Source organism: Muscardinus avellanarius (genome assembly GCF_963383645.1).
Source record: "Muscardinus avellanarius genome assembly, chromosome: 3".
Classification (NCBI taxonomy): Eukaryota; Metazoa; Chordata; class Mammalia; order Rodentia; family Gliridae; genus Muscardinus; species Muscardinus avellanarius.
The window spans coordinates 21868888-21933854 of record NC_137788.1 but is presented as its reverse complement, the minus strand read 5'-3'; the positions used below and the strand labels follow the sequence as shown (position 1 = coordinate 21933854).

At 46.7% G+C, this 64967-nt stretch overlaps 1 protein-coding gene across 4 annotated transcripts; it reads right to left on the bottom strand.

Annotated features, from left to right (window-relative positions):
• Positions 1–4309: 4309 nt before the first annotated feature.
• WDTC1 (WD and tetratricopeptide repeats 1) lies at positions 4310–58181 on the bottom strand (the record flags this gene model as incomplete). Of its 4 annotated transcripts, none has more annotated exons than XM_080692939.1 (15): positions 4310–4507; positions 5382–5574; positions 7113–7287; positions 8654–8889; positions 12740–12913; positions 13674–13782; positions 14307–14382; positions 19065–19180; positions 19913–20007; positions 20910–21092; positions 23838–24028; positions 30819–30930; positions 31330–31376; positions 52260–52343; positions 58134–58181. In XM_080692939.1, the coding sequence occupies 15 exons, from the start codon at positions 58179–58181 to the stop codon at positions 4310–4312; spliced, it is 2037 nt and encodes a 678-aa protein (XP_080549065.1). The 4 variants fall into 4 exon arrangements, with proteins under 4 accessions (XP_080549065.1, XP_080549066.1, XP_080549068.1 ...); XM_080692940.1 differs by having other exon boundaries at positions 23838–24025; XM_080692942.1 differs by having other exon boundaries at positions 13674–13779; positions 23838–24025.
• Between the last annotated feature and the right edge of the window lie 6786 nt (positions 58182–64967).

The following is a 64967-nucleotide window of genomic DNA, read 5'->3' as shown; positions in this document are numbered from 1 at the left end:
ACACACACACACACACACACAGTCTGGCTGGGCATGGTGGTGCGTTCTTGTAATCCCAGTACTTGGGAAATTGAGACAGTATCTCAGTTTTGAGATTAGCCTCAGCAATTTAGCAATACCCTGTATAATTAATTTTAATTAATGTGATACTGGAGATTGAACCCAGGGCCATTTTATCTCTTAGCTAAACCCCAGCCCTTTTTTATATTTTATTTGGAAAAAGGTTCTCACTAAATTGATGAAAGCCCCACCCATCCGCTGAGGCTGTCCTTGAACCTGTGATCCTTCCATCTCAGCTGAGTATGAGGACTGCAGGTGTGTGTCTCACCTGGCTGAGACCCACTTCAAGACAAAAAATCAAATGGGCTGGGGGTGTAGCTCAAGGTAGAATACCCCTCGGTTCAACTGCCAGTACCATTACAAAAAATAAATACAGAGTAAAGGTCACTAATTAAAGAGAGAGAAAGAGAAGAAAAAAAAAAAAAACAAAAAGGAACATCAACTCCAAAATAAAGGCAGCCCTGGTGAATTTCTCTAAGGCTCTTCCTGCCTACAGGATCCAAACTTTCTTTTCCTTTTCTTTTCTTTTTTTTGGTGGTACTGGGGATGGAACGCAGGGGCATTCGACCTCCGAGCTACACCCGCAGGCCTATTTTTTATTCTTTATTTTGAAACAGGGTCTCACTGGGTTGCAGAGGGCCTAAGTAGCTGAGGCTGGCCGTGAACCGCGATCCTCCTGTCTCAGCCTCCTGAATGCTGGGGTTACAAGCGTGGCTACCGCGCTGGCTCAGTGTAGTAAGTTTTGAGAGGTGCTTAGTGTCTGTAGCTACAGAGACGATCACCAGCTCAGGGTGATTCAGCTCCATTATGAGACTGCACGTTTTTCACTGTCATCCTAAGACGCTGGGTTTTAGTGGTTGCTGTGGGAAAAAGAAAGCATGTGCAAGTCAAGGTAGGATAGAAAATATGGCTCGTGGTTTCTACTGACAAAAAGTTTGAAAGCCGGGCATGGTGGCGCACGCTTGTAATCCCGGTGCTTGGGAGGCGGAGACAAGAGGATCGCGCAGGTTCGAAACCAGCCTCGCTGGCTTAAGAGACCCTGTTTCCAAATAAAACATAAAATAGGACTGGGAGTGAAGCCCGGAGGTAGAAAGGTTCCCTCCCCAGTACCACGGAAAAAAAAAAAAGTTTGAAAATACGCTGGGCATGGTGGCACACGCTTGTAATCCCAGTACTTGGGAGGCTGAGACAGGAGGATTGTAGGTTCGAGGGCAGCCTCAGCTACTGAGTGAGGCCCTCCACAACGCAGCAAGACCCTGTTTCAAATAAGGAATAAAAAGTGAGGCTGAAGGAGGAGCTCAGAGGTAGAATGCCCCTGGGTTCAAACCCCGGCATCGCAAAAAAAAAAAAAAAAAAAAAAAAAAGTGATTTGGGCTTAACTACTTAATAAATTGAGCTTTTAGGCATTTCTTTTGGCTTAGGGGCTCCATGGGGGGGGATGACTGGGATGTTAGTGGTGCTGTGAAATGGAATCTTTTAAAAAACCATCTGGCTGGGCTTGGTGGTGAATGCCTGTAATGCCAGTACTTGGGAGACAGAGACCGGAGGATCACAGGTTTGCTGTGGCCTCTGCAACTTAGTGAGACCTTGTTTCAAAATAATAAAACAGGAAGCCGGGTGTGGTGGTGCCTGCTCGTAATTCTAGTACTTGAAAGGCTGAGACAGAAAGATCACAGGTTCGTGGCCAGCCTCAGCTACTTGTGAGGTCCTTTGCAACTAAGTGAGACCCTGTTTTAAAATAAACAATAAAATAGGGCTGGGGTATAATTCAGAGGTAGAATGCCCCTGGATTCAATCCCTAGTACTGCAAAAAAAATAATATATATATTAAAAAACAGGGCTGGGTCGTAGCTTAGAAATAGAATACCCTGGGCTCAATAGCCAGTGTAAAAAAGAAGAAAAAAAAAGGGCAGAAACAGAATGTCTCTGGGTTCAACCCCTAGTACCATGCCTAAATAAATAAATAAATACAACCCTCCCCCAAAAACACACCCAAGAAATAATCTGATAATTGATTAAAAACACATAAAAAACCTGTAGGCTGGGCATGGCAGTGCATGCCTATAATCCCAGCAGTGGGTGGCTGAGGCAGGAGGATGACAGGTTTGAGGCCAGCCTTAGTAACTTAGTGAGACCGTGTTTCAATACTGTAAAAACCAACCAAACAAACAAACCCCCGCAGGTCGTGGAGTTGAGAAATCACTTTAGCAGACACAACCAGTATCCCTAATGACATAGAAAGGTGAATGCAGCGCGGTGTGCAGCAGGGCTAAGTACTACTGTAAAACGTCTGCTCATTACTACATACAGGAGTGAGCATGTGTGTCTTGGGCAACAGTGTGAAACACCTATTTCTTATTTGGGTTCTGGTTTGAAAAGTATGAAAACTCGCTGAGACTCCAAACCCCTTATTTTACAGGAAAAAAAAAGCCAGAGAGTGGGAGAGGATTATTGCAAATCGCAGGCACCAGTGCTGGGCTTTGTGCTGGGCCCAGGGCCATGGCTGGTCATAGAGCTGCTGAGAGGAGAGACCAGGTTCCCTTGCTTTGGTCCCAAGACCCATCTGCACCCCAACAAACGCCACCAGCCACAACTAGAACAAAATGGTTTTAATCAATTGTGTCACCCTCACTCTCCTGGGAGCGGAGCAACTAAAAGGCTCGGCTCCTGCCCCCAGAGGACAGTAAGGCTTGTGTGTCTCCACACGGCAGGGCCCGGCTGGGCAAGCAGGGGCTGGGAGGCGGGAGGCGGGAGGGAGGAGGGTGGTGGCTGGAACACAGGAGCCTGGCAGGGCCCTGGCGGTTCTTGTGCCCTAGGGCCTGGCCCAGCGCTCCTGCTCCCCCTCCCTGGCTGGAGAAAGGTCATGGAGAAGAGATGGGGAGCAAGTCCCAGCAGCAGGAGAAGCAGCAGCAGCTGTTTCCTTCACCAATAAATATACTTCATTACCAAGCTAGAAGAGAGGGTGGGAAGCAGGACTGGGGTGGGCAGGAGGGGGAGAAGCTGCCACCTGTGTCGCTGGGATTAAAGCAATGAGATGGTGCCAGACCCCCCACCACTGGCCTCACCCCCCTCGTCTTCTTAAAACTGTGAAAAAGCTTTTAACATGGCCCTCCTGTCTCTAGGGCTGCTCTGAAGCCTGACTGAGAGGAGGCACCTGGCAGAGACAGGGCCGAGGGAGGGAGGGAGGAAGGGAGGGAGAGAGGGAAGGAGGCTGCTTCTCCCCGGAGGCTGCAGCTGGAGGGCTGGAGCCAAGGAAGCACAGAGCGGAAGGGGAGGGAGGGTGAACCAACTTCCCAGAGCAGCTCCTGAGAAAGGAGCCCGGGGGGCAGAGGAAGGGGGGCTTGGTGGGGCGACTGCGTCCAGTGTAGAGCTTGGGGCTGCCAGGAGGGAGGGGCGGAGCTAGGGACTCTCCCACCCTCCCCGAGCAGCAAGGGACAGAGAAGCCATCACTTCTTTGGTCTTCGTGGCGGCTCGCAGTGGGTGGGAAGGAGGGCAGAGCCAGGCCCTTGGCAGGAAGCGCCACCTCAGCAGAGCAGGCCAGCCGGAGCTCTGGCAGAAAGGTCACAGTGAGGCCAAGGAGCGCCCAGGAGAGTGGCCCCAGTGCAGAGGTGGCTGCATGGACGGGTGGGGCGTGGTGCAGTGCCGGGGAAAGGCAGAGCCCTCAGAGGTGGCCCGGGAGAGGGCAAGGAGACTCGCTGCCACCAGGGCAGGAGGCCTGGCCTTGCCCGCTCCAGGGCTCCCATCCTTCCCCTCTCCCACCCCACTCAGGGGCTGTGGAGGGAGGGTGGGACTCCAGACTCCAGCCCTTTCCCATGATCTTCCCTGCACACTACGGGGAGCAGGAGTGAGCCCTGCGGGTGGGAGCAAGAGTGGCAGCTCCCTTCCTGCTGCCAACTGAAGGGTGGTGGTCCTTGAAAACGACCTCAGCCCTTGCCCCCGCCAGAGGCAGGGGGTTTGGAGGCAGGCCTGAGCCCTCCAGGGACATGGAAGCAGGACATGGGGCCTATGGAGGGGCTTCTCCTCCTGCTCTGCTGCTCAGGGCTGGGACAGTCAAGGGACAATCAGCCCAAGAGTCTGGAAGCCAGCAAGCTGCAGCAACCCCACCCCCAAGGCCAAACAAACAAACAAACAGGGGAAATGAAAAATGGGTGGTGGTGGTGGGAAGACAAACCAAAACAGAACCCCTGACCTCCTGCCCAGAGAGGAGGGTCCAGCCAGTAGCAGGGGTGGGGACCGGGTCCAGGAGTGTCTAGCTGGGCCGGCACTGCACCTGGCCCTCGGAGCTGTCCTCGTCATCGGAGGCCCCAGCGCCTCCGCTGCTCAGGCCTGTGATCCGGTAGCCCATGTTGAGCAGCATCACCTCCAAGGGGTCCGCGTTCATGCGTCGCTGGTTGGCCTGAGAGGCACCCTCCATGTCCTCCACGACTCGGCCTGTGAGGTCTTCACTCTGGCGGGGAGAGCGCAACATGAGTTGGCCTGGGGAGGGAGGCACGTAAGCGTAAGCGGGGCACGGTGGGGGATGTACCTCGCTGGAGGGAAACACCTGCAGGAGACGCCCGTGGGCTAGCCCACGGGCGGGGCACAACAGGGTGTGCCTGAGAACACATCCTCAGATGGGGACGACAGCTCCCGCCCACACTGCTGTTCACGCTCCCAATATCCCTTCATCCTTCTTTTTCCTCTGCTCTCAGGGAGGCTCCTGTAAGGTCCTCTTTACAGATGAGCTCTGGAATCAGACCTGCCATGTGACTTGTTTTGCCAGCTGGCCAGAGGGGCAGAGAAGCCTCAGGCGGGCTGTCCTGGCTACCCCCGCTGGCAGTGGAGCGGCCACCCTGGTCAGAGCATCCCTGAGGACTGGGCTTCACAGCACTGCACTGAAATGCTTAAGTCTAGTGGGCAGAGAGTGAAGGGGCAGGATTTGAACTCAGGCCCACCAGATTCCAAAGCCTGCACACTTTCCCTGTGACTGAACAGCCTTGGGTGGGCGCACCGCAGGGGTATATGAGGGAAGCTCGGGAGCACCCGTCTCATGAGGGCCACAGCTGGCCTGTTCTCTCTGCCCTCCTGCACCCTGGTCTCCATGTGTGGGCACCTCCTCCCTCAGCTAGCTCAAGGACATGTTCCAGGGAAGCAGGAGCCAGCTCTCGCCCCGGGAATTGCCGACTGTATCCCGAGCTTCCAGGACTCGCGGCTCCTCCCTTGACCCAGCCTCGGGCCTCAGGGTAAGCGCTGATGTACACAGCAGCCTTTGTAGGCTCAGTCAGAGGTCCTACCCAGGGTCCTTTCCTTTCTGACTTGGGTCACCTGGCCGGTACCCTCACCTCTGGTCGAGGGTTCCAGAGTCGCACGACAGGGTCGATGCCGCTGGTGGCCAGAAAGCAGTAGCTGGGGTGCGGCTGCAGGCAGTTGACAATGGACTCGTCTCCCTGGAGAACGCGGACTAGGTTGGTGGTCTCCTTTTCCCAGATGAAGAAGGAGCCATCGTCAGAGCCACTGACGATGTACTGAGCGTTGCTGGCAGGGGGCAAAGGGCAGGGAGGTCAGGTGGGGACTGCCCTAAGCCTCAAGTAGGGGCTGCACGGCTTAGGGTAGGGGCAGGGCGTCTGGAGCCACTCGGTCCCCACACTCGGGGCCTGTACCTACAACTCCCATGTACAGGGAATCCCTCTACACAACAGACTGGTCGTCATTCTGCCTGGGTCTCTCGAAGAGTCTTCCCAGAGTACTGTGTCCTCACTGTCCAGTGTGGGACTGTGCATCTTTTAGGTCTCTAAGCTCTTCCTCAGTAACCATGGACCTCTTAGGTCCAGACCCCGGATCCTACAGCTAGAGCTCTTACACACTGTGACATTTGAGGGAATCTCTCTGAGAGACTTTTTCCCCTTTTTTTTGCAATACTGGGGATTGAACCCAGGGGCATTTTACCTCTGAGTTACACCCCAAGCCCTATTTTTTTTTTTTTTTTATTCTTTGTCTTGAAACAGAGCCTCACTAAGTAGCTGAAGCTGGCTGCGAACTGAGATCCTCCTTTCTCAGCCTTCCAAATGCTGGGATTACAAGTGTGAGCCACCACGCCCAGCTTGTGAGAAATTCTTGATTCCTGTTCATGTATCTCATCTACACAAAGAAAGTATAAACATGTATCAAGACGACTCAGGGTGATGCTGTCTGAGACATGCGCTTTGTCCCTCAGTACCCAGTTCTGAACACACAACAGATGTGCCATGACTCCCAGCCTCTGAAGGCTCCCCCCTCCCCAAATCAGGGACTGAACTCAGGGGCATTCTACCTTCAAGCTACACCCCCAGCCCTATTTTAAAAAATTTTTAAATCTTTTTTTCTTTTTCTTTTCGTTGCGGGTCTGGGGATGGGACCCAGGGGTAATCTACCTCCGAGCTACATTCCCTGCCCTATTTTTTATTTTTATTTTGAAACCGGGTCTCAGTGAGAGGTCTCTGCAGAGAGCCTCACTAAGTAGCTGGGGCTGTCCACGAACCGCAATCCTCTGGTCTCAGCTTCCTGAATGCTGGGATTAGAAGCGTGCGCCACCATGCCCAGCTTTAATTCTTTATCTTGAAACAGGGTCTCACTAAGTTGCAGAGGGCCTCACTAAGTAGCTGAGACTGGCTGTGAACTTGTGATCCTCCTGTCTCAGCCTCCCAAGTACTGGGATTACAAGAATGCGCCACCACGACTGGCTTTGAGGGCTCTTGCTTCATCTTGCCCCAGCAGAGAGAAGCTTCAAGCACCCAGAGAAGGAAATCTGAGCTCTGCCCCAGCCAGGAGGGAGGCAGGGTGCGGGTGTGGCCCAGGCTCTGCTCTGGCTGCTTCACTCATTATCTTGTCAGTTCCTGTTCCGGCCCCATGGTTGGGCATGGTTGGTTTCATTTCACTGTTGAAGAAACTGAGGCTGACAGAGGTGAAGCCATGAGCCCAAGGGTACGGGGCAGAGCTAAGAGTCCTTTATAAAGCATTATGCCCAATACCGCCCCTCCCCCAACTCCTGCTGCCAACTGGGCTGTGCCGCCCTCCTCCCATTCAAGGTCTCGGACCTGCCAAAGAAATTGGCCTCCTTGATATCCGTGGTGGTGTTGCAGTGGCCACAGTAGCGGAACTGATAGTCATAGCTTCGCTCCCGCAGTACCATCTCATCTTCCGAGATGGAGTCCTTGCGGCTGGTGCTCCGGAGCCGGACTGGGCCACCACCACCAGCCCCCTTCTTCTCCTCTGGGGACAGAGATCAAGAAAAGGTGAGCGCCCTGCCCCTCCCTCCTCTCCCCAACCTTCTCCCACTCATGACTGTTTCCAGTCTAAGTACTGGCATTGTAGTGCCTACCTGCCTACTCAGGAAAAATAGGAAAGGCTGTAATGTATCTCTGGATCCTGCCATCTTTCAAGGATGTTTAAAAGATCTTTATGCCAGCAGAACACTGGTTCAGTTTCCTGAATGCTCTGAAATGTCCAGTTCAGTTCCTTGGAAGGCCCAAGAATGCACAGGATCAAGGTATGTTTCTGTGCATGACCCGCAAGGGAAACTGCTTGGGTGACTTTCATATCTAGATTCATACATGGCTCTTAAACCAGTAAAGACAAGCTCCCACCCTCTGGAAGGCAAGTACTGATAGGTCGACAGGTAAAAATCATAATAGTTTTCTCAGTTCCTTCCTCCTCTGGGCCTTTGGACATGCTGGTCCCTGCGCCAGGGACTCCTCACCTCCCACAGCCACCCATCCCCGCTGCATGCCTCAGAGGGTGGCTCCAACACCTCTTCCTGGAGAAGCCCAGATCGCCATCGCCACGAAGCCCTCCCCCATACACCTTCACCACTCAGCGATCCCAGCTCTCCTCGTTCTCTGCCTTTCAGTGCTTGGCTCTTCACTAGGCTGCAAATATCACCAACACTGAAATCTCATTTGACAGAGAGTCACAGCTGTGTTCCTAGGACCCAACACAGTGCCTGGCACGTGACAGTTGTCTGATGATTACTGATTAAACAAGCTAATCCCATACTTAGTAACTTGTGAAGAGGGGTGACGATCCACATCCGCCTCTAGTGAGCTCAACCTTCCATGTTCGTGCCCACGTCACCGTGACCCGGCCCTCTTCAGCACCAGCAAGGTGAGCTGGCAGGGTTGTGTGCCCTCTGTGCAGGTGTTCAGAGGCATGCTGTGCCCAGGGCCAGTTTGCACCTGGCAGAGCTGAGGCATCTCCACTGCCCTGTGCGGCACAGCCTGGAACCCGGCAGCCCTCCCCCGCCCCTGCCTCCCTCAGCCCATGGAGCTGCCAAGGCCCTGAATGAGCAGGTGGAAGGCCCGGCTGGAGCTCACTTGGCCTGCCTGGGCTCAGAGCCCCTCTGCCAGGTGCTTCCAACATGCTATGCTGATCCTCAACAAAGACCCCAAGTGGGAGGTGCTGGCATTTTCCCTCTCCACTGAGGAAACTGAGTCTTAGACCAGATCGCCTTCTCATGGTCGCATGGTTTCTGAATCAGCATCTGAATCCAGGCATCTGCAATCCCAGAGCCACGCCCTCTCCAGGCCGAGCAGCATCTCAAACAGGTGCGCGACAGCCACCCTCCTCAGCACCCACTCACCGCCATCACTTTTGGAGAACAGGGCGGCTGTGATGTCACGGCCCAATGCGTCACAGGCGCTGCTATGGGCTTGCTCCGGGAACTTCCCCTTGAAGTCATCCAGGCACTCCAGAGCCTCAGCCACGTACTTGAGCTCAAAGAGGCAGCGGGCCAGGCGGAAGTGTGCCTTCAGGTGGCACGGGTTCAGGGAGATGGCCTTGAGGCAGTCCCTCAGGGCGTCGTAGTGGTCACCATCCCTGGGAAGGCAGGGAAGCGTGGCTGGGAGATGGGGCCGCGTGGCGAGCGAGGGGGCCCCACTCGTCTCTTTTGCTCCCTGTGGCCCCCTTGCCCACCTCTGACAGACCTCAGGTGAGGGGCTTGGGATGAAGAGAATACAGGCTCAGCCCAGGTACCCTCCCCAGGAGATGAAGTACCCAAGGAAGGAGGAAAGCGAGGAACCCTGGCTCCCGGGGCAGTGAACGCCGGTGTCAGGCTGCCCTCTGCTGGGCATGGACTGCAACTGTGTGCAGCTCACCCCAGGCGCCCGCAGCTCTGCAGCAGAAGGCCTGGCATCCTGCCCAGCTCAGGCTCCCCAAGCCTCCTTCTCTTTTCCTTCATCCACCTCCTCAAGTCCCCCTGCTGGCCTTCAAAGCCATGTCCGAGGCAGGGGGCCCTCAAGGACAGTTCTGTGGTCTGGGGAAGCCAGAAGTGCCAGGCTGGGGACTCAGGGTCTGACCAGCAGGCAGCTAGCCCCAGCCAGACCCCCCTCTGTCCTGGCTGACTGATCAGCAGCAGCTGTGGCCTCTACCTCCTGGGGCTGGAGGATGGGGCCTGCTGTCTGGCAGAGTCAGCTCTCTGGAAGCTGATAGCGAGGGGACTGCACAAGCCAGGATCTCCAAATTGTCCCCACTAATTTCTCCAACCTAAAGTACAGATGGAGGGAGATGGGATTTTTTTTTTTTTGAGGGGACAGTTAGTAGAAAGGAAGTAAAAGAAGCCCCCCCTCCCACCTATGCCAGAATACAGGAGGAGGCATGCTCCCCTGGACCCTGGAGACCTGTCCTTGTCTCTCATCTGGACAGTCAGACGGGTCACAAGGGTCACTTCCCCCTTGGAGGCACACCCCCACTGGGCTGAGCTGGCCTAGCCAAGCAGTAGATAGTGCTCCCTACCTACTAGCGATTGGTCCTCCACCAAGGGCACAGCTCATAACCCTCCTGCATGGCAAATTGGCCTGTATGGGAAGCTCCCTCCTGACTCTACAGCACTCAGAGAGGGCACACAGCCCTGGAGTGGCTGCTAGACCAGGAATCAGAGCGTGAGGTGAGCAGGACACAGAGCTGCTTTGATGGTGCGGCCTGCGTCAGAATGAGTGGCCGTGACGAAGGAGCAGGCGCCGTTTAAAAAGCCAATTACTAGCCGGGCATGGTGGCGCACGCTTGTAATCCCCGCGCTTGGGAGGCGGAGACAGGAGGATCGCGCAGGTTCGAAGCCAGCTGCGCTGGCGTAAGAGACCCTGTTTCAAAAATATAAAATAGGTCTGGGAGTGTAGCCCGGAAGTAGAAGGGCTTCCAGGAACCCCAGTACCACCAAAAAAAAAAAAAAAAAAAAAAAAAGCCAATTACTGTATGCAAGGTGCCCCTCTGAGCTCCTGGAAAGAGCCAGCCGGGGACCAGCCAGGGGCCAGAGGGTGGTCTGCATCCAAGAGCAGATGGTAGCCCTGGGGAGACTTGCCTGGGACAGAATGTGACATTACAGGGGTCACTGGCAGGCATGTGGATGGGGGAGAGAGCAGGCTGGCCGAGGGCTCGCCATCCTAGATGTACCGTCAGACCAATCTCCCCAAAAGGATAGCCCTGCGAACATCCCTCTCCTGCTCAAAATTCTTCTGCAGCTGCCCATCACCACTGCATCAAGGCCAACGTCACTGCTCTGCAACCCAAGCCCTTCCCAGGCCGGCCCTGGGCCACCTCAGACCCATCCCATGCCAGTCCCTTCCAAGCCACTGCTCCGGCCAACTGGATCTGCTGTTCTGAGGCGAGCTCTCTGCCGGTCCCCGCCCCATGCCTTTGTTCACCATTTCACCTCCCGATGTCCTTCCCACAGTCCTGTCCTCCCCTTCATCTCCTTGTCTGAGCCTGCCCACACTTCAAGCACATTCAGACATTACTTTTGTTTCAGTGCTGGGGATCCAACCCAGGGCTTCAGCATGCCAGGCAAGTGCGCCACCACTGAGCTCACCAGCAGCCCAAGACACCACCTCTTTGTGGTACTTGCCTGACCCCAGGTAAAGCAGCCTAACTCTTATTGATGCCCACTGTACTTTCCCTGGACAGACACAAGACTCACTGCTTTCTGCCTCTGTGTGTGTGTGTGTGTGTGTGTGTGTGTGTGTGTGTGTGTGTGTGTGTGTGTGTGAGATACTGAGGACTGAACCCAGGGGTTCTCTGCCACAAAGATACCTCCCCAGTCCAGAGGCTGGGCGCTCTGAAGTACAGGGCCACCGAATGAGAGAACTTTGTACCCCTCATATCTAACACACAGTAGGATGTCAGAACAAGCTACACATAGACTGGGACATCACCAACTTCTTTTAGCAAGAATGTAGGTATGAAGTTGAGCTCTCAGCCTAGAGCCTGGAGACCTAGCACTTTCTATCCAGCTGTTGGGATAGAGAGGTGCCACATCTCAGAATGTCTCCAGAACAGCCCACCTCCACCCTGGGAGAACTCCTAATACCTGAGATAAGGCCTGTGGGGTAGCATCCTCCCCACCCCACCCCCCACCCTGCTGACTTGAGTGGGTTTCTTAAGCTTCCCTAGGCCTGCCTAGTTCCAGCCAGACGATGGCACACCAGCTGGCCTGTCTGTCTGGGCAGAGTCGACGGATGCCAGACGGAGCAGAAATGGCTGTGGGCCCAGCTCTATCCATCTCCAGTCCTGGCCCTGGCTGGGGGATGGGGTCTGCTTGTCTGATTGCCTGCTGGTGCTGAAGGCAGAAGGGCTGGGGGCCCTGACGGTACCCTCCAGATATGGACCAACTCCTTTACTACCAACAACCAAACCTCTGCATGACCCACAGCTGGCCTCAGGTTTCTGGGCTCTAGTTTGTACCTGGGTCCAGGGGGTACAAGAGCATGGAAGGCATGCTTCAGGAGCTTCAGAATCACTTTCGGCAGCTATCAGTGGAATTCACCAAACCCTACCCAGCATGATTTCAAACTCCAATTCAGGGCCCAATTCTCTAACAGCTGGGGCGAACCACTCTCTCAACTACTCTGTGTGCCTGCTGTGTGCTACTGGATCCAGGGTGCTTGTGTGTGTTGAATCCAGGGGTGTTCTACCTCTAAGCTATAACCCAACTCTATTTCATTTCTTTTGTGTGTGTGTGTGGTACTAGGGATTGAACCCTGGGGTATTCTACCTCTGAGCTATATCCCAGCCCTATTTTTTTTAAATTTTAAAACGCTTGCTAGGTTGATGGTCTCACTACTTGCTGAGCCTCCCACACTCTTTTTTTTTTTTTTTTTTTTTTTGCAGTACTGGGAATTGAGTCCAAGGTCATTCTACCTTTGAGCTATACCCTCAGCCCTATTTTTTATTCTTCCTTTTTTTTTTTTTTTTGGCAGGTCTGGGGGAGGAACCCAGGGGCATTCGACCTCCAAGCTACACCCCCTGCCCTATTTCTTATCCTTTATTTTGAAACCGTGTCTCACTGAGTTGCAGAGGGCCTCACTAAGTAGTTGAGGCTGGTCGTGAACCAGTGATCCTCCCGTCTCAGTCTTCCAAGTACTGGGATTACAAGCTTGTGCCATCACACCCAGGGCACAACACTTTATGACAAAGGATCATGTTGAGCTACTTGTGAACATGTCCCACTCGCTCTAAGCTTCCTTGGAGCTTGAGACCTGAGACTCGGTACACTTGCCTACCCTCAGCCTGGAGTGGGGAGGAGAAGCCTAGGGCCAAGAAGTCCTAAGAGGTACAAGGAAATCACTGCCACCTTCCCTGGATAACGCAGCAGCGTGCCTCCACGCGACCCACTGCCTCCTGCTCCAGTGGCTTCATCCCTTGCTCGACCCAGACTCCCTCTGCAGTGCCCACTCACCACTTGCGCTTCATGTAGGCAGCAGCTCGGTTCCCATAGAGCATGGCATTGTGAGGGGCCCTCTGCACAGCCTTGCTGTAAAGCTGAATGGCCTGGGTCCACTGCTGGCAGGCGAAAGCCTCGTTAGCTTGTTGCTTCACACGCTCCAGGTATGGGGGCAGCTCTACCTGGGGGCTATGGGGGAGGCAGAGCCAAGTCAAAGAAGGTCAAAAAGGCCCGAGGACATCTGTAGCACTCCTTGAGGGCCGTGCAGGCTTTCTTGACCCCTGGGAGCTGCACTGCCCTCTGAAGAGAGGACCACTCCTATCCCTGGCCTGGGTTATTATCTATTACCATAAAAGGACATGGGCACAATTCCAAATGCTCTGAGCCAGTGAGAAAGAAGTGGGGTAGGAATGAAGCTGTCCCAGACAGGCGAAAGGCAATTCTTATCAAATTCTTGGCATGACAGACACTGACAATGCCTGTCTCCATGCTAAACTGGACCTGATGGCCGCCCTAGCCCTTCTATGGATTCTCTCCATGAAGAACTGTTTCTCTCAAGGACTAGAACATTGGAGTATATAAGTGTCCAAAGCCTAGCACAAGGCCTGGCAGAGGCAGGAACATGCTGTAAGATAGGGAATAATACAGTGAAGAAAGACCATCCATTTGGAACTTCTTTTTGGAGCGAGCTCAAGTGTGAAGATGCAGCTGGCCTGTGGGACCTGACCCTGGCTACTGCAGTGTACCAAGGGACTGGGACCTTATTCTGAGCATAACTGGTATTCTACTAGGTAGGAGTGGCCGTGGGACCACCAGCCACCCTCCAGGATGCCTCTGCGCCCGTCTCTAGCCTCTAAGCGGGCCTGCATAGGTGAGGAGGAAAGTTTCCAGGACATGTCCCTCCCTCCAGTCTATACGGTGTAGTTGAGGCTTGGAGGGCTGAACTCACCTGCCATGCCCCCGACTCTCTGGCAGCCGGAAGCCATTGCTGTGAAGGTGCAGGCCGTTCGATACGCCATTCGACACACCATTGGTGGACATCTTGCCATTCTGGACTTCTGGCAGGGATAGGGAGAACAATGACAATTCAGGAAAAGGCCCTCATTTATTCTCTACAGCTGTCTGGGTTTCTACCACAGAGCTGGATGGTTCCACTGTGGGACTATTCTTCCCAGGTAAGACTCAGTCCCAGAAATTAGGTTGGGACAGTCCCAGAAATTAGGCTATGGCATGAAGAAAAGCCTGCATGCCCTCTGCTGGCTGCAAGGGATATAACCTCGGCTCGTCCCTTGCCCTAGCTGGGGTGGGGGAGGGAAGGAGGGGTGAGGAGGGGCCTCCATCAACTGTGGGCCCCAGGAAGAAGTGAGTGAGTCAGGGTGGGAAGGGAAGGGTCCCCCTAGAGCCAAGCCATGGGAAGACCTATCTGCAGAGGGAGTAAAAGGGACATGGATAGACATCTCTGACCTATTGTTATCTTCCTTCTTACTGCAGAGGCAGGGCCATTTCAGGGATCTGCTCCATCATCTGGAGTAATAGGCAAGCCCCCACCCACTTCAGCAGAGACACCTCAGGGAGGACTTACCCCCCGAGGAGTGGCATTTTCTAGGCAAGAGGAAGGTATATGGCCGTTGCTTGTACGTCAAGTCAAACAAATAAACCTAGAGTCGAAGGGTAAGAAAAGAGGTGGAAGCCAGCTGTGATGGTGCACACTTGTAATCCCAGTACTTGGGAGGCTGAGACAGGAAAATCTAGGTTCGGGGACAGCCTCAGGTATTTAGTGAGACCCTCTGCAACTTAGTGAGACTGTTTCCAAATAAAGAATAAAACAGGGCTGGGGGTGTAGCTTGGAGGTAGAATGCCCCTGGGTTTAATCCCTAGTACTAGAAAAAAATAAAAATAAATAAAAGAGATGGAGGCTGTGAGACAAAGATGTGGTTGAATCTAGCAAGGCCGTGGCCACTCTTGAGAGCCAGGGTCCTAGGACACAGTAAGTGCAGAGCGTGGAGCCCCTGAGGTAGGCCAGAGGTGATTCCAGGATGAGAGCCTGAGGCTCGCTTCTGGCTCCCAGTCCTTGGGTAGGCTGTTTGATTTACCCAAAACCCTGCATGAAAATACTATCATTAATTAGAATCACGTGTTGACTTCTCTCAGCAAGTAAACATTAGTTAGTACTATTTAACACTTATTGAATGCTTACATTGTGCCAGATATGTGTTTTATATAAACTTATTTCATCCTAGAAATGACCACATGAAGAGGTACTGCTATCATCACCACCTTGGCAGATGAAGAAATGCAGAATTACAATTTAAGTAATTTATTCAGGATCGTACAAGCAGCACATGGCACCAGGACTCAACCCAGGTCCGTGGGGCTCGGAAGCCCCCTGCTAGACATTCTCCCACTCAGCGGTGCGCACCTTCAGCCAGGTGGTGTGCAGCTCTGAAGCCAGCGCCCACTGGGAGCTCAGCTGCTCTTCAGGCCTTTCTTCTATGGTAAAACCCTGCCTGTGGTCCCGCCACCACTTCCCCTGCCCTGTCTCCCCTCAGCCTGAGGACTGATGGGGCGCATTTCCATTTGTCTCCCCTATGTTTATTATTTTTTACAATTTATTTATTTTGGTAGTGCTGGGGATTGAACCCAGGGCCTCGTGAATGCTATGTCTACTATGTTGTCCAAAAGTGAGTACTTAGTGTTTGAGGAATAAATAAATTTATGCAAGGCTTAGTTGAGAAACAGCCAGGCGTGGTGGCGCACGCTTGTAATCACCACGCTTGGGAAGCTGAGACAGGAGGATCGCACAGGTTCGAAGCCAGCCTCAGCTACTTAGTGAGGCCCTCTGCAACTTAGTGAGACCCTGTTTCCAAATAAAGCATAAAATATATAAAGTATCTATAGGACTGGGAGTATAGCCCAGAGGTAGAAAAGCCACTGGGTTCCACCCCAAGTACCACCAAAAAAAAAAAAAAAAAAAAGTTGAGCGACCTGGTATTATCAAAGAACATTCTCAAAGCTGTCCCTAAACCACTTTTCTTTTCCTTTTCCCCTTCCTCCTTTCCATGGTGCTGGGGATTGACTCTAGGGACATTCTACTTCTGAACTACATCCCCAGATCAGTTTTATTTTTATTATAAAATTTTTTTTGTGATACTGGAGATTGAAACCAGGGGCATTCTACCTCTGAGCTACACTTCCAACCCTATTTTATTTTTATTTTGAAACAGGGTCTCACTAGGTTGATGAAAAGCTCACTATTTGCTGAGCTTGCTCTGGAACCTGCATTCCTGTCTCGGCCTCCCACGTAATGGGAGGACAAGGATGCACCAGCATGCCCATCTTGATTTTACTTTTTATTAGGAAACTAGGTTTTGCTAAATTGCTGAGCCTTGCTAAGTTGCTGAGGCTGGCCATGAACCTGCGCCCAGGCTCTATCATGTCCTGGGGAGGCATGTGGCACCAAGCCTGGCTGGCCCTAGGATATTTTTCTTCTCTGTCTCTGTCTCTCTCTCTTTTGGTGGTACTTGGAATGGAACGCAGGGGCATTCTACCTCCAGGCTACACTCTCAGACCTATTTTCATATTTTTATTTGGAAATAGAGTCTCACTAAGTTGCTGAGAGCCTCACTAAGTAGCTGAGGCTGGCTTCAAACCTGTATGATCCTCCTGTCTCAGCCTCCCAAGTACTGGGATTACAAGCATGCACCACTACAACTGGCAGGCCCTAGGGATTTCTTCCTGGGAAAATAGCAGATAAGAAAAGTGAGGCTCAGCCGGGCGTGGTGGCACATGTGGTGGCACATGCTTGTAATCCCCATGCTTGGGAGGCTGAGACAGGAGGAACACACAGGTTCAAAGCCAGCCTCAGCTACTTAGTGAGGCTCTCAGCAACTTAGTGAGACCCTGTTTCCAAATAAGAAAATAGAGCCGGACATGGTGGTGCACCTTGTAATCCCAGCATTCTGGAGGCTGAGACCAGAGGATCGCAGTTCGCGGACAGCCTCAGCTACTTAGTGAGGCCCTCCATAACTTAGTGAGACCCTATTTCAAAATAAAGAATAAAAAATAGGGCAGAGGATGTAGCTTGGAGGTCAAATGCCCCTGGGTTCCATCCCCAGACCCACAGAAAAGAAAAGAAAAGAAAAGAAAAAAGAAAAGAAAGGCTGGATATGGTAGTGTATTCCTATAGTCCCAGCTACTTGGGAGGCTGAGGCAGGATTGTAACTTCAAGGCTACCCTGGGTAACTTAGTGAGACTTAGCTCAAAATAAGCCAGGCATAATAGTGCATTCCTGTAATTGCAGTACCTGGGAGGCTAAGAGGAGAGGATCATAGATTCAAAGACAGCCTCATAAACTTAGTGAGGCTTTCAATTAGTGAGGGCCAAGCATAGTGGCATAAACTTGTAATCATAGTATTTGGGAAGCTTAGACAGGAGGATTGCAGGTTTGTGGCCAGGCTCAGCTACTTAGTGAGATGTTCTGAAACTTTGTGAGACCTTGTTTCAAAAAAAAAAAGAAAAAGAATAAAAATATGGCTGGTGGTGTAGCTCACAGGTAGAATGCCCCTGGGTTCAATCCCCAGTACTGCAAAACAACAACAAGGACAAGGGCAACAAAAACTTAGTGAGACCCTGTTTCCAAATAAAAAATAAACAGAACCGGGCATGGCAACGCACACTTGTAATCCCAGCATTCAAGAGGCTGAGATAGGAGGATGGTGGTTCATGGCCAGCCTCAGCTACTTAGCCCCTTTGAAACTCAGTGAGACCCTTTTTCAAAATAAAGAATAAAAATAGGGCTGGGGGTATATCTTGGAGGTAGAATTCCCTGGGTTTCCTCCTCAGTACCAAAAAAGAGGGCTGGGGAAGCCAGGTATGGTGATGCACACTTGTAATCCCAACATTTGGGAGGCTGAGACAGGAGGAGCACGGTTCACGGACAGCCTCAGGAACTTAGTCCTTTGCAACTTATTGAGACCCTGTTTCCATATAAAGAATAAAAATAGGGCTGGGGGTATAACTTGGAGGTAGAATGTCCTTGGGTTCCATCTCCAGTACCACACACACAAAAACAAAACAAACAAACAAACAAACAACAACAAAAAAAAACAAAAAAGCTAATAAAATAAAAAGGCCTGGTGGAAGAATGGTCTTAGAACTGTTTGTTTCAGCCGGGTGTGGTGGCACACGCTTGTAATCCCAGCATTCGGGAGGCTGAGACCAGAGGATCACGGATTGCGGACAGCCTCAGCTATTTAGTGAGCCCCCCGCAACTTAGTGAGACCCTGTTTCAAAATAAAGAATAAAAAATTGGAAGCTGGGCGTAGTGGCGCATATTTGTAATCCTAGCATTTGGGAGGCTGAGACCGGAGGATCGTTGTTCGCGAACAACCTCAGCTACTTAGCAAGGCCCTTTGTAACTCAGTGAGACCTGGTTTCAAAATAAAGAATAAAAAATAGGGTAGGGGGTGTAGCTCGGAGGTTGAATGCCTCTGGGTTCCACCCCCAGACCCCCCCACACACAAAAAAAACCTGTCTCTATTGGCCATTTAAGTTTAATAGTAAAAGACTGGTTAATGATAACAATGTATTGTAAAACCTTCAGAAGGAAAGGAAAATGTTTTGTGGACCATTTTTTTTTTTTTTGTGTGTGTGTGTGTGTGGCAGTTTTAAGTTATTAGTTTTAAAAATCAGTACTTTTTAATGGAAACACGTGGAACAAAAATCTGTTACAATTTTTAGACCCATTAAAACAAAAGTTCAGCTGGGTGTGGTGGCGCACGCTTGTAATCCCTGTGCTTGGGAGGCGGAGACAGGAGGATCGCGCATGTTCAAAGCCAGCCGCGCTGGCTTAAGAGACCCTGTTTCCAAATAAAAATATAAAAATAATAGGTCTGGGAGTGTAGCCAGGAGGTAGAAGGTACCACCAAAAAACAAAACAAAACAAAAACAAAAGTTCATGAGAAAAAATTAAAAAAATAGAAAAAAAAAAGGCTTGAGGATGAGCTCAGTATTAGAGTATTCCTGGGTTCAAAACCCCAACCCTAGTACCACCAAAGAAACCAACCAAGCAAACAAACACACACATACAAAGGCCAAAAAACACATACATACAAATATATATACATACAAATGTATATACAAGAAAGGAGACGAAAAGGCCAGGCTAGGATATCAATTTGGGAATCCTTAGGATGCCAGGTCACTCCCAAATTTCATCAAAATGCCATTTACAATGAGACCATCACTTCTGTGTATATCAGGGCAGTGGAGACAAGGTACAAGGCCCGGCTGCTGGATATGGGACCCTGGAGGGGCCTTGTATTAGGCAAGCTGAACCCACCTGCTCTCCGCCCATGTTGACTAGCAGCTCTGTGCCATTGGGGCTGAAGGTCACATAGGTGGCAACCAGCACTCTCAGACGGTTGTTGTAGTCAGGCAGCTTTACTGGCAAGTGACCTGCAGGAAACAACGCAGACACCTAGAGTGAGGCTCCCAGTCCCCCTTAAAGAGGCACGAGGTTGTGTGCTGACGACCATATTAAAGTGTTAGCATTCAACTTCATCATGGAAAAGCTGCAACCGGGCGTGGCGGTGCACACCTGTAACCCCAGTACTTGGAGGCTGAGACACGAGGATTGCGGATTAGAGGTCAGCCTCAGCAAGTAGTGAGACTCTCATCACCTAATAAGACCCTGTTTCAAAATAAAAATAAAATAGGGCTGGGGTGTAGCCCAGAGGTGGAATGCCCCTGGCTTCAGTGCCCAGTATCTCTATATCTGTCTGTCTCTGTCTCTGTCTCTCTGTCTGTCTCTCTCTGTCTGTCTCTGTCTGTCTCTCTGTGTGTCTCTCTCTCTCTCTCTCTCTCTCCACACACACACACACACACACACACACACACACACACACACACACACACACTCAGCTGCATGTATTGAATCCTTACTATCAGGACAGAGCCACCTGCTTTTATCTCAGTTATTATAAACCATTTTACTGAAAAGAAAGTCATTAAGGATAAGAAAGTCGCTGAGAGTTAACATGCTAGTCAATGGCAGAGTTAGGATAAAATCCTGGTTTCTCTGATTCTGAAGCTCTTCCTCTTGACCAGTGCTCTGCTGATCCTTCTGCACTGCCTAGAAAAGGTCCACCTCCAGCTAAGAGCTGGAGGATGGGACAGGCTGAGCCCTACCTGCTACGTAATACTGGGCTGCACCATCCGGAAGGGGCTTCTGCCGGTCACAGAAGGTGTGCACACCTGCTGAGGGGCTCTGCTTCATGCTCTTTCTGGGGGAAAGAAAAATGAGAGGTTAGAACTCAAGCACCACCCCCGGCTAGAGAGAAAACAACCCCTACAGGAAGCCTGATATTGTGTCCCTGAGAGATGCAGGAGTCATCCTTCTTCCATAGCTAAGTGAGTACAAGGTTTAACCACTAGACAGGTATGGACACAGGCATTACAGTGCTTTAATAAGAAGGTCCTGAAAACAGACTGGGTCCTCATGGCCACCTAATCCCCATTCTATACAAGAGGAAGCTGAGGCTCAAGGCCCACTCCAAGCCACATAGTATGGGAGAGGCGTCAGTGGCCGCCCTCATCTATAAAGGAAAACAAAGCAGGCCAGACGCTGCTGCACCAAAACACAGGCTGGAGAAGCTGCTCAGACCTAGGGCTGCTGTGGGGCAGGGTGCAGAGTATATTCTGCTTTATCTTTTTAAAAGAATAAGATAACACCACATGTATACGACTTTCACTCTGAATAAACAGTCATGGTAAAATAACTAGCAGGAAAAATATACAGTGATTCCAAGTGATGGGACTGTAGGCAGTTTCTTTCTATATTTTCCCAAACAAGCATAGATTAGAAAGTTTTTTTCAGTGGTACTGAGGATTGAACTCAAGGGCATACACCCCTGTCCCTTTATCTTTTTGTTCTGAAACTCAGTCTCACTAGGTTGTTGAGCGCCTCACTCTGTTGCTGAGACCGTTCTTGAACCTGTGATCCTGCTGTCTCAAACTCCCAAGTACTGCGATTTACAGGCGTGTGCCACACCTGGCCTAAATCACAAATCTTTTAAAAGCCCAGAGTTAAAGAGGAGGAGGAGGAGGAGCAGCAGTGGCGGTGGCCCAGCAGTGAGGGGAGGGAGGCTGGTCCTGGGTCTTGCCGCAGGAGCGGAGCTGGCCATACCTGTGGTTGTGGATCATGCGGATGTCGTACAGCCTCACGAAGGGCCCGCTGGCTCCCACCGCCAGGCAGTTGTTGTCCTGGGGATTGACCGTGAGGCACTTGGCCTCTACCAGCTGGCCGCAGTACTCTGTCAGGTCAATCAGCACTTCCGAGTGTTTGCTGTTCTCCCGAAGGTCATACTGGCTGTGAGTGGACAGAGTCAGTGGTCAGGGTCCTTGTGTGAAAGGCAGGGGAGAAGCCAAGTCCTTGTTATTCAGGGTTGGGAGGGGCCTTGCATCCATTTGTAAATGATAGGGTCAACACCACTCTCTCATTTCTTGCCCAATACGTACGTGCCACGTGCCTACAGTAGGCCCCTCACATTGCTTTATCCTAACATAACTCCTGAGGGGAGATACGACTGCAGTTACTGTAAAGACGTTGGTTCTATTGCTCTTATACTACCACTGAGTACTAACACTTAGTGAAAACATGCTTTGTGTCTGCTATTGTTCCTAAGTGTTCTACGTGCGTTATCCAATTAAATCCAATACTATCACTATACCACTAGAACACTGGCATCTAAAGAAATTTAAGCTGCCTGGGACCTAGCTAGTAAGTGCAGAGTTTGATGATACTGCTTTTTTTTTTTTTTTGGTGGTCCTGGGGTTCCTGGAAGCCCTTCTACCTCCGGGCTACACTCCCAGACCTATTTTTACATTTTTATTTGGAAACAGGGTCTCCTAAGCCAGCGCGCTGCACGATCCTCCTGTCTCTGCCTCCCAAGCGTGGGGATTACAAGCGTGTGCCACCACACCTGGCTTTTTTCTTCAATACTAGGGATGGGACCCAGGGGCATTCTATTTCTGAGATATATCCCCAGCTGTATTTTTTATTCACTTTGAAACAAAGTCTCACTAAGTTGCAGAGGGCCTAAGTAGCCAAGGCTGTCTGCAAACAGGGATCCTCCCATCTCAGCCTCCCAAGTACTGGGATTACAACTACAATCCCAGCCCTTTTTATTCTGTTAGTACTGGGGATTGAACCCAGAGGAATTCTACATCTGAGATATACCACCAATCTATTTTATTTTTTGTCTGGAAATAGGGTCTTATTAGGTTACTGAGACTCTCTACATTGCTGAGGCTGTCCTCAAACCTGCGATTCTCCTGTTTCAGCCTCCCAAGTACTGGGATTGCAGGTGTGTCCCACCACACCTGGCCTTATTTGCTTTTTATTTTGAACACTAAGTTGTTGAGGGTCTTGCTAAATTGCTGAGATTGGCCTTGAACCTGCGATCCTTCTGTTTCAGTCTCCCAAGTATGGGATTATAGGCACATGCCATTATACTCGGCTTCTCACACTGCAAGAAACAAAGGAAGTTCCCACCAGATGGCCCTGGCACAATCTGGCTAGTCAAAACCAGTGAATATATACACTGATCAAAGGCTTGCTTTTCTTTTTTTCTTTTTTTGTGGTATGGAGATTGAACCCAGAGGCCTTCTACCTCTGAGCTCTACTCACAGCCCTATTTTATTTATTATTATTATTATTATTAATTTATTTATTTATTTTGCGGTACTGGGGGTGAAACCAGGGACATTCTACCTTTGAGCTACACTCCCAGCCCTATTTTTTTTATTCTTTATTTTGAAACAGGGTCTCACTGAATTGCAAAGGGCCTAAGTAGCTGAGGCTATCTTTGAACAGCCACCCTCCTATCTCAGCCTCCCAAATACTGGGACTACAATCGTGTGTCACCAGGCCCAGCTTTATTTTTTATTTTGAAAAAGGGTCTAAGTTGTGGCAGGCCTCACTAAGTTCCTGATGCTGGCCTTGAACCTGCAATCCTCCTGTCTCAGCCTCCCAAGTACTAGGATTACAGGTGTGTGCCACCACGCCAGGCTGATGTTGTACTCTAGACCTGACTTACATACTTCTCTTCTGAAATAGGAAAGAGAGCAGGGTCCTATGGGAACTCAAGGGAACCAAATGAAAGCAGGTCAGAGAGAGGAGAACATTCAAAGGTGGCATCTGAGGAGAGAAGCTAGAGGTGGCCGTGGGGGTGTCGGTGGTGTGCACCTGCAGTCCCAGCTACTCAGAAGGCTGAGATGGAGGGTCCCTTGAGCCCAGGGGTATGAGGACAACCTGGGATAAGAAACCTGTCTTGGTGGGCAGGGGAGGGCCGGGGTGTAGCTTGGTGTAGAATGCTGGCCTGGTATGCATAGGCTCTGGGTTCAATTCTCAGCACCAGGGGTCTGAAGGCAATGATGTCATTTTGGGATGAAGGGAAGCAGAAGCAAATGTGTAACAAAACAGGGTAGTGAAAAAAGGGGACAGTCCTCTTTTTCACATCTGCCGCCTCCCCCCTCCCAGGAATATGCTCACTGCCCAACTGTGTCAATGTGTCAGGTGTCTCTATGTGCCAGGCACTATGCTGGGGACACAACCAAGAATAAGACAGACACAGACTTGCTCTAAGAGAGTTCACTATTTAGTGCAGAAACAGACAAAGGAGGAAACCAACAAGTAAAAATAAAGTCATAATAGATGGTACTTAGAGATATAGAGGATGCAATTAAGGTTATGAAACAGAATAATGTCTGTACACTTGAGACAGGATGGTCAGACAAGGTGCTTCTGAAGGTGTGACTCAGGCTGATCTCCTTAGATGACAGAGTCAAACATGGACAGGCTGGGGACAGATCCCTAGTAAAGAAGATAGCAAGGGTGAACACCTAGAGACAACAGGAGCCTGGGCATCGGGAGGGGAGAAAGAGCCAGGGGCCTGGAGATGCTGCACAGACAACTGCCCTGGGCAGACACACAAGGCTGGCCCTCTGTGGGGCGGAGGGCCAGGCTTGTGGAAGGGAGCACTGGGCAGATGGGACGGGAGCCGCCATGCACTGGAGCAGAGGAGGCACAGGCCACTCCAGGCCAGACCCTCACCGGATAAGCCCATCCTCAGCAGCACTCCAGAACGTGTTGGGCCACATGGGCGCTGTGGCGATGCGCTTCACCCTGTTTGTGTGGTCTCCAAACATGTGGATGGTCTCCTTTACTGTCAGGTCGTGGACATGCACCTTGGAGTCAGCTGCCCCCGTGATCAGGATTCGGTCCCCAGCATGCGGCAGGAACTGCTCAGGAGAGATTGAAGAAGAGATTGGCAGAGCTGGGCGTGGTGGTGCACGCTTGTAATCCCAGCATTCGGGAGGCTGAGACCAGAGGATTGTGGTTTGCGGACAACCTCAGCTACTTAGTGAGGCCCTGTTTCAAAATAGAGAATAAAAAATAGGGCAGGGGGTGTAGTTCGGAGGTAAAATGCCCCTGGGTTCCATCCTCAAACCCGCAAAAAAAAAAAAAAAAGAGAGATTGGCAGGTGGAAGGGGCAGAGCTGGCAGCTGAGACTAGCCTGAAGAGGGACCCCCTTTCCCTCTTCTCCACATGAGAGAAGATCCTCCAAGACAATTCACCAAAAAGCTCTGGATATCCAAAAGCAGCCTATAGGACTAAAGGTCAAAATAAAGATGCATACTTTTTTGTTTGTGTGGTGCTGAGGATTGAACCCCAGGCCTCATGCATGCTAGTCAAGCGTCCTACCACTGAGCTACAGCCTAAACCAACATGCATCCTTTTATCTTGCCGGCGTGATCACGACCTATGCCACAGCAGACTCCCTGAAGAACCTTTTTCCTTGATCTTTCCCCAAGTAAAACCTCCTGTCTCAGCCTCCCAAGTACAAAGATTACAGGCATGTGCCACCATACCCAGCAATGTTATTATTTTCTAAAAATTTACCATGTACAAGATACCAGGGCAGTGACTTTATTGTACTGATACTTAAAACAATCTCATTAAAAACTGACATTCAAGCCGGGCATGGCAGCCCTAGAGGCCTGCTGCCAGTCTCTGTGCCCAGGACAATGCCAAATGGGATTGCAAAACTTAAAACACAGACATGGGCATGGTGGTGCATGCTTGTAATCCTAGTACTTAGGAGGCTGAGACAGGAGGATCACAGGTTCGCGGCCAGCCTTAGCAACTTGGTGAGGATCTCCGTAGATCCTGTTTCAAAATAAAAAATAAAAAATAGGGCTGGGGGTGTAGCTTTCCAGTATCACACACACACACACACACACACACACACACACACACACACACACACACAAACCAACAAAAACAAAACAAAACAAAAAAACCCAAACCACACAAAAACAAAAAAAACACCAGAAACAAAACCAAAAACTAACATTTAGCCAGGTGTATGGTGGCTTAAGCTTGTAATCCAATACTTGGGAGACTGACACTGGAGGATCACAGGTTTGAGGACAGCCTCAGCAATGTTGTGAGACTGTTGCAACTTAGTGAAACTCTTATTTCAAACCAAAACATAAAAAGGGCTGAGGGCGTAGCTCTAAGGTAGAATGCCCCTGGGTTCAATCCCCAATACCCCCCCCCACACACACACACCTTGACATTCAGTAAGGCACAGTATCCAACACCTATAATCTCAGATGTTGAGACAGGAGGAGCACAGGTTTGAGGCCGGCCTCAGCAATATAGTGAGGCTCTCAGCAATTTAGTAAGCTTAAAAAAAGGGGGGGGGGCTGGGGGTGTAGAATATCTCTGGGTTTAATCCCTTGTATGAGGGAAAAAATGAGGTTCAGGTATTTGGGGTATATCTCAGTGGAAAAGCATATGCTTAGCATAAAAGAGGTCTTGGCTTCAACCCCTAGCACCTAAATAAACAAATTTTAAAATAAACAAATTTTAAAAACCAATTTTCAGCCAGGTGTGGTAGCACATGTTTGGGAGGCTGAGACTGGAGGATCTTGGTTTGCGGACAGCCTCAGCTACTTAGTGAGGCCCTCTGTAACTTAGTGAAATCCTTTTTCAAAATAAAGAATAAAAAACAGGGCTGGAGGCGTAGCTCAGAAGTAGAATGCCTCTGGGTTCAATCCACAGCTACACAAAGAAAATATAAATATTTTTTTTCGGCACTCAGCAGGATTGTGTTTAAAGCTATCTGTCTAAGCCAGGTGTGGCGGCACATACCTGCAACCCCAGGACTTGGGAGGATGAGAAAGGAGGATTGCAGGTTCAAGGACAGTTTCAGCAAGTACCGAAACTCTCATCAACCTAGTGATACCGCTACCCCCAAAAAAATTTGTCTGACTTCCACAAGCCATAGGGCTTCAAATGGCTACTTATTTGTTTATATTTATTAGTGCTAGGGATTGAGCCCAGGGCCTTATACATGCTAGGCACACACTCTACCACTGAGCTATACCCCAGCTCACAATGAATGATAACTTTTGTGGCACTGGAGATTGAATCCAGGGACATATACCTCTGAACCACATACCTCCTCCTTCCCCAGTCCTATTTTATTACTATTTTGAAACAGGGTCTCACTAAGTTCATGAGAATCTCACTACTTGCTGAGGCTGTCCTCAAACCTACAATCCTCCTGTTTCAGTCTCCCAAATGCTAGTATAACACGTGTGTGCCACCACACCCAGCTCTAGTACCTTCCCCCCCCCCCCCAGCATCAGCAGTGGAGATTGAACCCAGGGGCATTCTACCTCTGAGTTATACCCCCAGCCCTAATTTGATTCTGTGTGTGTGTGTGTGTGTGTGTGTGTGTGTGTGTGTGTGTGTTACTGAGGATGAAACCCATGGGCATTCTTCCTCTGAGATACATCCCCAGCCCTTTTATTTTGAAACAGGGTCTCACTAAATTGCAGAGGACCTAAGTAGCTGAGGCTGTCCACAAACTGAGATCCTCTGTCTCAGCTCCCAAGTAGCGGGATTACATGTGACCACCACCACATCCGGCTTATTCTTTTTTTTTTTTTTTTTTTTTTGGTACTGGGGGTGGAACCCAGGGGATTTCTACCTCTGGGCTATACTCCCAGCCCTATTTTATTTGGAAACAGGGTCTCACTAAGTTGCTGAGAGCCTCACTAAGTACCTGAGGCTGGATTCAAACCTGTGTGATCCTCCTGTCTCAGCCTCCCAATTGTGGGGATTACAAGCATGCGCCACCATGCCTGGCTTATTCTTTCTTTTAAAACGGGGTCTAAGTTGTGGAGGGCCTCAGTAGCTGAGGCTGTCTGAGAACCTGGGATCCTCCCCTCTCAGCCTCCCAAGTACTGGAATTACAAGTGTGTGACACCACGCCTGGTTGGCTATAATAACTTTTTAATAACTTAATAATTTTTAGTCCTAAAGTGGAAAGAACTTTCAAAGAGTTTAAGGTTGTAGGTATTTTAAATAAAAAGGTTTCCAAAACTCTGCCTTTTTTTTTTTTTGGTGGTACTGGGGGTGGAACCCAGGGGTTTTTCTACCTCTGGGATATACTCCCTATTTTATACTTTATTTGGAAACAGGATCTCATGTTTCCAAGAGCCTCACTAAGTAGCTGAGGCTGGCTCTGAACCTGTGAGATCCTCTTGTCTCAGCCGATTACAAGTGTGCGCCACCATGCCCAGCCAAAACTCTGACTTCTAAGAAGTAATCCCAAAAGAAAAAAGGGGCACATGCAGCAATGCTCAGAGCAGCACTCCTTATAATAGTAAATAATGGATAGGGCTAAAGTGTTGGGCCTGGGGGAAGGGCTGGCTGGCAAGAGACTTCATCTCAGGCTGGGTGTGGTGGCGCAGGCTTGTAATCCCAGCACTTGGGAGGCTGAGACAGGAGAATTGCACAGGTTTGAAGCCAGCCTCAGCTACTGAGTGAGGCTCTCAGCAACTTAATGATACCCTGTTTCCATATAAAGTATAAGTCTGGGAGTATATCCTGGAGGTAGAAAAGCCCCTGGGTCTCATCACCAGTACCACACACACACACACACACACACACACACACACACACACAGCGAGAGAGAGAGAGACAGACAGACAGACAGACAGACAGAGACAGAGACCCATCTCCATGTAGCTTGTAGAATGAGAGCCCCACAATCTTGATGAAGCATTCTAGCTGACATCTGGCAAGAACAAAATAGTCACAGACATTGCTTCGAGTGGTGGGGGAGGGAGTATGCTGTTCTAGCACCTGATGTTGAGGAAGAAAGCATTTTAGGGTGGTGTTAGTTAGGCTCTCTGTTTCCTTGAGTTCAAAAGACTGGAATGTCTTATTTCTTTCCCCTGCAGTACTGGGGACTAAATGGTGGACCTTGAATATATTAGGCAAGCAATTTACCACTGAGCTACATTCCCAGCCCTTTTTATTTTATTTTGAAGACAATGTCTCTCTATGCTGGCCTTGAACTCAGCCTCCCAAACAGCTGGGGGGAAAAAAAAGTGTGTGCCACTGTACCTAACTCTTTTATTCCCCCAACTCTGGGGATGGAACCCAGGAGCATTCTACCTCCAAGCTACACTCCCAGCCCTATTTTTTAGTCTTTATTTTGAAACAGGGTCTTATTAAGTACTGGGATTACAAGCATGTGCCACCATGCCCGGCTAACTTTTTTTTCCCTCTTAGCTGAAAAGTTCTCCCCAACACATGTGAAGGCTGAGTGATGGTGTAGCAGGTAGGGCATCATTTTGCTGTGTGTGTGTGTGTGTGTGTGTGTGTGTGTGTGTGTGTGTGTGGTACTGGGGGTAGAACCCAGGGGCCTTCTACTTCTGGGCTACACACCCAGACCTATTTTATACTTTTTATTTGAAAACAGGGTCTCACTAAGTTGCTGAGAGCCTCACTAAGTAGCAGAGGCTGGCTTTGAACCTGTGCTGAGAGCGAAGAGCCTCACTAACTTGCACGATCCTCCAGTCTCAGCCTCCCAAGTATTGGAATTACAAGTGTGCACCACGATGCCCAGCTGCTCATCATTTACATTTAAACCCTGCAGTCCCACTGGACTTCAGATGTTCATCAAGAACAACAACTCACTTCTTCTCATATGTTTCTCAACTGGTTTATTAGGTCAAGGGACACAGACTCAGTCATTTTAGGGATAGTGCTCTTTAATTCTGCCTGGAGACAGCATGTACTCCATGACAGCTGGAGCAAACAGGAGAGCCTTGCTATGGGCCCATAGCTAGTGCCATACTCCTCACACATTGTAGTTGTCACCAGGGGGAGCACATGAGTAAAATGCAGAAACAGAACTACAACCTTGACAACCGACTACGGAAGCATCCTCTTTCATACCTTTTTTTTTTTTTTTTTTTTGGTGGTACTGGGAATAGAACCCAGGGGCATTTGACCTCTGAGCCACACCCTAGTCCTATTGTAATTAATTAATTAATTTAGTGGTGCTGGGGATGGAACCCAGAGGCATTCTATCCCTGAGCTACACTCCCAGCTCTATTTTTTATTCTTTATTTTGAAGCAGAGTCCCAGTGAGTTGCAGAGGGCCTCACTAAGTAGCTGAGGCTGTCTGTTAATTGCGACCCTCCTGTCTCAGCCTCTCAAATACTGGGATTACAAGCGTGCACCACCACACCTGGCTTACTTTTTTGTTTAACAGACCTCAGCCTCCTTTTCTGCCCAGGGTCTTCCCATTAGGGACCATTAAGACTATTGTGAAATTTCAGTCTCTAAACTCCAAGTTTTGTGCTCTACGATGCTAAACTCGATAGCTCAGGTGCCTTCCCCTAGATCTGAGGAGAGGGAGCAAACTGAACCCAACACGCTCTGGGGGCAGTCTCTGTTGGTCACGTACGAGATGAACTGTCAGTTTTCTGTCTCTGAAATCCCAGAAATTAATCTAGAATGGGCCCCTGGAACAGGAGGTGAAAACCAGAGCTTGGGAAAGAGGCAGGGTTTAGGGAAAGAAGTCGGTTTTGAGCTAGAATCTACCTTCATGTTCAGGAATCTTGTCATTCCTTTTACTATTAATAAGAAGAAAATTTTTTTAGCATAGTGAAGTTTTCCGACGGCTCGTCTCACTCTCATCTATTATAGAATTTCAAGGCTGGAAAGGTCCCTCCGTATAAATCATTCCCTGCAACCTTAAAACTGACACACAAGCTTGGCATGGTGGTGCAAGCCTGTAATCCCAATACTTGGGAGGATGAAACAGGAAGATCGCAGGTTCACAGCCAGCCACAGCATTAGAGATACCCTCAGCAACTAAGCACACCCTATTTCAAAAATAAAGGAGGGAAGCCGGCGTGGTGGCGCACACTTGTCATCCCAGCACTTGGGAGGGGAGACAGGAGGATCGCACAGGTTCGAAGCCAGCCTCAGCAACTTAGTGAGACCTTGTTTCCAAATAAAATATAAAATAGGTTGGGGGTATAGCCCAGAGATAAAAGGCCTCTGGGTTCCATCTCCAGTACTACAAAAAAGGGGGGTGCTGAGCGTGTGGTCGAGAGGTAGAGAAGTGCCCAAGGAGTGGGCACTGCCAGAACCAACACACTCCAGATCTGCAGGGGCTGCCCTGCCTTTTCTTTCTTCATGGTCCTGGGGACTGAACCCAGGGATATTCCACCTCTGCGCTACACCCCCAGCCCTATGGTATTTTTTTTATTTTGAAACAAGGTCTTGCTAAGTAGCTGAGGCTGGCTGCAAACCAGTGAACCTCCTGTCTCAGTCTCCCAACTCCTGGGATTTCAAGCATGCGCCACCACTCCTGGCTCTATTAGCTACTTCTTTTTTACAGAGAAGAAACAGAGGCCAGGTGATTTGCCTAGTTTACACAACTTCCATGAGGCACGTGAGGAAGCCAAGTGCAGGTGCCTGCTCCCTAAACTTATGCTCAGAGCCTCCCCCACCCTTGATACTCAGGTGACTACAAATCTATCTCAGGCTGGCCTCTTGGCTCTATGAGAGGAAGAAGAGAATGAAAAAGAGACTGGGTTTCGGACATCAAAATTAGACGCTTAGACCACAGGGGGACCTGGGACACCACGGGTTGATGCGACCATGCCCACAGCCCAGCCTCCCTTCACCTGCTCTGTGGCGTCTGCGACTCACCTTGACAGAGAAGATGTTTGCCGTGTGTCCCGTGTGCATGGAGAGCAGCTTCTTGTGGTTCAGTGGGTCCCACACAATCGTGTGCTGGTCATCGGAACCAGAGGCCAGCAAGCTGCAAACAGAGAAGGGGCTCTGAGCGCTCCTCGAGTTCCCGGCCCCTCCCCTGCCACATGCCCAGCACACACCGGGCGAGCACAGGAACGGGAAGGTCGGTAGAGGCCACAAAATTTAAGGTTATCTTATAAATATTAGATTCTATTGTGTCCTAAGAATTTCCTATTGTTCCTCAAACACACTGGCTTACTGAAAGCAGGGTTTGGATGGTCATGCAACCTTCTAGCTACCTGGGATTAATGGCTTAACTATGTGCCGACAGTTATGGGCTGCTCGTAACAAGAGCAGAGGCAACAATCTGTTTCACTTGGATCCGTTACTTCCCGTGATGCACTGAGAGGAAGAAGCCCTCCCCCAGCCTCCGACCCCTTCTTCACAGCCTCCAGCTTATACTCACTCTCCTTTCTCGTTCCACTCCAGACAGTTGACACAGCCCGAATGACCCTGGGGAGCAAACACAAAGGGGCACGAGGAGCGCTGGTTAGAGACCCTTCTGGGGAGAAGCAGAACTGAATAGATAAATGGTCTCTTTCTGTCTGCTTGTTTGCTGCACATGCTAGGCAAGTGCTTTATTACCGATCTATATCTTCAGCATAAACCAACCTTTCCATCTTCAGTATTTTCCAGAAAACGCAGGTCAGAATTGACAAACTGCTTGGCATCTTGCAGTATATAAAGTGCTTTCTTTTTATTATTATTATTAATTTTTTTGGTGGTACTGGGAGTGGAACCCAGAGTCTTTCTACCTCTGGGCTATATTCCCAGACCTATTTTATATTTTATTTGGACACAGGGTCTCACTAAGTTGCTGAAAGCCTCTAAGTAGCTGAGGCTGGCTTCGAACCTGCGTGATCCTCCTGTCTCAGCCTCCCAAGCGCGGGGATTACAAGCGTGCGCCACCACACCCGGCTATAAAGTACTTTCATATCCACAATTTCATTTGACACTGGGCACCCTTGAGCTATGAAGGGCAATCCTACCCTGCAGAAGAGTCAACTGAAGCCAGGCATGGTGGCCCACGCCTATAATCCCAGTACTTGGAAGGCTGAGAAAAGAGATAGCAGGTTTGAATCCAGCCTTAGCAATTTCGTGAGACCCCATTCAAAATTTAAGAAAATAAATAAAAGCCGGATGCGGTGGCACACGTTTGTAATCCCAGCATTTGGGAGGCTGAGACAGGAGGATTGCGGTTCACGGACAGCCTCAGCTACTTAGTGAGGCCCTTTGCAACTCAGTGAGCCCTATTTCAAAATAAAGAATATAAAATAGGGCTGGGGGGGGTGTAGCTTGGAGGTAGAATGCCCCTGGGTTGAATTCTCAATACCAGAAAAAGAAGAAAACAAGTTCAGGTAGCAGTACAGAGAAAAACTGAGATCTAAAAATGTTTTGTTCCCAGACCAGCACAGTTGTATATCCCTGTAATTCTAGTACTTGGGAGGCTGAGACAGGAGATCAGTTTTCCCAGCCAGCCTCAGCAACTTAGTGAGACCCTGTTTCAAAATAAAGAATAAAAAAATAGGCTGGGGTGTAGCTCAGAGATAGAAGGCCCCTGGGTTCAATTCACACACACACACACACACACACACACACACACACACACACACTAAATAAATAAATAAAATGCTCCTGGGTTTAACTCCCAGTACCACTAAAATAAAATAAAATAAAATAAAATAAAATAAAATAAAATAAAATGGGCTGGGAGGCCAGGTATGGGTGGCTCATGCTTATAATTCTAGTACTTGGAAGGCTGAGACAGGAGGATCAAGCAAGTTTGAAGCCAGCCTCAGCTACTTAGTGAGACTCTCAGTAACTTAGTGAGACCCTATTTCCAAATAAAAAAAATATATAATATAGGTCTGGAAGCGTAGCCCAGAGGTATAGGCTCCTGGGTAGAAGGAGGTAGAAGGTAGAGGTAGAAGCTCCTGGGTTCCATTCCCAGTACCACAAAAATAAAATAAAATAAAATAAAATAAAATAAAATGGGTTGGGGTGTAGCTTAGAGCTACAATGCCCCTGGGTATTCTATAATATAAAAATAAAAAAAAATTCTGCTCCTAAGACTAGGAGGGATATATGAATAGTCCTTTCAAGGGACAACCCCTCAGCCACAGAAAATTTTCTGAGAGAAGCATCTGACCCAAGGGCAGCCAAATAACTAAAGGAATAATCTTTCATTCACTCAGCTATGTTTATCAATCACTTGCCGCTGCCAGGACTGCTCGAATACTAGGGGATGCCAGCATACAAAGCAAAGCCCTGGTCTTCCCAAGTTAAATCAAGGTGAGGTCGGGGTTACGAGGGCACCGAAGCCATGAGGAAGCAGGTGTGAGCAGCACACATGAGCCTCACCTGGCAGAAGGAGAGCATAAGTCCTGGGCGTTCCTACTTGCAGTTCCTTCACCTTCCCTGGGTCCTAAGAGCACTTTGATTTACATTTAAATATTATCTCTCTGCCATAAATCAGACCATATGTTTCAGAAGGCACAAATCCATTGTCCTCGCTACAGTAATGGGTTCAGGAATTTTGGCCTGAGCAGCGTGTGGTGGCGTACACTTGTAAATCCCAGTATTAGAGACTAAGACAGAGGATCACAGGTTCACACCCTGCCTCAGCTACTTAGTAAGGCCCTGTTTCAAAATAAAGAATAAAAAATAAGGCTGGGGGTAGAGCTTGAAAGTAGGCTGCCCCTGGGTTCAATCCCTAGTACCTAAAAAAAAAAAAAAAAGCAATTTAGGCCTAAACCTAATTCACTTGGCTACAGGGATCAGCTCTGAAATGAAACTGTGACCCCCACTCCCATCAGATGCGAGTGGGCTTGGAGCTTCTGGAAATGACATTTTCTCATTCTTAGGAGACAGTCCATGGAAGAGATGATTTCTCCCTCTGAATGCTGGGGATATTTATGTGACATGTAGAACTGCTGCACACATTTTGCTCTCATGAGGGAAGTTAGCCCGAGGGTGAAATCAACACACAGAGGAGAGCTGAGCCAGGGGATCATAGAAAAATGGTGCCACAATGACCAGAGTAACCACCCCTGACACCTACCTACTCTGCCCCTCCATTTAAGTGAGCCGATCAGTTCACTAGCGTTAGGAAATCTGAGTCAGGCCGTTACTTGTGGCCTAAAGCATCCTAACCAGTAATCCCGACTCATCGTCTGGGTCTGAGTTTACAGGTGCTCCTTCAAGATGCCTCTCCTGTCCTGCATCTGGGAGCAAGGCTGTATCCCTCCTGTGGCTCCTACTGTCCTAGTGCATTATAGTTTTGTATTGATGTGTTGTTTTCCTCCTCTAGACAGAGCCCTGAGCTAGAAGGCTTCGTAGATTATGTTTACTGCACCCCACGGTTAGGCAGCGTCCAGCATGTACCTGATCACATGAGCCCAGTGGGACTAGAGGGAAGAACTGAGAGATACAGACACCTAAGCCCCAACTACCTGGTCATAAGGCTAGTCCTCTGCCTCCTTCCCTCTTCCCCCTGGTCTATTAAGATCCTCATCTCAGTTGGAACCCATTTCTTTCTGGGTTCCCTACTTGAACACATGACTGACACATTCTCTCCTCAAACCTGCCAGGTCACTCGCTGACCGGAGGCCTCTTGCCTTCCCATAGAACTTGACTGAAATCCTGCTTCTTTCTCTCCTCCTCCTCCTCCTCCTCCTCCTCCTCCTCCTCCTCCTCCTCCTCCTCCTCCTTTTTTTTCTTTTTTTGTGGTACTGGGGTTCCTGGAAACCTTTCTACTTCCGGGCTACACTCCCAGACCTACTTTTTATATTTTCATTTGGAAACAGGGTCTCCTAAACCAGCACGGCTGGCTTTGAACCTGCGCGATTCTCCTGTCTCCGCCTCCCAAGTGCAGGGATTACAAGCGTGCGCCACCACGCCCGGCTTCTTTTTTTTAATGTGTGTCACTGGGGATCGAACACCCAGGGACATTCTACCTTGGAGTTACACTCTCAGCTCTATTGTATTTTTATTTTGAAACAGGGTCTTGCTAGGTTGATGAGAGACTCACTATTTGCTTAGGTTGTCCTCAAACCTAAGATCCTTCTGTCTCAGCCTCCAAAATACTGTGATTACAGCCAGGCGTGATGGCGCACGCTCATAATCCCTGTGCTCGGGAGGCTGAGATAGGAGGATCGCATGGGTTCGAAGCCAGCCTCAGCTACTTAGTGAGGCTTTCAGTAACTTAGTGAGACCCTGTTTCCAAATAAAATATAAAAAAAGGTCTGGGAGTATAGCCCGGAGGTAGAAAGCCTCTGGGTTCTACTCCTAGTACCACCAAAAAAAAAAACAAAAAACAAAAAAAACTGGGATTATAAGCATGGCAAACCACACCTGGCTTTTCCAAACATATTTCTGGTCACTCTTTCTGGGTCAGAGTTATTTCCCATCTTAGTCCCCTCATTTCCCCCCCATGCTTTAAGTTACTTGTGTCTGGGGGTTGCTGCTTCACCTGGTGATTTCCCATAGCACTTGGGTCTTAAATGACTGCCACTTACTTAGTAGAGTAGTAGCCTGCCACAGAGGTCCTAATTCTCTGAAACCTATGAATATATTATTTAAGGTGGCAAAAGGGATTAAGATTAAGGGTCTTGAGATAGGAATACTATCCTGGATTATACAGGTTAAGATCAGACAGCCTTTCCTGCCTGCAGAGAATTCAGGAGATGGTGGTATGATGGTCCACTGTTCTGGCTCTGAAGAAGAGGAAGGGGAGTGGGAGCCACAAAATGCAGTATCCTCTAGAAAGTGGGAACAGCAAGAAAATGGGTTCTACTCGACAGCCTCCAGAAGGAACACTGCCCTGCAAACACCTTGATTTTAGCTTGGTGAGACCCACAACACTCTCATCTACAGAATTATGAGATGATAAACTTGGTTTGTGTTAAGCCACTAAGTCTGTGCTATTTGTCACGGCAGCAAAGTAAATTAATCTACCACTCTACATCCATTACTTTACTTAAGAGACAGGTATCATTACTCATTTCAGGAGTAAGAAAAACAATGTCCAAAGAGGTTACGTGGCCTGCCTAGGTGGCACAACTTAAAGAGTCATGATGCAGAATTTTTTTTCTTTTTCTTTTGTGTGGTACTGGGGATGGAACTCAAGGGCATTCTACCTCTGAACTCTGCTCCCAGCCCTATTTTTCTTTCTTTCTCTCCTTCTTTCTTTCTTTCCTTCCTTCCTTCTTTCTTTCTTTCTTTTGTGGTGCTGGGCATTGAACCCAGGGGCATCCTACCTCTAAGCTATACCCCCAACCCAATTTTTTATCCTTTATTTTGAAACAGAGTCTCACTAAGTTGTGGAGGGCTTCACTAAGTAGCTGAGGCTGTGAATCTGTGATCCTCCTGTCTCAGCCACCCAAGCACTGGGAATACAAGCCTGCACCACCATGCCCAGCTTGGCAATTTCTTTTAATATACTCTCTGATCCGGCAATTCCATCCTAGGTATTTACTTCAAAAAAGTATTTTTCCATACAGAGTATTATGAGAATATTCATAGCTGCTTTGTTAATTTTTTGTGGTCCTAGAGATTGAACCCAGGGGCATTCTATCTCTGAGCTACACCCCGAGTCCTATTTTCTTTCTTTCTTTTTTTTTTTTTTTTAATTCTGGTACTAGGGATGGAACCCAGGGACATTCTACCTCCGAGCTGAACCCCCAGCCCTATTTTTTTAGTCTTTATTTGAAACCGGGTCTCAATGAGTTGCAGAGGGCCTCACTAAGTAGCTGAGGCTGTTTGCAAACTATGATCCTTCAGTCTCAGCCTCTCAAATGCTGGGATTACAAGCGTGCACCACCATGCCCAGCTCTTATTTCTTATTTTGAAATAAGGTCTCACTATTAAGTTTCTGAAGTTGGCCATGAACCTGAGATCCTCCTGTCTCAACCTCCTAAATACTGGGATTATAAGGGTGCACCACCATGCCTGGCTTATAGCTGCTTTCTTTCTTATTTTTGTGGTACTAAAGATTGAACCAAGAGACATTATATCTCTGAGCTATACTCCCAGCCCTATTTAAAGTTTATTTTCAAACAGTGTCTCCCTAGGTTGCTCAAAGTCTCACTACTTGCTGATGCTGACTGTGAACCTGTGATTCTCCTGTCTCAGCCTCCCAAATTCTAGGATTATTGGCGCATGCCACCACACCAGGTCTGCTTTATTTTTAAGTCTCAAACTGGAAATAACCCAACAGGCCATCAACAGGACAATGGGTAAGCAAGCTGGCATGTCCATACAGCGGAATGCTACTCAGCAATAAACAGGAATGAGCTACAGATATGTGAAACAACACAGATGGAACTCAAAAATCATTACATAATGCAAAAGAAGCTATAGAGAAAAGAACAGATACTAAGTAACTGCATTTACAAATAATAAAAGAATAGGAAAAAACCAATCCATGGAGAAAGAGGCAGAAAGCAGTATTTTATTTTATTTTATTTGCAGTACTGGAGATGGAACCCAGGGGCATTCTACTTCCAAGCTATACCTCCAGCCCAATTTTTCTTTCTTTTGAAACAGGGTCTCACTGAGTTGCAGAGGGCCTCACTAAGTAGCTGAGGTTGTCCTCAAACTTTGATCCTCCTGTCTCAGCCTCCCAAATGCTGGGATTACAAGTATGTACCACCATGCCTGGTTCAAAAGTAGTTGTTCTGATGTAGGAAGGTTGGCTGAAAAGGGATACCATGGAAATGTTTTAGGGTAACAACTTTTTTTTTTTTTTGTGGTACTAAGGATTGAATTCAGGGCATTCTACCTCTGAGCTACACTACCAGCACTAGTTATTCATTTGTTTGTTTATTTACTGGTTTATTTATTGATTGATTTATCTGTAGTAATGGGGATGAAATCCAGGAGCATTCTATCTCCAAGCTACACCCCCAGTCCTATTTTTTTTTGTTTTTTTTGCGTGTCTGAGGATAGAACCCAGGGGCATGTGACCTCCAAGCTACACCCCCTGCCCTATTATTTATTCTTTGAGACAGGGTCTTACTAAGTTGGGCCTCACTAAGTAGCTGAGGCTGTCTGCGAACTGTGATCCTTCAGTCTCAGTCTCCCAAATGCTGGGATTACAAGCGTGTGCCACCACGCCCAGCTTCCAGCCCTAGTTTTTAATTTTTATTTTGAAATAGGGTCTCACTGAGTTGCAGAGAGCCTCACCAAGTAGCTGAGGCTGTCCATGAACCTGGATCCTCCTGTCTCAGCCTCCCAAATGCTGGGATTACAAGCATGCGCCACCATTCCATTTAGTTTTTATTTTGAAATAGGGTCTAAGTTGCTGAAAGCCTTGCTAAACTGCTGAGGTTGGCCATGAAGCTGTGATCCTCCTATCTCAGTCTCCCAAATACTGGGATTATAGGCATGTACAAAAATGCCCAGCATATACTAGGCATTCTCATACATGTGAAGGCTGCGGTTAATAGGACAGAGAACTCTAGTAGGGTAGAGAGAAAAAAATAAATACAAGTCAGTCAGATGAGTTCAGATAGCAATATAAAACATGAAGGTGGAACATAAACTGTGTGTGTGTGTGTGTGTGTGTGTTGGGGATTGAACCCAGGGGTTACCTTTGAGCTACACCCTAAACCCTTTGTATTTTTTGTTTAAAAACCAGGTCTCACTAGGTCGCTGAGAGTCTCACTAAATTGCTGAGGCTGGCCTTGAACCTGCAATCTTCCTGTCTCAGCCTCCCAAGTACTGGGATTACAGGCATGAGTCACCATGTACAGCTGGGACATACTTTAGATATACTCTACTGGTCAGGAAACACCCCTCTAAGGAAGTGATACTTGAGAAATCTGACTGTTGAGAAGGCGCAAGTCACAAAAGATCTGAAGGAGAAGCCTTCTAGGCACAGGGAACAAGCAGCACCAAGGCAGAGTGGGCTTGGTGTGCTTCAGGAACAGACGGCCAGTGGCCAGGGCACACAGCAGCAGAAGAGAGCCACGTGCTGCGACGGGCCAGGCGGGCGAGCAGAGGCCAGGAGCTGCGCAACGTTCTGCTGGACCTGTCTCCCAGAGTCTGAAACATTCCTGGCATCTGGTAAGCACTGCACATTTGCCTGGATATATGAGTGAATTAGTGACTGTCTCCTACTTTGGTCCTCTAGTGCCTCAAAGCATGAATTTACTCCATCATCTGAAGGAAGGGTTGACAACTTTTTTGGTAAAGGGCTGGATAGTAGATATTTCAGGCTTTGCATACCATATGGTCCCTGTCTGGACTACTCAACTCTGCTGTTAAATCACTAAAACAGACAGACAATACATAAATGAATGAGTGTGGCTATGTTCCAATAAAACTTTATTTATAAAAACAGGTGGCAGTAGACTGGAAATTCATATGGAAATTCAAAGGACCCAGAATAACCAAAACAATCTTGAAAAAGAACAAAGTTGGAAGACTCAGACTTCCCAATTTTATAACATGTGGTACTGGCATAAGAACAGACATCTAGATCAATGGAATTAGAGTTGACCATAAACAAGTCCATACATTATGGCATCCAGATTTCTGATAAGAGTGCCACAACAGCTCAGACCCTCCCACCCTGCCTGCCTACAATGTGGTTAAGCCCAGGGAGCTCTACTACTGAGCCACAGCCAGCCCTTTTTATTTTTTATTTTGAGACAGGGTCTTGCTAAGTTGCCCCGGGGGCCTTGAAACCATGATCCTCTAGTCTCAGCATCCCAAGTAGCTGGGATTTCAGGCATGCATCATCACGCCTAGCATAGCAATGGTTTTTTTTGAAACAACACCAAAAGCATGAGTGACAAAAGATAAAAATAAACTGAACTTCATCGAAGTTAAAATGTTTGTGCATAAAAGACGTTATTAAGAAAATGAAGCTGAGCCAAGCATGGTGGCACATGTTTGTAATCCAGTCTTTGGGTAGCTGAGACAGGAAGATCAAAGGTTTGTGCCCAGCCTCAGGTACTTAGGCCTTCTGCCACTTAGTGAGACCCTGTTTCTAAATAAAGAATAAAATAAGGCTTGGGGTGTAGTTCAGAGGTAGAATGCCCCTGGGTTCAATCGCCAGTACTGCAAAGACAAACAAACAAATAAATGAATAAAATAAAAAAGGGTTGAGAGTATAGCTTAGTAGTGGAACATCCAGTACCACACAAATCCACATAGAAAGAGAGCAGGGTTTGGTGGTGTACACTTATCACCCCAGTACTTGGGAGGCTCCTGATCACAGGTCTGAGGCCAGCTTCAACAACTTAGTGAAGACTTCAGCAACTTAGTGAGACTCTGTTCCAAAATAAAATATAAAATAAGGCTGAGGGTGTAGCTTTGAGGCAGAATGGCCCTGAGTTCAATCCCCATTAAAACACACACACACACACACACACACACACACACACACACACACACACACACACGTTACCTTATAAACCAACAGTCCTACTCTCAGGTACAGAACAAAGAGAACTAAAAACATACCCACACAAAAGCCTATGCATGAATATTCATAACACTATTATTCACAATAACTGAAAAGTAGACACAAACCAAATGTCTGTCAACTAAAGAATGGTACACAAAATGTGGTATATATGTACAATGGAATGTTATTTAGCCATAACCTCTAAAACTTTATGTTAAGTGAAGAAAAAAGACACAAAGTGGGGTGTGTGTGTGTGTGTGTCTGGGAATTGAACCCAGGGGAATTTTTTATTTTATTATTTGGAAACAGGTTCTCACTAAGTTGCAGACAACCTCATTAAATTGCAGAGGCTGGCTTCGAACCTGCGATCCTCCTGTCTCAGCCTCCTAAATACTGGGATCACAAACCTGTGCCACCACACCCAGCTCTAAGATTTTATATGAAATGTCAAGGAAAATTTATTGTGAAAGAAAATAGATTAGTGGCTGCTGGAATGCCACTGGGGATAGGAGATGGAGAGTGGCTGCCATGGGTAAGAGGCTTCTTTTTGGGGTGATGAAAATGTTCCAGAGTTAGCAAGCACTGCTGGTTTCACGGCTTGTAAATATGCCTAAAAACCACTGAACTGTACACTAAAAATGTAAAGTAAGCAGGTGGCAGTGTGACTTTGCTGTCACCTGATTTAAAAGACAGTCATTGAAATCTCACACAAAGTCAGATCTCCTCTCCATCTTTTTTTTTTTTGTTTGTTTTGGATATGACTATTTGGTAAGCTTGGTATCTAGTTTACTTCTCTAAGATGAGCTTGCAAAACACTATGACAAATCTATGTTAGAATGAGGTTACACTGCCCGGTGTGGGGTGAGCTCCTGTAATCCCAGTACTTGGGTGGCTGAGATAGGAGATCCCAAGTTCAAAACCAGCTTCAGCAACTTAGTGAAGCTGTCAGCAACTTAGTAAGACCCTATTTAAAAAAAAATAATAATAATAGGGCTGGGAGTATAGCTCAGCCCTGGGTCCAATCTCTACTACCACCACCACAAAAAAAAGAATAAATAAATAAATAAATAAATAAATAAATAAATAAATAAATAAATTACACTATGCCTATGGAACGGCTCTACAAATTCTATTCAAAAAGGAAACTGTTGGCTGTGGTGGGGCACACTTATAATCCCAGTACTTGAGAGGCTGAGACAGGAGGATCATAGGTTCATGGCTAGTCCCAGCTACTTAGGCCCTCTGCAATTTAGTAAGACCTGTTTCAAAATAAATAAAATGGGGCTAGGGATATATTTCAGAGGGTTCAATGCCCCTGGGTTCAATCCTCAGCACCACAAAAAAATAAATTAAATAAATAAATAAAGGGAGCCAGGAGAGGTGGCCAATGTTTGTAATCCCAGTACTTGGAAGGCTGAGACAGGAGGATCTGGGTTTACGGCCAGTCTCAGCTTAATAAGTGAGCCAGCCTCAGTTACTTAGTGAGGCCCTCCACAACTCAGACCGTTTCAAAATAAAGAATAAAAAACAGGGCTGGGGGTGTAGCTTGGAGGTCGAATGCCCCTAAGTACCATCCCTAATACTGCAAAAAAAAAAAAAAAAAAAAAAAAAGACAACTTGTGTGCCACCACACCTGGCTTTCTGGCTTTCTTATTTTTGAAACAAGGTCTTGGTAGATTGCTGAGAGTCTCATTACTTGCTGAGGTTGTCCTAGAACCTGCGATTCTGCAATTTTTCTGTCTCAGCCTCCCAAGTACTGGGATTATAAGCATGTGCCACCACTCCCGGTTTAAGTTGCTTATATTATACAGGCATCCTTTGGTATCTTTGAATGATTGTTCCAGGACTTCCCACAGATCCCAAAATCATTGCTGCTCAAGTCTTTTGCATAAAATGTTGTATTATTTGCATATAACTTATGCACATCCTTCTAAATACTTTTAATCATCTGTTACTTATGCCTAATAGATGTGAACACTATGTAAATAGTTATTATACTATACTGTTTCAGGAATAACCAAAGAAAACAGTCTATACATAGTACAAACCAGTTTAGTCCTAACTGCAGCTTTGGTCTGCGGCTGGCTGACATGGACACAGAGCCCATGGTGTGGGGCTGACTCTGTCTCATCTGTGTAATACCTTCACAATTTGCCCGATTGCTTTGTACTTCCATTTTGTTTCTTTTATAATTTATTTGTGCTGGGGATTGAACCCAGGGGCATTCTACTTCTGAGCTACACTCCCATCTGGTTTTTATTTTTTATTTTGAAACAGGGTCTAAGTTGCAGAGGGCCTTACTAAGTAGCTGAGGCTGGCTGTGAACCTGTGATCCTCCTGTCTCAGCCTCCCAAAGTCCTGAGATTACAAGCGTGTACCACCACACCCAGCTTCTTGTATAATTTCAGCCTAAATTCAAGTTATAAATTTATGGAATAATCCATATCAAACTAGATTCATTTCTTTTTTTTTCTTTTTTGCGGTACTGTGAATTGGACCCAGGTATATTCTACCTCTGAGCCACATCTCCAGCCCTATTTTATTTTATTTTAAAATTTTTGTGGTACTGGGGATGGAACCCAGATGCATTCTATCTCCGAGCTACACTCTCAGCCCTATTTTATTTTGAAATAGGGTCTTGCTAGGTTGATGAGAGTCTCACTACTTGCTGAGGCTGCCTTTAAACTTGTGATCCTCCTGTCTTGACCTCCCAAGTACTAGGATGACAGGTATACACCACCACGCCCAACTTATTTTATTTTTTTAAAATAAATAGAGACCTGCTAAGATGCCGAGAGCGTCAACAAGTTTCTCTGGCTGCTCTTGACCTGGAATCCTCCTGTCTCAGCCTCCAAAATACTGGGATTATAGGTGTACATCACCATGTCTGACAGGTGCAGCCCTTTAAAAAAAAAAAAAAAGGAGACCCATAGGTGGGTGAAATGGCGCACGCCTATAACCTCAGTACTTGGGAGGCTGAGACAGGAGGATGGCAGATTTGAGATCAGCCTCAAAAATTTAGCAAGGCTCTTAGCAACTGAGCGAGATTCTGTTTTCAAATAAAAAATAAAATTGGGCTAGAGGGTATAGCTCAAAGGTAGAGTGCTCCGGGTTCAATTCCCCAGTATCACAAGAAAGAAAGAAAAAAAGAAAGAAAGAAAGAAAGAAAGAAAGAAAGAAAGAAAGAGAGAGAGAGAGAGAGAGAGAGAGAGAGAGAGAAAGAAAGAAAGAAAGAAAGAAAGAAAGAAAGAAAGAAAGAAAGAAAGAAAGAGAAATCTCAAAGTTGAATGGAATAGGAGGGGTCAAAGTGTGATCACAACCTCTGAAGTAAACATAAAAAATCCTGGTAAAACAATCAAAATAAAACAAAAGACAATTTAAAAAAGGTGCCGCCAGAACAAGGACTGCAAAAATGGTGCTTGTCTCCTGTGCAGTTAGGACAAGAAAACTCACTGAGCCAAGATGAGCTGGCACATCCTTAATGCAGATGTGGGGTTCTCAGCACACTCAGGAAAAGAGGAAAAGTGCTTTGGTCTTACAAACAGGAATGTCTTAGAATTAACCCTAACTAAAATAACAGATCTAACTCTCTAGTCACGACTGCCCTCCCGGCTCTCTTCCCTGGCTGCTGCAGCTACAACAGTTCTTTGTATTTTCTCAATGAGTAATTTTTTAACTTTCAATTTCAAAACCAATTCAAATGTGTAAAAAGTTGCAAAACCAGTAGAAGACCCATATATCCTTTTCGCCTACTTTATTAATGTAGGCATTGTCACTTTTTTTCCTCCCTCTCTTTCGCTCACACTCACCCACCCACACCCACCATGCAAGCACTTTTCTTTTCCCTAATCATTTGGGAGTAAACTGCAGGCTGTAGGACATATTAAGATTTTGCCAGTTTACCAGTAATGTCCTCCTTTTGTTTGTTTGTTTGTTTGTTTGTTTGTTGGTACTGAGGATTGAACCTAGGGGCATTTTACCTTCAAGCCACATCCCTAGTCTTTTTCATATTTTATTTTGAAATAGGGTCTTGCTAGGTTGATGAGAGTCTCACTACTTGCTGAGGCTGCCTCTAAACTTGTGATCCTCCTGTCACAACTTCCCAAGTACTAAACCCTGCTCCAGAAAAGTCCTCTTTATCTTCTTGATCCAGGATCCAACCAAGGATCACACACTACAGTTAACTGTTATTTTTCTCTATGGTCTTTTTTTGTGTGTGGTATTGAGGATGAAACCCAGGGGCAGTCTACCTCCAAGCTACACCCTGGGCCCTATTTTTTATTCTTTTATTTTAAAACAGGGCCTAAGTAGCTGAGGCTGGCCGCAAATCTGTGACCCTCCTGTCTCGGCCTCCCAAGTACTAGGATTACAAGCACACGCCACGACGCCCCCAGGTCCTCTATGGTCTCTTTTAATTTGAATAGTTCCTTGGTCCTTTGTTTATAACACTGACATTTCTGAAGAGTTCAGAGGAAATGTCTTAGTCTGGATTTTTCGATTTCCTGATAACTAGACTTAACTAACACATATGGAGAGCAATACCTACCTCAGTGACTTTGTGTCCTTCCTGCTTTGCGTCCTGTGTGCTTACTGCTCAGAGGTGGCACGTGCTGTCTGTATACCCGTTACAGCATCCGCCAGGTCTCTGCACTGTGATATTATTATTCTCTTTCTTATCTGTGAGGAAATACTTTACATCGTGCCTATGTCATGCCATCAAGCAACACTCTCCGTCTTTGGATGCTCTTTCTTAATACCTTTTACAGACTAGCTCCTACCTTTATCTTTATAAAAGATAAAATAGGGCTGGAAGTGTAGCTCAGAGATAGAATGCAGCTGGGTTTGACCTCCAGTTTTTTGTTCTCTTGGCCAGACTAGTTAAGCTCTGAGTTTTAAGGTGACAAAACAAAATAGTAACACAAAATGTAAACTACGAGAGTCAAAAAAATATAACTCTAACACAGGAAATAAAAAAGCCCATCAAACCAACAAATTCTTTTATTGAACATCTACTAACTGCCTCTTACTATGTTATAAGAGTCCTCTTTTACTTTTCTTTTGCATTTTTTAAAAGTATACAAAATAAGGCCGGGCGTGGTGGCGCACGCTTGTAATCCCCGAGCTTGGGAGGCGGAGACAGGAGGATCGCGCAGGTTCTAAGTCAGCAGCGCTGGCTTGAGAGACCCTGTTTCCAAATAAAGATATAAAAATGGGTCTGGGAGTGTAGCCCGGAGGTAGAAGGGTTTCCAGGAACCCCAGTACCACCAAAAAAAAAAAAAAAAGTATACAAAACAGAGCCAGGCCTGGCGGTACACACTTGTAATCCTAATACTTCAGAGGCTGAGAAAGGTTTGAGGACAGCCTCAGAAAGTAGTGAAACTCTCATCAACCTAGTGAGGCCTTGTTTCCAAATAAAAATAAAATAGGGCTGGGGGTACAGCTTGGAGATAGAATGCCCCTGAGTTCAATCTCCAGTTCCGAAAAAAAAAAAAAAGAAAAAAAAAAGAAGGAAGATTGAATCAAGGAAGATGAAAAGGGGTATGTCAAGTAACTCAATTTTTTTTTTTTTCTGGTACTGGGGATGGAACCCAGGGGCATTTTACCTTCGAGCTACACCCCCAGCCCTATTTTTTATTCTTTATTTTGAGATAGGATCTCACTGAGTTGCAAAGGGCCTCACTATATAGCTGAGGCTGGCCGTGAACATGGTCCTCCAGTCTCAGCCTCTCGAATGCTGGGATTACAAGCGTGCACCACCATGCTCGGCTTAACTCAAGTAGTGTGCGTGTGTGTGTGTGTGTGTGTGTGTGTGTGTGTGTGTGTGGTGCCGGGGATGGAACCCAGAGGCTTTCTACCTTTGGGCTACACTCCCAGACCTATTTTGTATTTTATTTGGAAACAGGGTCTCACTAAGTTGCTGAGAGCCTCACTAAGTAGCTGAGGCTGGCTTCGAACCTGCACAATCCTCCTGTCTCAGCCTCCCAAGCGCAGGGATTACAAGCATGAGCCACCACGCCCGGCTTCAGGTAATTTTTTAATACAATGCTTTGAATGACTCTGGGTTTAATACCTAGTGCCACAAAATAACAACAACAACAAAAGTATACAAAATAGAAAATTAGGAAATTTGTGAAAAAACTGATTTGCCCAGATCATAAAGAAATATTCATAATAAAAAGCACAAAAAATTCAGGAGCTTTTACTATTGATTCTGTTCTCTTACCCCATCTTTGACTCCTAATCATTCATGCTTCTCTCTTCCTCCTTTTCCCCTTCCCTTCCTTCCTAAAAGATAGGGTCTCAAATTGTACTTTGCTCCATTGTTAATTGAGAAATTAAGAAACTTTTTATTTATTATATTAACATTATATATATATATATATTTGTGTGTGTGATACTGGGGATGATGGAACCTCAGGGGCATTCTACCTCCAAGCTACACCCTCAACCCTATTTTTTATTCTTCATTTTTGAAACAGGGTCTCACTAAGTTGCAGAGGGCCTCATTAAGTAGCTGAGGCTGTCTGCAAACTGCAATCCTCCAATCTCAGCCTCCTGAGTGCTGGGATTACAAGCGTGTGCCACCAACCTCAGCTTAAGAAAAAAAAATTTTAATAAAATTTTATTGGTGCATTGTACTCATACATCTCAATGGGATTAAAAAAAAAAAAACTTGTGGAGATAAACATGCACACATCATCCAATCAGCCCCTATCAATCTCTAACCCCTTCCCTCCCCCTCCCTCCTACCCATGCTTGGCTTCCCGACGTACATCATGTGCTTTAAAGAGCTTCCCTTATTCTCCCTCTTATCCCCTCAGATGTCACCTTCATTTCTCCTCTACAGGGTCCCTTCTTCATCTAGAGTTCCTCCTGTTACCCATTTCTCCCTAATATTTTGCACTTTAAGAAAAGCATCTGATTTCTTATTTTTGTGACATTTTACTGTAAATGCCATAATTTTGTTCTCCCTTATGGCTGGGCAAAATTCCACTGTGTACATATCCCATAGTTTTGAAATCCATTCATCCACTGAAGGACATCTTGGCTGGCTCCACAGTTTGGCAATGATGAACTGTCCAGCTATGATAGTTTGGTATTTTGGTTTTCATTCTTTTTGGTAAATACCCAGAGGTGGTATTGCTGGATCATATGTAAAGTTTGTTTTCTTTCTTCTGAGGATCTTCTATACCGTTCTCCAAAGTAGTTGTACCAACTTGCAATCCCACCAACAATGTATTAGAGCTTCTATTTCTCCACACTTATCCCCACTTACTGAAAACCTGAAAGCCAGAAGGTGAGTAACTTTGACAGGATGACCCACTCACAACCAATTTTTTTTTTCTTTTGGTGGTACTGGGGTTCCTGGAAACCCTTCTACCTCTGGGCTACACTCCCAGACCTATTTTATATCTTTTATTTGGAAACAGGGTCTCTTAAGCCAGCACGGCTGACTCTGAACCTGCGTGATCCTCCTGTCTCTGCCTCCCAAGCGCGGGGATTACAAGTGTGCGCCACCACGCCTGGCCTCAATTTTTTTAAAAATAGAGGTCACTTGGATCTGGAAATCTGCGGAAAGATTAGGTTAGGCAGCGGCAGCTTCTATTGCTTTCTGGCCACAGAGTTAAAAAAAAACCCGCTGGCCCTTTGCTGTGAAGCAGGCTTCAGAACCAGGCCTGCCATGCAACAAGCTCTGGGCCCGGCCTCACTGGCTCCAGACCCAGCCTCACCGCGAGGCAGGCTTCCGGCCCAGCCTCACTCCGCGGCCAGCTCTGGGCCTGGCCTCACTGGCTCCAGACTCAGCCTTGCCGCCTGGCCGGCTCTGGTTCCTGTCACTGTGGGCATGACGTTTACAGATGTTCCTATTTTTCCCTCCACATATATTTTAGTAGGAGAAACAGTACCTGTCATTTGCAGAAGCTGAGAGCCTAATTCCCTAGCAGCAATGGATTTTATCTCCCCACTGAAAGCGGAGGCTCACAGTCGCACCATGGAGAGTGGGATCTGCTGCTCCAAGCATACCCTGACCCGCAGCACAGCACAGAGGAGGTCTCCTGGGACACCTGGCACAGTGAATCGGCCCAGCAATATGGGCAGGGCTCCCTCCAACTTGCCCCAGACATTTTTCTTACATAGTATGTTGTCTAGAATTCCTGTACATGCGTGGCAAGAGAAGTCTACTTTTGGGGAGATATTTTCAAAAATTCAAAGTGGATTGGATTGGATCTGTCTGCCTTTCCCGAATACTGTCCGCTGCCGCTACCACCATTTTGGTCCATCTCTGCAAAACTTTTTCTTACATAGTATGTTGTTCAGGGTTCCTGAGCATGTGGGGCAGGAACCGTCTACTTTTGGAGAGATTTCTTCAAAAATTCAAGGTGGATTTGGTTGGATGTGTCTGCCTCTCCTGAATACTGGCCGCCGCCACCACCACCTTCTTGGTCTCTCCTAGAGTATTTTGTTGTCAAGTATTGCTGTGCATGTGTGGCAGGAGCAGTCTGCTTTCTGATCTTTTCTGGGATATCCCTTAAAAAATCACTTTTCTTACAGTGGCGGGCGCCACGCTGCCGTCTTGCCTCTAATTCCACCATATTCCACTCTCTCTCCTATATTTCAGATAGGAAGTCATGACTGGAAATGTTTCTGTGTGTTGTCCCAATCAGCTATTAAATCAAAATCTGTTATCCAGGATTTCTCAGGGGGATGCATATCCTATTCGGCTGCTGCTAACCATCACTGCTGCGGCCGTGGTCGCTGCTATAGCTGCAAGTGCAGCCACCGCCATCTTTCTCCCTCTTCAATATTTTTTAATAAAAGAAAACAGTATGTGTCTTTTGCAGGAGTTAGGGGCCCAAGTACTTAGTAGCAATGTGTTGTGGTTTTTTTTGGTGGTACTGGGGGTGGAACCCAGAGGCTTTCTACCTCCGGGCTATACTCCCAGACCTTTTTTATATTTTATTTGGAAGCAGGGTCTCACTAAGTTGCTGAAAGCCTCACTAAGTAGCTGAGGCTGGCTTCGAACCCGTGCGATCCTCCTGTCTCAGCCTCCCAAGCGCGGGGATTACAGGCATGTACCATCATGCCCGGCTTAATTTTTATTTTGAAACAGGGTCTCAGTAAGTTGCTGAGGCTGACCACACGTGTGCGCCTCCAAACCCAGCTTTACTCCTTTCTTAAATACTTTCACTACTTGGCCACTATACTTTCCTGGTTTTGTTTTGTTTTGCAGAACTGGGGATTGTTTGTCTGTTTGTTTGTTTGTTTTTGGTGTTACTGGGGATAGAACCCAGGGGCATCTTCCTCTGAGCTACACCCTAGCCTTATTTTTATCCTTTATTTTGAAACAGGGTCTCACTAAGTTGCAGAGGGCCTCACCAAGTAGCTGAGGCTGGCCTCAAATCTTCAATCCTGAGTCTCAGCCTCCCTTTTACTAGGATTACAAATACCCACCTCCTTGGTTTTGTTTTTACTTCTGCATTACTGACTAGTCTTTCTTGTTCTTTGTTATCTCCCTAGATTACATTCAACCTCTGAAAACTGGAATGCTTTACAGCTAAATCCTAAATTGATCCCTATTCATTCTCTCTCATCCCTCTCTCCCTCTCTCAGTCTCTTCCTCCTTTCCTCCCTCCCTCATGCTGGGGATCAAACCTAGGGCATTAGGCATGTAAGTGATCTAGTACAGAGCTACATCCCCAGTCACTGGTCCCTACTCTCCAAGTCTCCACAGACATTTAAAGTTTGCAGATCTCTCCCTATAATCCAGAACACCTTCCCATTTAGTACTGTCAACTGCCTAGGTACCACCACAGGCTTTCAAATTAAACACTTCCAACTCCTGACCCTCTCTCAAACCCCTTCTTCCTTCCATCTGCTCTCACTTCTGTTAAATCTCACCAGTGGCAGACAGAGAATTAAAAGTAGGCAATCCCAGCATTCAGGAGCTAGAGACGGAGGATTGAGGTTCGTGGACAGCCTTAGCTCAAGGCCCATTGCAACTCAGTGAGACCCTGTTTTAAAAATAGAGACTGGCCAGGCGTGGTGGCGCACGCTTGTAATCCCTCCGCTTGGGAGGTGGAGGCAGGAGGATCGCGCAGGTTCGAAGTCAGCCGCACTGGCATAAGAGACCCTGTTTCCAAATAAAAAAGTATAAAAAGTAGATCTGGGAGTGTAGCCCAGAGGTAGAAGGGTTTCCAGGAACCCCAGTACCACCAAAATAAAAATAAATAAATAAATAAATAAATAAATAAACAAACAAACAAACAAACTAACTAACTAACTAAAAAATAGAACTGGGGGTATAGCTCGGAGGTGCAATGCCCCTGGGTTCCATCCCCGGTACCACACACACACACAAATTGTATACAATCATTAATATCATGCTTTGTTACTACAGGTCCTAGCCAAGGCATCCTTTAGAAGGGTGCAGTTTAAAGAGGCATGGGGTACTGTCATTTTGTACATAATGTAAAAATTTTTAAAAAACAAAAGAGAGGATCCAGTCCTAGGTATGAAAAAGTTTCTAAGCAGGGTGTGATGGCTCAGGCCTGTAATCCCAGTACTTGGGAGGCTGAGATAGATTCAAGGCCAGGAACAGTAATTTAAGACTCTCACCAACCTACCAAGACCCTGTTGCAAAACAAAAAATCAGGTCGGGTGTAGCTCAGGGTTAGAATGCCCTTGGATTTAATGCCCAGTGACACAAAAACAGACAGACAGACACACACACACACACACACACACACACACACACACACACACAGAGTTTCTGAGTCTATTCTGGAGTAATTATCAAAGCGGGAAGAGATGGCAGAGATACTATTGGCTTAGGTGGAGGCACAGCTGAGACCCGGCCAACGAGTTACTATCAAATCACACCCACACAGCAGGGCTTCTCAACCTTAGCACTGCATAATTCTTTGTGGCACACTCTTTGCCATACTATGTACTGTAAGATGTTTAGCAGTATTCCTGGCCTCTACCCCTCTTAAGCTCAGTAGGTACTCTTCTAGTTGTCTTTAAACACTGCAAAATGTTCCACTTAGGGAAAAATTTAAAGAATAAAAAATAGGACTGGGGGTGTAGCTCAGAGATAGAATGCCCCTGAGTTGTTCCATCCCCAGTACCACAAAAAAAAAAAAAAAAAAAAAAAAAATCCAAATACCAACCCAGAGGAATGAAAGAATTCTTACTCAACCTATAGATAACACCAACTCGGGTAGGAAGCTAAAAGTTGGCTTCAAACATGATCTAAAGGAAGAAAAAAAAACAAAAACACAAGAACACTGTGGAGTCTCCATGTCAGACAATGAGAAGGCTGAGCATCCGGACCAGCTGTGCGTCTCCATGGCCTTGTCAGGTCACCCTGGACAGGGCCTGTAGCCTCTCTGAACCTTTTTTTTTTTTTTTTTTTTTTGCGGTACTGTGGATGGAACCCAGGGGCATTATACCTCCAAGCCATACCTCCTGCCCTATTTTTTATTCTTTAGTTTGAAACAGGGTCTCACTGAGTTGCAGAGGGCCTCACTAAGTAGCTGAGGCTGCCCACGAATAGCGATCCTCCTGTCTCAGCCTCCTGAAAGCTGGGATTACAAGTGTGTGCCACCATGCCCGGCTTATTTTTTATTTTTAAACAGGCTCTTGTTAAGTTACCACATACTGGCCTATAACCTGCGATTCTCTTATCTCAGGCTCCCAAGTACTGGGATTACAAGAGTTTGCCACTATGCCCAGCCTTCAAAGAGTAATCTCTATATGACCATATCAATCACGAAACTGGATGCAGATTTAGCTCCCTAATAAAAGGAGAGGTAATACCAGGTATGACTTATCGATACTTGGAATAATGCCAAGAAGATTTTCTGTAAGCAGAGAATGGAGAACATGCCATGTGTGTCTACACTGTAAACTGGATGTCTTACCTGCAGCTCTGCTTCTAGGCCCAGCCGCCGGATGAAGGGGTCAGTGACATGGTAGCGCCGTTCAAAGCTCAGGGCACCCCGCTCCTGGGGGACAAAAACAAGTGCAGTGAGTTGCACTGATTCAATTCAATATGATTTACTATGCACCTCTTCTATAGCCAGCCCCATAGTGCTGGGCGCCATGGGAGCTACAAAAGGTAACAAAGAATTGGCCTACAGGAGTTTGCACTACTGAGCAGGGATTAAAATATAATAGAAGGAGCCGGGCGTGGTGGCGCACGCTTGTAATCCCTGTGCTTGGGAGGCAGAGACAGGAGGATCGCGCAGGTTTGAAGCCAGCCTCGCTGGCTTAAGAGACACTGTTTTCAAATAAAAATATAAAATAGGTCTGGGAGTGTAGCCCGGAGGTAGAAGGGCTTCCAGGAACCCCAGTACCACCAAAAAAAGAGAGAGAGAGAGGCCAGTCATGGTGACACACACTTGTAATCCCAGTATTTGGGAGGCTGAGACAGGAGGATCATGGGTTTGCAGAAAGCCTCAGCTACTTTGTAAGGCTCTCTGTACTTAGACCTGTTTCAAAAATGATGAATGAAAAACAGGCCTGGGGATGTAGCTCAGAGGTAGAATGCCCCTGGGTTCCATCCCAAGTATCGCAAAGAGAGAGGAGAGAGGAGAGAGGAGAGAGGAGAGAGGAGAGAGGAGAGGAGAGGAGAGGAGAGGAGAGGAGAGGAGAGGAGAGGAGAGGAGAGGGAGGGAGGGAGGGAGGGAGGGAGGGAGAAAGAGAGAGAGAGGAGTATAATTAAGCACTAAATTAGGCTACTAGGTTAAAAAAAAGGTAAAAAGAAAAATCAGAAACAACAAATAGGGACTGTTTTCATATTTAGGTTGGAAGGGGTGGATATATATTTCAGAATATATATTAGGATATATGCTTTAGGATATATATTATGGGGAATACACACACAAAAAACTAACCCATTGAATCTGTATCTCTAGTAACAGTCCTTACTTTTGAGGACTCCTCAGTCTAATGATACCCCTCCAGGAACTCCATAAATGAATGATAAGTATTCAGGGATGCAGGGAAAATATACAACACAGAAAGACCATGGCTCCTGTAGAGGCACGCACTCACACACTCACAGGTCTAGATGATGGCCATGACTTATGATAAGTGCTACTTTAATTTTTAAACTTTAATTTTTTTATTGGTACATTGTAGTCATACATCTGTGTGTGTGTGTGTGTGTGTGTGTGTGTGTGTGTGTGTGTGTGTGTGTGTGTTACTAGAGATTTAACCCAGGGGCATTCTATTTCCGAACTATATTCCTAACTCTATTTTTTACTCTTTTTTTGTGGGGGGGGGGTACCAAGGATTGAACTCAGGGGCTTTCTACCTCTGAGCTATAATCTCAGACCTATTTTATATTTTATTTTGAAACGGGGTCTCACTAAGTTGCAGAGGGCCTCAGTAAGTGGCTTAGGTTGGCTGTGAACGTGTGATCCTCTAGTCTCAGCTTCCCAAGTACTGGGATTCCAAGCCTGCACCACTATGCCTGGCGTAGTCATACATGTTAATGGGAAACAAGATGGGAGAGGCATATATGCACACATCACTCATTTAGCCCTTCCCCAATTCCCACCCCATTCCCTCCCAAGTCCCTCCTCATGTTTGGCTTAGTGATATATTTTGATATGTTTGTGACTATATATCGTTTACATCAGGATATTTCCCCTTCCCCTTCCCATCCCCCTCAGGTCACCTTATTTGCTCATCTATGGTTTTTCCTTCTTCATGTAAAGTTCCCCCTTAACTCTTTTTCTCTCGAGCTTCCACATATTAGAGAGAACATCCAGTTTTTTACTTTTTGTGACTGACTAATCTCACTTAGCATAATGTTTTCCAGTTCTATCCATTTCCCTGCAAATGATGTAATTTTTTTCTTTATGGCTGAGTAAAATTCCATTGTGTACATATCTCATAGTTTTGTAATCCATTCATCTGTTGATGGACTTCTTGGCTGGTTCTAGTTTGGAAATTTTGAATTGTGCAGCTATGAACATAGATACCCATGCATTAGTTTGGTAGCTTGGTTTCCATTCTTTTGGGTAGATACCCAGAAGTGGTATTGCTGGATCATATGGTAGATTCACTCCCATTCTTCTGAGGATCCACCATACTGTTTTCCAAAGTGGTTGAACTTACTTGTATTCTCAACAATAATGTATTAGAGTTCCCACTTATCCACACCCTCACCAGCATTTGTTGTTGTTTGTTTGTGTGTTTGTGTGTGTGTGTGGGGTTTTGGTGGTACTGGGGATGGATCCCTTCTATCTCCGGGCTATACTCCGAGACCTATTTTATATTTTATTTGGTACTGGGAGTGGAACCCAGGAGCATTCTACCTCCAAGCCACACCCCCCAGCCCTATTTTTTATTCTTTATTTTGGAACAAGGTTTCACTAAGTTGTAGAGGGCCTCACTAAGTAGTTTAGGCTATCCACAAAGCACAATCCTCCCATCTCAGACTCCCAAGTGTTGGGATTACAAGTGTGTGCCACAATGCCTGGCTTATTTAAAATTTTTTACCACTTAAAATTTTCAAAGAGAGCTGAGCATGGTGGCATATGCATATAATCCCAGTACTTGGGAGGCTGAAAGAGGAGGATCTCAGTTTCCAGACCATCCTAAGAAACTAGTGAGGCAACTGATTGAGACCCTGTTTAAAAATATATATATATACATATACATACACATACACATACACACACACATATATATATATACATATATACATATATATATATATAAGGAGAGATGGGGGTATGGCTCACAGGTAGAATTTCTCTGGGTTCAATCCCCAGCACAACAAAAAGTTAATTTTTTTCAAAGAACTTGCTCATGTTCAGCTGGGCGTGGTGGCGCACGCTTGTAATCCCAGCATCCGGGAGGTTGAGACCAGAGGACTGCAGTTTGCAAACAGCCTCAGCTACTTAGTGAGGTCTCCCGCAACTTAGTGAGACTCTGTTTCAAAATAAATAATAAAAGCCAGGCATGGTGGCATATGCTTGTAATCCCAACACTTGGGAGGCTGAGACAGGAGGATCGCACAGGTTTGAAGCCAGCCTCAGCTACTTAGTTAGGTTCTCAGCAACTTAGTGAGACCCTGTTTCCAAATAAAATATAAAATAGGTCTGGGGGTATAGCCTGGAGGTAGAATGCCCCTGAGCTCCATCCCAGTATCACACACACACACACACACAAAAATACAAAATAGGGCTGGGGTGTAGCTCAGAGGTAAAATGCCCCTGTACCGATTAAGAAAAAAAAGAACTTGCTCATGTTTATTTAGATTTCATTCTCAAGAATATCTTAGAGGCAGACAGATAGTATTATAATGTGGGGGGGGGGGTCCTGGGATTGAATCCAGGGATATTTTACCTCTGAACTACACTCCAGCCCTATTTTATTCTTTATTTCGAAACAGGGTCTCATTAAGTTGCAGAGGTCATCACTAAGTTGCTGAGGCTGGCTACGAACCTGTGATGTTCCTGTCTTGGCATCCTACATACTGAGATTACAGGCGTGACCTACCACACACAGCTAGCATTATAACTTAACAATAAAACCAAGGCACAAGAAGTGAACTGACTAGTCAAGTAAATAGTTACTCCACGGTGATGAGATGAGGCTCCTGACTTGAGCCTGGGGTCCCTCCACCACAGAAGCACATCATGCCTCGGATGAGTCTTTCCCATTAAACATCTATGACTCCTTTACTCTGGATTTCCCAACAAAGCTGGGGCCACCCCACTAACTGAAATGGACTATCCAGTCATCGATTCACCTCACCGGTATCAGAATATCTTCGACATACGAACCGCGAAGGACAGGCTTTATTTTGGTACAGGAGAGCCTTGAAGGGAAGAAAGAGTCTAAGCTGCCTTGGGACTAAGAATGCCCCAGATTCTATATGACACGTACAACACAGCAGATGGAACAACACGAAGAAGCTATATTCACGCCTGTGTGCACCACCTAAAAACAGATGTAGCTGGGTGTGGAGGTGCGTGCTTATAATCCGAGTTACTTGGAAGGCTAAGACAGGTTTAATACCAGCCTCTACAAATCAGCGACACTTGCAACAACCTAACAAGACCCTATATCAAAACAAAATGCCGGGCGTGGTGGCACACGCTTGTAATCCCCGCCCTTGGTAGGCGGAAACAGGAGGATTGTGCAGGTTTGAAGCCAGCCACACCAGCTTTAAGAGACCCTGTTTCCAAATAATAAGTATAAAATAGGTCTGGGAGTGTAGCCCAGAGGTAGAAGGGCTTCCAGGAACCCCAGTACCATTAAAAAAAAAAAAAAAATACAGCAGGGCACAGTGGCACATGCATGTAATCCCAGTACTTGGGAGACTGAGACAGGAGGATTGCAGGTTCAAGTACATCTAAGCAAGTAGTGAGACTCATCAACCTAGCAAGACCCTCTTTCAAAATAACAATTAATCTGGGCATGGTGGCGCACCCTTGTATTCCCAGCATTCAGGAGGCTGACACTGGAGAATTGTGGTTCGCGTACAGCCTCAGCTACTTAGTGGGCCCTCCACAACTTAGTGAGACCCTGTTTCAAAATAAAGAATGGGGAAAAAAATTGGGCAGGGGGTGTAGCTCGGAGGTCGAATGCCTCTGGGTTCCATCCCCAGGCCCGCAAAAAAAAAAAAAAGAATAAAAAGTAGGGCAGAAGGTGTAGTTTGGAGGTTGAATGCCCCTGGGTTCCATCCCCAGGCCTGCAAAAAAATAAAAAATAAAAATAAATAAATAAATAAATAAATAAATAAAAAAGAATAAAAAATAGGGCAGAAGGTGTAGTTCGGAGGTGGAATGCCCCTGGGTTCCATCCCCAGACACACACACACACACACACACACACACACAAATTTAAATTTAAAAAAGGGCTGGAAGTGTAGCTCAGAAGTAGAATGTCCCTGGGTTTAATCCCTAGTAACACACACACACACACACACACACACACACACACACACACACACACACAATACAGGACTGGGTTTGAAGCGTGGAGGGAGAAAGCACTGAGTTCAATCCCCAGGACTGCAAAAAAAAAAAAAAGTATTTTAGCCAGGCGTGGTGGTACACACCTGTAATCCTAATACTTGAGAAGCTGAGGCAGGAGGAACACAGGTTCAAAGACAGCCTCAGCAAAAATCATAAATCTAGCGAGAACCTGTTTCCAAATAAGAAATAACATCGAACTGGGGGTATAGTTCAAAGGTAAAATGCCTCTGGGTTCAATTTCCAGTACCACAAAAATAAATAAATAGATAAATAACGAAAAGAAAGATGGGATGGGGTATAGCTTAGAAGTAGAATGCCCTTGGGTTCAATACCCAGTACCACAAAAACAAGCAAACACACTACAGTACTCTAAGCAGCCCATGCACAAGTGCTTGGATAAGGAGTCTCTATGCCTTCCATGTTCATAATTAAAAGATGAGGAGGTCAGCCGGGCCTGGTGGCACATGTTTGTAATCCATACTTGGGAGATTGAGACAAGAGCATCACAGGTTCACAGCCAGCCTCAGCTACTTGGCGAGGTCCTCAGCAATTCAGCGAGATTGTTTCCAAATTAATAAAAAAAAAAAAAAAATAGGGCTAGAGGTGTAGCTCAGAGGTAGAAATTGATGGGGAAATTGATGGGGAGGCGAGAGACCTTCATTACATAGTCCGAGGTCTACAGCTAACAAGCTATGTGACTCGAGGCAAGTCACCAGCTATACCTTTTTCATCTGAAAAGTCAATGTGTGGAAAGAAAGGATCTTATACTTTGATCTAGAGATCTGGGACGCTTACCTTGATCTGCCTACGAATGAGGTCTCTAGTTATGTTGACTTTCGCCATCTTCTCTTAATGGATCGAACAGAAGGAAGCTATGGTAAGATCTTCAGGACCCTCGTGCATTCCAGCCAAGCCCAGGTCCACGAGACACACATTTAATTACCTAGGGAAAAAAACATCATCAAACCCTGGGGGATGGAATAAAGCGGCTTCAGAGCCCTGATTCTACTGCTAAAATAGCCCATCAGCCCACTTAGTGATGACTGATGGCGTGGTGGGTTGGACCTGATCCGTGGTGTTGAAGAACCCCTGGAATGGGTATGGGGCAGGGAGGACAGTGATTCATAACCACAGGAAGCACTGGAATAAACACTGATGGAATCCTGTGTGCCTCACCAGAAAATGGGGCTTGGATGTGTATAGGAAAGAAGTTAGTAGCATGTCCTACAAGTAACAAGTTAGACAAATATCAACATCAACTCGGTCAGTACACATCTATGCAGCCCCTTCTGAATTTCTAATTGTGCTTCAAATCCCTGGCTCTCCCCAACACCAAATATGTATTCCAAACAGGAAGCTCATCTCTCTCAAAGATTCACCGAATTAAAGAGTGAAAAAAGGAGTTTCTAGCCGGGTGTGGCAGTGCACACTTGTAATCCCAGTTACTGGAAGGCTGAGACAGGAGGATCATAGGTTCGCAGCTAGTCTCAGCTATTAGTGAGGTCCACTATAACTTAGTGAGACCCTGTTTCAAAATAAAGAATAAAAAATAGGGTAGAATGTCCCTGGGTTCCATCTCCAGTATGGAAAAAAAAAAACAACAAAACTTTCCAGATAGTTGAATTCATGGGAGGTTCTGAAAGATGGAATGCCACCCTTCTGACAGAGCTGCCCTGTACCCGCTTCATCTGTACCCTTTCTAACACCCTTTTACTAAATCTGTAGAGCAGCCGGGCATGGTGGCAGACGTGCTGCCTTAAGAGACCCTGTTTCCAAATAAAAATATATATAAAAAATAGGTCTGGGAGTGTAGCCCAGAAGTAGAAGGGCTTCCAGGAACCCCAATACCACCAAAAAAACAAAAAACAAAAACAAAAACAAAGAAACTAATCACAGATTTTTTTTTTTTTTGGCAGTACTGTGGATGAAACGCAGTGACATTTTACCTCTGAAGTATACCTCCAGCCCTATATTTATTCTTTATTTTGAAACAGGGTCTCACTAAGTTGTGGAGGGCCTCACTAAGTAGCTGAGGCTGTCCGAGTACCACAATCCTCCAGTGTCTGGCTCTCAAGTACTGGGATTAAAAGCGTGCACCACCATGCTCGGCTTCATCAGATTTTTAACAGTACTAAAACCACACCAGCTTCTAATATATAAGAATGATTTAATAATGTATAGCCATATGATATTATACAGAGGTTAGAAGTGCTAATTATGAAGAAAAAATGTTTATGCCATATCATGGTGTTAATATAATAACATATTGATTTTTCAACAAACACTACCACAGCAATGTTTTATTTATTTTAATTTTGTGGTACTAGGGATGGGACCCAGGGGCATTCTATATCTGAGCTAAATCTCCAGCCCTATTCTATTTTTGTTTTTGATGAGTCTCCTACTTACTAAGGTAGCCCTCACTGATTTAGTAAAGGCCCTTCACAATATATATTTAATTTAGTGAGACTGTTTCAAAATAAAAAATAAAATAGGGCTGGAGGTGTAAGTTCTGAGGTAGAATTTTCCCGGGCTCATTCCCCAGTAACACAGAAAATAAATTAATAAAGATAAGGCTGGGCATGGTGGCGCAAACTTGTAATTCCAATACTTGGGAGGCTCAGACAAGGAGAATCACAAGTTCAAAGCCAGCCTCAGAAACTTAGTGAGGTTCTCAGCAATGTAGTAAGACCTTGTTTCAAAATAAATAAAATAGGGCTGGAAGTATAGATCACAGGTAGAATGCCCCTGTGTTCAATCCCCTGTACCAAACACACACAAAAAAGTCAAGCCGGGTGTGGTGGCGCATACTTGTAATCCCAGCATTTGGGAGGCTGAAGTGGGAGGATCCGGGCTCGTGGACAGCCTCAGCTACTTAGTGAGGTCCTTTGCAACCTAGTGAGACCCTGTTTCAAAATAAAGAATAAAAATAGGGCTGGACGTATAGCTCAAAGGTTTAATACGCCTCAGTTCCATACCTAGTACTGCCAAAAAAGAAAAAAAAAAAAGTCGTGCTGGGGGTATAGTTTAGAGGTAGAATGCCTCTGGATTCAATCCCCAGTACCAAAAAAAATAAAAAATACATAAAATAGGTCTGGATTTGAGGGCAGCCCCAGCAAGTAATGAGACTTGTAAACCTCATAAGGCCCTATTTCAAAATATAAATAAAATAGGACTGGGGTATAACTCAGAGAGTGTCCCTGGGTCCCATCTACAGTATTACAAAATATAAATAATTTTTATATGCTAAGAAACAATAATTTGCCAAATACATTTGCTCTGTACCAGGCACTGTGCTAAGTGCTTTATAGTCACTCATTCATTTATTCATTTATTTATACATTCAACAAATGTACACCTAAGGATTCTACTATATGCCAGGTACCGTTCCAGGCCCGGGAGCTACAGCAGTAAGCGACATCAGTGAGGTTCTTGCTCTCATGGTACTTACGTTTTAGCAGAACAGACAATAAAGAGGGCTAGGGATGTAGCTCAGAGGTGGAGTGCTTGCCCAGCACACACAAGGCTCAGGGTCTGATCCCCAGCATAGTAAAAACCAAACCCAAACCAATATAACCAAAACACACAAGCAAAAACCTCAGTAAATGAATAAGAAAATATCCAGAGTCGGGCGTGGTGGTACACGCTTTTAATTTCAGCATTTGGGAGGCTGAGACAGGAGAATCACAGTTCGGGACAGCCTCAGCTACTTAGTGAGGCCCTCTGCAACTCAGTGAGACCCTTCTTCAAAATAAAGAATAAAAAGCCGGGCGTGGTGGCGCACACTTGTAATCCCCGCGCTTGGGAGGTGGAGACCGGAGGATCGCGCAGGTTCAAAGCCAGCCGCGTGCGCTGGTTTAGGAGACCCTGTTTCCAAATAAAAATGTTAAAAAAAATAGGTCTGGGAGTGTAACCCAGAGGTAGAAGGGCTTCCAGGAACCCCAGTAAAAAAACCACCAAAAAAATAAAGAAAGAAAGAATAAAAAATAGGAAGCCGGGCATGGTGGCGCACACTTGTAATCCCAGCATTCGGAAAGCTGAGACCTGAGGATCGCGGTTCGCAGACAGCCTCAGCTACTTAGTGAGGGCCTCTGCAACTTAGTGAGACCCTGTTTCAAAATAAAGAATAAAAAATAGGGCAGGGGGTGTAGCTCGGAGGTCAAATGCCCCTGGGTTCCATCCCCAAAACTGCAAAAAAAAAAAAAAAAAAAAGGCTGGGGGTGTAGCTCAGAGACAGAACTCCCCTGGTTTCCATCCCCAGTACCGCAAAAAAATAAAAAAGAAAAAGAAAATATCCAACAGTGAAAAATTATTATGATGAAAATAAGCAGATAGATATGTGAGTCACTAATGAGATGCTTTTAGACTTGAGGTCAAAGAAGATGTAGTGGACATTTTTGGAGTTGTCTGGCTGCTGTGAGCACCTCCCTGTATTTGAGGAGTTCCCCATCTCAGGAGTCAGGTGGGAAGGAGAGGCCCTTCACTAGGAAGTGAGGATGGTGGCAACTGAGATACCCACCAAGGTTCCTGTAGCCGGAGGGCACACAGACGGCCCAGGCTGCACCAACTTTGGGCCTTGAATTGTTCTAGTGTCACATTATCTGAGGGCCACTCTGTGGCCCTGCTGAGGTTCAGCAAGAGGTGGCGACAGTGGCCATCAGGGTCACTGGTGCTGTCGACAGGGGTGTAAGCTGTGTCAGCGGTGGTGGCCATGTCCTCCCTGGACTGGTCCAGGGGCTAGCTGCCAGGTTCCCTTGTTCTAGCCCACTCTCCTAGCCTGCCTCTGTGACCTTCCCTGATGTGTTGCGAGTTTCCCCAATATCCCTTTAATAATCAGCCAGATTTGGTTGTTTTGTTTTATTTGTGGTACTAGAAATTGAACCCAGGGGCATTCTACCTGAGCTACACCCCCAGCCCTATTTTTTATTCTCTATTTTGAAATAGGTCTCACTGAGTTGCAAAAGGCCTCACTAAGTAGCTGAGGCTGTCCACGAACCTCAGATTTGAGGACATGCTGGGATTACAAGCTGCGCCATTACGCCTGGCTCAGAGTTGGTTTCTGTTGCTTACAACTACAAGTCTCACGTGACAGAGGAGTTTTCTGAGAAGAAAAGACTTAAACTGAAATATGAATGACAAGAAAAAGCAAAGAACTGAGGGCAGATACTTCTATGAGGAGTGCACCAGGGTTAGAGGAAGAGAGGCTGCATGCATGGTGGCGCACGCTTATAATCCCGGCACAGGAGGATAAGACAGGCGGAGTGCAGGTTTGAGAACACCCTCAGCAAGTAGTGAGACTCTCACCAACTTAGGGGGCCTCTGTTCCAAAATAAAATGTAAAAATAGGGCTGGGTCTGTAACTCAGAGGTAGAATGCTCCTGGGCTCAATCCCCAGTAACACACACACACACACACACACACACACACACGCACACTTAGTACCCCCACACACACACAGGCTTAAGGTTCATGCTTCTATTATCATCATTTTACAAATAAAAAAAAAAATAGATTCAAAGCTGGGCGTGGTGGCACACACTTATAATCCCAGTACTTAAGAGACTGAGACAGGAGGAACATAGGTTTGAAGTGAGCCTCAGATACTTAGTGAAGCCCCCTACAATTTAGTGAGACCCTATTTCAAAATAAAAAATTTAAAAAAAATCAGACTAGAGTTGTAGCTCAGAGGTAGAATACCCTGGGTTCAATCTTCAGCACTTCAAAAAAAAAAAAAAAAAGAAAAAAGAAAAGAAAAAAAAAGGGGGGGGGGGACCAGGCATGGCGGTACACTTGTATAATCCCAGCAACTTCAGAGGCAAAGGTAGAAGGAATAAAAATTTGAGGCTAAAATGGGCATGGTGGCACACACTTGTAATCCCAGCATTTGGGAGGCTGAAACAGGGTGAGTCCCTGTTTCAAAAAAAAAAAAAAAAAAAAAAATAGGGTTTGGGAGTGTCACTTGGAGATAGAATGTCCTTGGGTTCCATCCCCAGTAAAAAAACAAAAACTAAATAATAAATAAATAAAAATTTGAGGCCAACCCAGGTAACTTAATGAGATCTTGTCTTAAAATAAAAAATAAGCCGGGCGTGGTGGCACACGCTTGTAATCCCCGCGCTTGGGAGGCAGAGACGAGGATCGCGCAGGTTCGAAGCCAGCCGTGCGCACTGGCTTAGGAGACCCTGTTTCCAAATGAAAATGTAAAAATAGGTCTGGGAGTGTAGCCCGGAGGTAGAAGGGCTTCCAGGAACCCCAGTACCACCAAAAAAATAAATAAATAAATAAAATAAAATAAAATAAAAAATAAAATGGGCTTGGGATAGAGCTTAATAGTACAGAGCCAGCAGGGTGTAGTTGCACAGGCTTGTAATCCCAGGACTTGGGAGGCTGAGACAGGAGGATCACAGGTTCACAGCCAGCCTCAGCTACTTAGTGAGGCTCTGTTTCAAAATAAAGAAAAAAAAGTAGGGCTGGAGGTATACCTCAGAGGTAAAATGGGTTCAATTTCTAGTACTGCAAAAAAAAAAAAAGAAAGAAAGAAAGAAAAAGAGCCTCTGGGTTCAATCCTCAGTACTACAAAAGAAAGAAAAAGAACAAAAATAGATTTATGGATATGAAACTTTTTCCCCCTCTTTGGCGGTACTAGGGATTGAACTCAGAAGCATCTACCTCTTATAACCCCAGTCCTTTCTATTACAGGTGCAAGGTCAGTGCTCAGTAACTTTACAAGACTATATTTCAAAAATCAAAATAATAAAAAGGGCTGGGGGTATAGGTCAGAGGTAGAATGTCCCCCTGGATTCAATCCCCAGAACATTTTAAAAAGAAAGGAGCTGGGTGTGGTGTCACATGCTTTTAATTCCAGTACTAGGGAGGCTAAGACAGGAGGATCACGGGTTCATGGCCAGACTTAGTTACTTAGTGAGGCCCTCTTCCTCTCACTAAGGCAACTTAGTGAGATCCTGTTTCAAAAAAATAAATAATTTAGGCCGGGCGTGGTGGCGCACGCTTGTAATCCCCGCGCTTGGGAGGCAGAGACAGGAGGATCGCGCAGGTTCGAAGCCAACCACGCGTGCTGGCTTAGGAGACCCTGTTTCCAAATAAAAAAAATGTAAAAATAGGTCTGGGAGTGTAGCCCGGAGGTAGAAGGGCTTCCAGGAACCCCAGTACCACCAAAATAAATAAATAAATAAATAATTTTGCCGGGCATGGTGGTGCACACTTGTAATCCCCGCACTTGGGAGGCTGAGACAGGAGGATCGCACAGGTTCGAAGCCAGCCTCAGCTACTTAGTGAGGCTCTCAGCAACTGAGACCCTGCTTCCAAATAAAAATAAAAAAGGTCTGGGAGTATAGCCCGGAAGTAGAAAGCCTCTGGGTTCCACCCCCAGTACCACAAAAATAAATAAATAAATAAATAAATAATTTTTAAGCAGGGCGTGGTGGCCCACGCTTGCTCGTAATCCCCCACTTGGGAGGCTGAGACAGGAGGATCATGCAGGTTTGAAGCCAGCCTCGGCTGGTTTAAGAGACCCTGTTTCCAAATAAAATATGAAATTGGTCTGTAAGTGTAGCCCAGAGGTAGAAGGCCCCTGGATTCCATCCCCAGTACCAAAAAAAAAAAAAAAAA